Genomic DNA, 57,235 nt, shown 5'->3' with positions numbered 1-57,235 from the left:
ACTACACTGTACCTTTCATGATGCTGATAATGAGGAGGTAAAGGAGGCTAGATTTCAGTATATGCAAGTAAGGACTTTTGTTACAGTACTGTAGTATTCCTCTGTAATGGGGTTCATATGTTTTCTTTTCTGTATTGAGTATATTGAGAGTATTTGTGTTTACTGCCAGAGAATAGCATCAATAAATTTGTTTTTCTTACTGGTTTTGAAAGTTTCTATAATTTGGGTTTTACAGTAATTGTTTACATGCACACAGGCATGTAAAGGAAAACAATCAAGGATGCACCAGTTCAAACTGATAGCTGTATTTTGTTTATTGTAGTCAATTGTGAAATGATTAATCAGAAAAAATTATTAATTTGGCCACAAGTTGTGTTGTTTGAAGGAAAGTGTCATGTTTTTTGTTGCATGAATTTAAATGCCTTGATGGGGTAAGAGCCTTTTGGCAACATAATGTGCCGTTTTGGCCAGTGTCTCAGTGTAGACCTAAGAACTAACTGTTTTGAAAAGTCATTTCAGAGTTGACAGAGGCTGGAAAGCAATCGAGAAAAAACTGTAACCTATAAGGGGCCCTGGACAAAGATTTGCTGTTTGGCCCCACTTGACTCTCCACCAGCACAACACAGCATGATTATGTTAAGTGTACACACCCAAACTACACTCAACAAAAATATAAACGCAACACTTTTGTTTTTGCTCCCATTTTTCATGAGATGGACTTAAAGATCTAAAATTAATTCCAGATACACAATATTACCATTTCTCTCAAACATTGTTCACAAATCAGTCTAAATGTGTGATAGTGAGCACTTCTGCTTTGCTGAGATAATCCATCCCACCTCACAGGTGTGCCACATCAAGATGCTGATCTGACATCATGATTAGTGCACAGGTGTGCCTTAGACTGTCCACAATAAAAGGCCACCCTGAAATGTGCATTTTTTTGCTTTATTGGGGGTCTGGGGACTCAGAACCAGTCAGTATCTGGTGTGACCACCATTTGCCTCATGCAGTGCAACACATCTTCTTCGCATAGAGTTTATCAGATTGTCAATTGTGGCCTGTGGAATGTTGGTCCACTCCTCTTCAATGGCTGTGCGAAGTTGCTGGATATTAGTGGGAACTGGTACAGGTCATGAGGACATGAGGAAGGGACATGAGGAGGTGAGGAAGGGACATAAGGAGTTGAGGAAGGGATGTGAGAAGGTGAGGAAGAGACATAAGGTGAGGAAGGGACGTGAGGAGGTGAGGAAGGGACGTGAGGAGGTGAGGAAGGGATGTGAGGAGGTAAGGAAGGGACATGAGGTGGTGAGGAAGGGATGTGAGGAGGTAAGGAAGGGATGTGAGAAGGTGAGGAAGAGACGTAAGGAGGTGAGGAAAGGACGTGAGGAGGTGAGGAAGGGACATGAGGAGGTAAGGAAGAGACATGAGGAGGTGAGGAAGGGACATGAGGAGGTGAGGAAGAGACATGAGGTGAGGAAGGGACGTGAGGAGGTGAGGAAGGGATGTGAGGAGTTGAGGAAGGGACATAAGGAGTTGAGGAAGGGATGTGAGAAGGTGAGGAAGAGACATGAGGAGGTGAGGAAGGGACATGAGGAGGTGAGGAAGAGACATGAGGAGGTGAGGAAGGGACATGAGGAGGTGAGGAAGGGACATAAGGAGTTGAGGAAGGGATGTGAGAAGGTGAGGAAGAGACATGAGGTGAGGAAGGGACGTGAGGAGGTGAGGAAGGGACATGAGGAGGTAAGGAAGGGATGTGAGGAGGTGAAGAAGAGACATGAGGAGGTGAGGAGGCAACAGATACTTAACAAAAATAACGTTGTTGCCTCGGAGCTCCCTTTTATAGACACGGCAGTATAACGTGGTCATATGAGGTTTCAGCTGATTTTATGATCTCTGTGATTGGTCAACTGCTGTAGAAGAACCTGAAGACGTCAACCTTTCTTCAGAGGAACAACCGAGAACCAACCCTTCTTCAAGGACTGGTAACAATCTGGGCAAGCATCCTCCAGGGGGGAAAGGATTTCCTTTTCTCACGACCCCAAGACCCACATGAGTTTAGCCCAGGTAGATTATTGTACCGTTGCTGTGGCGTTACTGTTAGCAACACACACACACACACGCACACACACACACACACACACACACACACACACACACACACACACACACACACACACACACACACACACACACACACACACACAAAGAGTGCAGCCTCTTGTGTTCTTTGTAAAGGCTCTTTTTGGTGTGATCACCTGACCTTGATTCATAACCGTGAATCACATTCAGAATAAAAGCAAACATCTCTTAACGTTCGTCTTGTTCTCATCCAGGGGAGGAAGTGAAGAGGGTTGACAAGCACCGTCGGGTCCAAATCAACAGAAACCTGGACAGGCCGTCTTCAGGAAGAGACGGAGCAGACTGTTCTTCCTGAGGAGACTCCAGTGTGGGACCCGTCTCATCCTCTAGCAGCTCAGAACACTTCACTGCATTGTAATCCGAAAACGGAGAAAAGCCTTGATGAAGTAAATGGGAGCCATGACGTCAACAGCAAAACGATATAATATAACATCAGTTCCCAAACTCACACAGCTATCAGTAGAATCCAGGTCTCATTCAGGCCCCGATCAGACCGTGTCTTTCAGCAGCCTGGGCCAGCTTTTTCTCCGACCCAGTTTCATGGCAGTTCGTCACAAAATGTTTGAGTCACTCAGCATGAAAACAATGTCAGTGTAAAGTTATTCAGAATGACACATGACTATGTAATGTCCAGAGTGGTGTAGCGTATTGCTGTGAAGTTTTGTTGTTTTTCAACCTAAAGTTGGTTTTGTAAATGTATGTAGTTATTTCAAACCCAAACATGATGTTTTCCCAAAACCTATGTAAGTGGTTTTGTTGCCTAAACCTAACTTTGACAGTGATGCAGGGGCAAATGATTCTTCCAAACGAAATCATTCGTTTGAAAGTCATGCTGAGGGACGTGAATCCATGTACATGAATCACTAGATTTTAATTTTGTGACTATTCCATGAAATACTGAGCCGGGTTTTTTTTTTTTTAAGGAGCTCCCTGATCGCCTCGAGTTGAAAAAAAAACATGAAAAATGGGAAAAGCGTAAAATTTTATTTTCTCAGTGTGGTGACTTTAGCTGGATACTTGGAGCTCTATGATGTAACTGACCACTTCAACCAAGATCTGAACAGAAAAAAAGCAGGAGGCAAATAAGAACAGCACTTAAGTTTTCACGTTTTCCTTAATTTCACCCATAGACGGAGTGCAGTTCATGGTTTGTGTGAAGCTAATGTCAGCCCTCATTGGTTGCCTAACATCAAACAAACACAAAAAGGTTTCTGTTCCAAAACCTTTCTGTTTTGATTTAGTCTCATCACCCTGGTATCCAGTTGATTTTTACAAACATTAACAAGTTCATTTTTACTGACACAATGAGGCACATTAGTCCTCTGAGCTGGCTCAGCTTCTCACGATGCTTTGTGAATTACTTTTAGACCAAATACTTTAGTCCAATTGTTTGGATTGATCAGGTTTAAAAACGTGTTATCACAAGAAAGAAAAAGGTTGTTACCCCAATTTATTTAATTACTATACATGAACATGTTTTAATATGGCTTGGATTTTTTTAAGTTTAAGTTTTTGGATCAAAGTTGACATTTCTAAGACACTTTTATAATAATAATAATAATAATTATTATTATTGTTATTATTATTATTATTATTATTATTATTATTATTTGAATATTTGTTTAGGATAGATAGCCTCTGGAACATCACATGACAGTAACTTTTATTTATTATATAGTTGACAAGTTAATGACGTTTATCTTGTGTGCGACCAGCCACAGCCAACATGGCCTGTAAAACAAATATTAAGATGCAGTAGTGAAACAGGATGTCTTACTCTCTTTTCCACTAAAATTAGCACGTTTGCAGGGTTTTTAAACAAGGCAAATCCGCATAAAACAAGCCACAGACTCAGCCACAGACTCAGCCACAGACTCAGGCCACAGACTCTAAAGGAACACACTCTGTGCGGGTGTTTGTTGTATTTTTTTGTCCAGAGAAAACAGAATTTACAGCACAAACATCTACATCATTTCATTACCAAAGCTCTACAAATAACACAGAAACCATATCATTACTTTCATGAGCATCAGTCAAATGGAATCTGCAGGAAACAGAGAGTCCTTTAATCATCAGACAGTATTAATCTAATTTAAATCACATCCTCCTCTGAGAAGCTACTGCTTTCTCTGGCTAATGGTAATGGAAAATACAAGCTTGTAATAATGCACATAGGGACCATTGATGCTGATAGACCATTCTAAATAGACTGTATGGCTACTATAGGTTATTATAGTATGACAGGATTAAAGCCTAATATTTCTTCTTCCTGTACCATCAAGCTCCATTGTTCACATCCAATCCATCTGTATTCTGGTGTGAAGCTGCTCCCAAAGTATTTGTAGTTCAAGATAAACTGATGTTTACAATGTTTTACTGAATCAAGTGAGAAAGAGGATAATTTTCTCATTGACTTCCATCCAGAGGAGTTTCTATAATAATAATAATCAACAACACTGACAGGCTTTATAATGTCATCGTTCAGTTGCTTTTCTCTATTGACTCTTTGCTTTTCGTGTTAACACAGCATATTAATGAGGAGTTCACTGGGTGAGATGCTCTACAGAAAATACAGGATATTCCTGAAAGTTGAATCAAACACTGAAGACAATTGTACATGTAGTCTCCACTGCAGTGCTTCCAGCAGATATTTTGGCTCTTCTTTGACATTGACATGAGCTGAACCTTTCTACTGTATTTGACTCAGGATGTTCAGTATTTAACTGTTGTCCTCCAGTCAGATGACACAGTGAAGAGGAGGATCTCTGAACACCAGCCACCTGAAACAGCAGCTTCCGGTCCAGCAATCCAAATAAGACACTGATGTTGCTGCTCACCTCCTGGAGGACAAGGTTGTGTTTGTTTCTGCAGTTTTTTTCACTAAATGATTAATCCACTCCTTAGGCTTTTCACAGCACTCTCTCTCTCTCACACACACACAGTGGGGTTTGTACCGATTGCAGTGTGCCGATATTTTTTATTGACACACACGTTTTAGATATTATTCAAACAGAACCTTTTTTTACATAAAAAAAAACATTTCAAATGACTGAATGACTCACATACAAAATAAGATTTGAGCATTTCCTCATTCTGGCCAACAAGAGTGTGATTCCACAGAAATGTCTTGAACAAGTTCATATTCAAAGCAAAATGTTGACACTGCTGCTCCCGACACCAGAGGGAAACAATGAATTGCTCTCCATTTACTTTGTATTGTGTGAAAGTGCCTCTTGTCACTTTCATCTACTAACCAATGTGGTGGGATACACAACCAACACAGTAAAGAAGCCAGAACTACGTTTTTATCAGCCAACCAAAAAATGGAGGACACAACTGAGACAAAAAGACATGACATATCAATGAGGGAAACTGACACCCACGATGCCTTTAATGTCACCTGTGCAGCATTTTGTTCAAATGTCAGTTTTAAGGTGTGTTCACACCAAACACAAAGTGAATTTTCACCGTGCGTTGTGTTGAGGATGTAAAGTTCTAACTGGAGCCACAAACCACCAGGAAACAATGGTTGCAATCATCTATATTTATTTTACAGGAATCGAGATGAATGGGGATTGCTGATGATTGCAATGATTATTGAAGGTTTACTCAAAAGACACATGGCAAACACCTACAACACACCTACAACAGTCAGGATCAAATTGTTTGGAGACAAAAGGAGGAAGTGAGGTCCAGCCCTCTACTTGTAGACTTTGATGTGGGAGGAGCTACCAAAGTAGGTCAAACCGAACCACCACTCAGTGTCTCATTTGGGGATGTTGGGTGACTAAACTTGCAGTTTTGAACACGTTGCATGATGCCCTGGTGAGGAGGCGGGCCTTACCTCAATGTAGGCGTCAACAAGATTTCATCAATCACTGAAATCATCACTTTTGCTGCTTTGTCAAGTCCCAGACACACCAGGAAACCAAATGCCATCCTGTTTGGGTTCATGACATCATCCAGAGGTGCTCGTCAATTACACCAAGCTGGATTCACTGGATCAAGCAAGACACACGTGGGCTGGTTTACTACGACTGGAGGAACCCCATATAAACTATTTAGGTGTGATTTATTGGCAATAACCAATAAAGGATGCTAAAATAATTCCATAAAGATGGTGATCAGTAAAAAGTCTGAAGTCATGCTTCTGGGTGAGTCCGGTTGATTGGTGCTAGGCTATGCTAACATTGTAGCTGCTCCATCAACACTCCAAATAAGGTCATCTAGACATAAATATGGCAGCGACCTTGTTGTTTTGGACTCTGGTTTCTCCACATAGTCTGGTCTGGTCTCTGGACTAATGTGAGCTACTATCTAGACCTCTGGGGGACCACAGACAATCTCTGGTTTCTCTACATAGTCTGGTCTGGTCTCTGGACTAATGTGAGCTACTATCTAGACCTCTGGGGGACCACAGACAGTCTCTAGTTTCTCCACATAGTCTGGTCTGGCCTGTGGACTAATGTGAGCTACTATCGTAGACCTCACAGGCACAGGAGATGATAGGAGGACGATCTCAACGCTGACAGGGATCGAGTTGAAATATTTTGCTTACCTCATTGTGCCATTGATTGGCTGACACCACATGGCAAACATAACTGGATCTGGGATGGATTTTCATCATAGTTGATCATCTGGTGACTTGATGACTTTAAAGTCTCGCTTGTGCAACATTACATAACAAATACATGTAGGCCTAAATACTTTATGTGGACACTAAATAATGGGCCACATTACTGAGAACACAAGCCAATTATGGTCTTGCCATTGAACGAATGGCTCTGACCATCGTTGCTCCCAGAGATCATCATCAACAGGTCAGGTGTGAAAGCAACCCAAGGTGTTCCAAACCTGCAGTCCAAATGGAACCGGCAGGGTCTTGCATCGTGTTTTGATGAAGAGGCCCAGACCAGGACACCTTTTGAGGTAGTTGGCAAGGATCCTACACAGATTAGATGACACAAGTATCTGTAGCTAGAACCAAGACATAACATAATGTTGCTGACCTCTCCCATGAAGTGAAGGTAAAGCAAGAGACCTCATTTGTAAGGGGGAACCAACAAACGTGAACATAGGGGGACAGAAACTGAGTCTTGAACATTTCACATGACTTTGGAGACTTTACACTTCAAGCTATAACTATTTAAACAGATTTTGTGCAGTTATAATTCTGCATATTACAAATTTACTTGACACACATTGTTACACATATTACTGCTGTATAACTGACTGTTACACCAACCCATCATGCATGGCTATATTTACTGTATATATAGTGCACATAGTGCACAGAGGTCACCAACTTTCTACAGTCAATCACTACAGACCTCCAAACTTCATGTGGCCTTCAGATTAGCTCAAGAACAGCGTAGAGAGCTTCATGGAATGGGTTTCCATGGCGATGACTGGAGGGACCAATCACGCTTCTCCATCTGGCAATCTGATGGACGAGTCTGGGTTTGGTGGTTACCAGGACAACGGTACTTGTCTGACTGCATTGTGCCACATGTAAAGTTTGGTGGAGGGGATTATGGTGTGGGGGTGTTCTTCAGGAGCTGGGCTTGGCCCCTTAGTTCCAGTGAAAGGAACTCTGAATGCTTCAGCAAACCAAGAGATGTTGGACAATTCCATCCTCCCAACTTTGTGGAACAGTTTGGGGACGGCCCCTTCCTGTTCCAACATGACTGTGCACCAGTGCACAAAGCAAGGTCCATAAAGACATGCAGGAGAGTCTGGTGTGGATGAACTTGACTGGCCTGCACAGAGTCCTGACCTCAACCCGATAGAACACCTTTGGGATGAATTAGAGTGGAGACTGAGAGCCAGGCCTTCCCATCCAACATCAGTGTGTGACCTCACAAATACACTTCTGGAAGAATGGTCAAAAAGTCCCATAAACACACTCCTAAACCTTGTGGAAAGCCTTCCAGAAGAGTTGAAGCTGTTATAGCTAAAAAGAGTGGACCGACGTCATATTAATCTAAAGTTCATATGGGAGTCAAGGCAGGTGAGCGAATATTTTTGGCAGTATAGTGTAAATGGCCATATCGGCCAATGAAATATCGTTCTCTCCCCCCCACCCCCCCACACACACACGCACACACATACACAGACAATACTCAATGATGTGTGTCGCCTTGGGTTTCATAAGCGCTCCCCCTTCCTGTTTGAGCAGCCTTGTTTGCATTTACATTCCCCAGTAACCTGGAGACACCTGCATCTCACACAGAAGCCAAGCTTAATACTCCCACATGTTGTTGGACACACAAACGTGCGCGCGCGTGCGTGCATGCACACACACACACACACACACACACACACACACACACACACACACACACACACACACACACACACACACACACACACACTTAAATGCCTGGTGTAATCTCATGTGTCACGATTTACAGCACAATTACACAGAAACACAGATAGTAACTTTGTTCTGTTTGTCTTATGTTCAATGGCCATGACATATAGAACGTCCCCATTCTTTTTCCATGTATTTGCTCATGTTCAGTTTGTGTATGTCTGTAAATACACATCATCACATCATGACAGAGTGACTGACAATGTGCTTGATCGGTAAACTGTCCTTTTCCGTGCATCATCATCATCATCATCATCATCATCATCATCGCAAATGCTAACGCAGCTCCCCGCCACCCGCTGGCTTCTTGGTGACGCCTTACATCTCCACCAATAAAAAAGATCTGTTATGACACAAAAGTGAGGTGAGCATACAAGCGACAACAACACCGCCAACCTGAGCTCTACGCTGTATCTGGTGTGAAGGTAACCATAGCAGCCGTTGAGAAAAGCTACCATCACCACCATAAATAAACTCTCTTAATGAGTGGAGGATGATTTTATACAATTGCACCTCGTTGAGTAGACAGACTCACAAGGCGGAGGGGATGGGAAATCTGTATTTGGTAATACACGGCAAGTGCATATACCTTTCTCACTGACGTCATTCTCTACCTGCACACAGCGAATGATGAGATGAAGGCGCAGGTTTTAGAGTTGATACTGATGTGGCAGGGAACGTTCACAAGCAAAATAATTCAGCTAAAACAACATGGCCTCCTAAAAGTGACTTTCCCACGCAACAAAACTTTTGTTGCATAATCCTAACCCAGTATTGTTGTCTAATCCTAACCCAGTACATGTGTTGTCGAATCCTAACCCAGTACTTTTGTTGCATAATCCTAACCCAGTACTTTTGATAGATAGATAGATAGATAGATAGATAGATAGATAGATAGATAGATAGATAGATAGATAGATAGATAGATAGATAGATAGATATACTTTAATTAGAGTGTAGCAGCAGCATTACACACAGTGACTAAAGATAAAGAACACAATATGTAAAAATAAAAAAAACATATTGGAAGAGCAATATAAAAAGTATAAGATGTATAAATCGCAATAGATTAAAGTGCAAATTGAACAGTGAAAAAATAAATAAATAAAAATCAGGTGCAGTGAACAGATAAACAGGGGCTTGAGGGGTGTATTGTTATTATGAACAGAGTTTTAGCTGTTGTTGTAGAGTGTGATGGCATGTGGCAGGAAAGATTTCCTGTATCTGTCCCTTCGACAGCGGAGCTGGAGCAGCCTGTGGGAGAAGGTGCTCCGCTGTTTGACCACTGTGTGATGGAGAGGGTGCTGATCATTGTCTATGATGGATAACAGTTTATTCAGCGTTCTCCTCTCCACCACGGACTCAAAAGACTCCAGCCTGAGACCAAGTACAGAGCCAGCCTTCTTGATGATTTTATCAAGTCTGTTGGTGTCGCTGGCTCTGATGCTGCTGCCCCAACATACAGCAGCAAAGAGAATGGAGCTGGAAACAACAGACTGGTAGAAGATCTCCAACATCTTGCTGCACACGTTGAAGGATCTCAGCTTCCTCAGGAAATAAAGTCTGCTCATCCCCTTCTTGTACACAGCATCTGTGTTGGATTTCCAGTCCAGTCTGTTGTCAATCACCACTCCCAAGTATTTGTAGTCCACCACCTCCTCCACCACCTCCCCCCTGATCCGTAGTGGCTGTGAAGGCATCCTCTTCTTCCTCCCGAAGTCAATCACCATCTCTCTGGTTTTGTTGATATTCAGCCGCAGATGATTCTGTTCGGACCACTCCACAAAGTTGTCTACCAGTGTCCTGTACTCACCCTCATCTCCCCCCCTTATACACCCGACAACAGCTGAGTCGTCAGAGAACTTCTGCAGGTGACATGACTCAGAGTTGTACTGAAAGTCAGTGGTGTACAAGGTGAAGAGGAAGGGCGAGAGCACAGTTCCCTGTGGAGCTCCTGTATCACTGACCACCACATCAGACAGGACATTGCCCAAACGGACAAACTGTGGCCTGCCTGTCAAGTAATCAGTAATCCAGGAGATCACAGAGTCGTCAACACCCACCACCCGCAGCTCCTCACCCATTAGCAGAGGCTGAATGGTGTTGAAAGCACTGGAGAAATCAAAGAAAGTGATCCTCACAGTGCCTCCCCCACCATCCAGATGCATATGGGCTCGTTGCAGCAGGTAGATGACAGCATCATCGACTCCTAAATGGGGCTGATAGGCAAATTGCAAAGGGTCCAGAAACGTCCTCACCTGTGGCCTCAGCTGGGCTAAGACCAGTCTCTCCAGGACCTTCATCACATGCGATGTTAGTGCGACTGGTCTGTAGTCTGCTGGGTCGGATGGCTTTGGTTTCTTGGGGACTGGGACCAAGCAGGAGGTCTTTCACAGCAACAGGACTTTCTCCAGTATTTTTGTTGTCTAATCCTAACCCAGTACTTTTGTTGCATAATCCTAACCCAGTATTTTTGTTGCACAATCCTAACCCAATATTTTTGTTGCATAATCCTAACCCAGTATTTTTGTTGCATATTCCTAACCCAGTACTTTTGTTGTCTAATCCTAACCCAGTACTTTTGTTGTCTAATCCTAACCCAGTATTTTTGTTGTCTAATCCTAACCCAGTACTTTTGTTGTCTAATCCTAACCCAGTACTTTTGTTGCATAATCCCAACTCAGTACTTTTGTTGTCTAATCCTAACCCAGTACTTTTGTTGCATAATCCCAACTCAGTACTTTTGTTGTCTAATCCTAACCCAGTACTTTTGTTGCATAATCCTAACTCAGTACTTTTGTCTAATCCTAACCCAGTACTTTTGTTGCATAATCCTAACCCAGTACTTGTGTTGATGAGCTCACAACCCTCTCTAGCTCTAAATGATGGATGATGGAGTCACCATATTGTTATTAGTAGATTTGGTAGGTACAAGCTGATGTAAGCATGTGTTATATTTTGTGTCCAGGAAAAAAGAAATATTGATAGAATAATATTAATTTTAAACATTTCGATATGTATTATTAAATGGTTGAGCAATATACAATGCAGTCTCATGCATTTTGTGATATGGTCACAAAATACTGTACAATCTATTAGTTTTATGTACTGGGACACGAGTTGTCCGTTTACTCTGAATGAAAGTCAGCGCGAGTGACTTAGTATTAATTATTGATAAATACAACTCAAGTTGGGTGGAGTCCAAAAACACAGGAAATTCAACCACACGTCTGGTGCTCGACACCAGTGATTATCATTCCTGCCTCATCGGGACAAATGTGGAGATGAAATTCTGGGGACAGGTAGCAGTTTATTCAGCACATTACAGCTTCTGATGTGTAAATTATTTCTTTGATTGAAGAAATGCAACTGTTGAATTTGGAACTATTGGATTGTTTTTATCTGTGGGACAGACAGTATTGTGTATTGTGAGATTTGGAGTATAGGGTTTGACAGGTGATCAGACAGGTGTCCATTTACATTTTGAAGTCATCAGAAGCCTCTTTAAATCTGATCTGACATTAACAGGGCACCAATGAAAAGAGACAAACTGGGTAATATGGTCAAATGATCTAGTTTTAGATTCTAGATGCAGCATTGTGAATCTTGTACTACCAGCATGTCAGGCCTGAAGACAAAACGCCACAATAATCAAGTCTGGATGATTCAAAGGTGTGAGTTATGATCTCTGCTCCAGCCATGGATTAAAAAGACCTGTCAGCCATGTTGTGAAACAAAGCTGATCCAGAGAATCTCAACCCCATCTCAAGATTGTCTCAACCAAACAAAAGTGTGTGAGGGGGCAGACTTGACATTGATGAAACTGACGCTGGCATTGACGGACTCAATATTACTCATATGCTGCTATCAGGAATCTAACTTTATGAACAATATGCAGCCCTCAAAAACACGCTTTAGTGCCCTAAAAATGAACTGATTACAATATACTTTACTGAAATAGATTCTCACCTAAAAACTGACGACAGAACAGTTTGTTACAAAGAACAGATGCTGGAGGAAATAATATTTATTGAGTATTAAACTGGTAATTATTACTTGTCTCGGATAGAATAAAGCACAATAGTAATTTTGTCGACAGTTAAGTACATATAAGTGTTTACTTAAAGATCACAAAATGCACTTTTCACTTTCTTACAAATTTATGATGACAGAGAGAGACGTCACTTACCACACTGTTGGGTGAAATGTCTGTATACTTATGTATATTCAGACTGGACTTTTTTTTACTCGAAAAATGATCTTTCAAACATGATAATAAAATGATTAGTCTCTCGTCATTGACTACCGGGCATATTTATTCATGGTGAACACAGGAAGGACGGGACTTTGCCTCTCTATTATAAGTGAGCATACCTGAGTGGTGGATGAATGAGAAATAAACTTGGTATAGTCTTCCTGACGGAACATGTAGCATCAATGGAAAGAACATTTCTGTGTGACAGTTCCTGAGTCATTCCTCAGAAAGGAGTTTATTGCCAATTACATTTTCACATACAAGGAATAGTCCCTGCTGTTCTGTGCGCACAATAATTACAACGAATAAACAACAAACAAAGTACTTCAGACAAGGACATACATTTATTGTAGCCATATGCGTGTCGTGTCAGTGGGGGTCCGGGGACGTTGTTGACGAGGCCAGTTGAAGATGGGAAGAAACTGTTTTTGTAGCGTGAGGTTTTGGCCTTGACAGATCTCAACCTCTTACCGAAGAGTGTTACAAAGAGATTCCGTTCGGGTGGGAGGGGTTGTACATGATCTTCCCTGCTCACATCAATGTGCTGGAGGCGTGCTGGTTCTGGAGGGATGGCAGGTTTCAGCCGATCACCTTTCCGGCACATTGGATGATATGCTGCAGTCTGCTCTTGTCTTTGACCGTAGCTGCAGCATACCAGACAGTGATGGAGGAGGTGAGGATGGACTCTATGATGGAGGTATAGAAGTGCACCATCATTGCTTTTGGCAGGTTGAACTTCTTCAGCTGCCACAGGAAGTAAATCCTCTGCTGTGCCTTTTTGGTGAAGCAGCTGATGTTCTGCTCCCACTTGGTTGAAATCTGCAGTAGAACTCATTCAGGTTCTTGGCGTGCGGGTCGTCGATGGAGTGGGGGGCAGTCTCAGACCCTTCCCTACAGACGCTGGGTCGTTATCTGAAAACTGCTGTTGGAGTCTCTTTGAATACAAGAGTTTAGCATCTCTCACCTCCTTGCTAAACCTGTATTTGGTCTCCTTAAACCGGTCTTTGTCCCCACTCCGAAACGCTTTCTCCTTTGCTAACCCTAGCTGTCTGAGTTCTGCTGTCAACCAGGGTTTGTAATTGTTGTAGATTACCCTGCTGTAAGATGGTAGACAGCTGTCCTCACAGAAGCTGATATATGATGTCACAGACACTGTGTGTACTCATCTAGACTGTTGGTGGCAGACCTGAACACATCCCAGTCCATACAGTCCAAGCACGCCTGGAGACCCTCGACTGCCTCACTGGTCCACTTTTTAGATGTCCTCACAACAGGTTTACAGAGTTGTAATTTGTGCCTGTATGCAGGAATCAGGTGGACCATGGAGTGGTCAGAGTGCCCCAGTGCAGCGTGGGGACGGCGTGAGAGGCGTTGTTGATGATTGTGTAGCAGTGATCCAAAGTGATTTCCTCTCCATCTAATAGCAGCAGCACACAGTTTAGAAGCTACACAAATGTTGAAAGGCTGACGATTCCACAACTTAATGTTTGACCACAGAAGGCTTCATGTATAGAAAAAAGCAAATATAATGCCGATCCAACTCAACACCATAAAGACAATCCACATTCTAATTCACAAGTGATTCCCCTGTTTATCCTGTTGTATATTTGAGGAAGATAACAGTGACAGTTTCCATTATTGTGAGACTCACTAATAAATGATGCATAAGACAGGCACCTGCTTGACTTCCCACGTTTCCTTTGTGCAGCTCTGACGCAGCGTGTCGTTCAGACTTCCTGCAAGGGGCCTAAAAGCATTTTGTCATTTTCTCTTCTGCAACATGGACTCCCTTTCCCCACACACTCGACCCCAACAAGATCACATAGACATTCCTGCCGGATGCTCAGCAGCAGGACTTTGCTTCTGCTGCTATTTCAGTGTGTGACCCCAGAAAGGTCACTGTCAAACACATCCGACCCTGTTAAAATGAAAGAAACTGATGTCGGACTGTCATCCTACACAGCGAGGGTTCTTTTAACATTTTCAGGAACAGGTCATCTTTGACTTCTCATGTTGCCTTTTATGCTTATTCGCATCACTCATGCTTGATGTGCTGGAGAAGAGTGGGGGCTTCCCTCCACGTAGACCCCAACCAGGTTTCATCCATCACGGCCGAAATAACCACTATTGCTGCTTCCCAGTTACACCAGGAAACCAAACGCCATCCTGTCTGAGTTCATGACATCATCCAGAGGTGGATTCACTGGATCTAGCAAGACACACATCTGCTGGTTTACCACAGCTGGAGGAACCAGAATAAACTATTTAGCTGTGATTTAATAGTAATACACATGTAAAAATGATGCTGAAATAACTCCATAATGATGGAAGTCTGACATCATGCTTTGTTAGGTCCGTCTACAAGACGACAAGCTAACTACTTTTAAAATGCTTTTTTTCTGAATGGAGTCTGGTTGATGGGTGCTAGGCTATGTTAACATTGTAACTGCTCCATCAACACTCCAAATAAGGTCATCTAGACATAAATACAGTAGAGACCTTGTCCTTGACCCAGTCTCTGGTTTCTCCACATAGTCTGGTCTGGTCTCTGGACTAATGTGAGCTCCTATCTAGACCTCTCGAGAACGTTGCTCAAGTTGAAATATTTCAACTCAACCGCCAGCTTACAGTAGATTGTGGAGCTCCCAGATCTAAACAGTTAATTTGAGTTCACTTATGTCTGGTTCAGATGACACAATATCAGCCTTCTTCATACCGCATGCTGTTTCATAATAGACGACAGCCAGTTGCATCTGGGATGCCTCAAGAGTCACAACATCTCAACAAAAAGTCCCCAGATTAAGTATGCTCCTCTTAACCTTCGACAGCATACATCTCTATTCCTTGTATGAGGGATTCCTTATTGTTTTCCTTCCAATCACCATTCAGCCTGTCCTCACGTTTGCCCACATGTGCCCCAATTAGTCCCTAGTTTAGTTAGATGAGCGATTTCTCGTGCACCTGTTGTGGAAAAATGAATCTGCCCAATAAAGATCAACAACCAGGATCAGCTCTTTCTCCGAGGTTTATTCCACTAAGTATTCTCATCTGCAGAAGAAAGTACTGTTCACCCCTGCCTTCTGATGCAAAGGTTCAGAATCAGCAGGAACGACCCTGAGTCCAACAACAATCTCCCTTTTAAGGAGGAGGAACCATGGACAAAGGACGGATCATGTCCTATCTTACAAAGACAAGATGTACAGGCAAGGTCAAGATTTACAGAACACAGGCGTCATAGTCCTGAAATGATCTTATGTCAATGTGGCTCTCATGTTCATATCATCTACAAACAGGCATTCATTTTCGTCATAGCATAACAGTCAGATGAGGAGATGCGGATCGACGTCTGGCCTGACAAATATTCTGATTATAAATTACAAAGATCCAAAATTCCCATTACACACCTTAAAGCCACCATCAAGGCTTTAGCCTTCGTGAAAAGCCTGATTCTGAAGTGAAAACAGATTGTGACTCATCAGGCAGGGTGAAGTATCTGCGAGCATAACATTAGGCTGAATCTTTCCTTTGTGAGTGTTCAAGTCATGAATGTAGTGTAGGCCACCAAAGATTGTACGACTTCCTCTTCTCACCTTGGATGGTTTCATTGGCACAACAATAGGAACTAAAATCAAGACTTTGGTCTGAAGCCCGGAAATTCAAAATGAGGCCTCTTGAACGTGAAAAGAAGAGAATCAGTATGTTCAGGGGTTGACGCCTAGTCGCTTCTATCGTCTTATTTTCCACAAACACAGTGTGTCTTTGAATGAAGTGACTTTAAAATAAACCTTCAGAACGTCACAATAGGCTATCTGGTGAATCAGACAAAGTTGTTCAGTTACTCGGGTGGGAGGTGGTGGCTAGTTAACCTCGTGACCTTTTGACCTTGTGAGAGGAAAGGGAACTTCTGCATGAAAGCACACAGACCACCAGATGCCTCTCCCCTCACACCTCTCCCACTCTGCCACTGTCATTGTGCTGAAATCAGTAATAGCAGTATTTCCAGTATACATTGAAAATAATACTTCAGAAATCCGCATGACATTTGAAAAGACAAAGAAAACAATATAAATGACAAGATTCAAAATGTCCTTTATGTCTAGTGGGTAAAAATTAAATCAGTATCGAGTTGAAAACACCTCCTCTGTATACATGACAATATACATGAAATACATTTGTATTGGGTTGGAAGTTATCTCATCTCAGGCTGACTTCATGCACTGCATTCAAAGACCTTTATCACCTCCAAATAATGAACTCACTACGGAGGAAACTCAAAACAAAAGGAGACACGAGGAGACAAGCATCTCGATCCGTGCGGTTCTACCTCAGCGGTATTGGCCTTCCGGTTGCCGTGGTAACAGCAGGCATAGAGATGTGGTTGTGAGTGTTGTGAGTCAGAAGCTAAAGTAGATGTCCCTGAAACTTGTGAAAGATATTTATCCGGGAGCAGAACAGGCAAAAATAATACAGCCAGAACTGTGATCCAACACAAAACCTCTGCAGGCAAAGGTCACATTCACACAGCGTGAATGGATGAATTCCCACCTCCACTTGATGATGTCTCTCTCTGCACACACACACACACACACACACACACACACACACACACACACACACACACACACACACACACACACACACACGCACACACACACACACACACACACACACACACACACACACACACACACACACACACACGCACACACACACACACGCGCCTTCCTGTGATTCTCACAACGCTTTCAGTCAGACATGTATTGGAGGATTTGACATGAATAATTTATGACTAAAACCAATTCTGTATCATTACAGAGCCATTATAGCGCTGACCAAACATTCTCCTAAAATGAAAGCAGGGTAGAGCCCAGTTTTTGCTCTCACTTGTAGAAGATGCCTTACTGGACATCACACTCATTCTTCTCTCCATGCTCTTATCTCTGCGTACTGATTTATCAGCAGGTGAATAAGAAATTGTTATTCCCTATCAGCCACAAGGGGTCAGGGTTGCTTCTCGTTACTCCACGCTCATGACTGTGAGAAGCTTCACATTATGTGTCATGGTCAGGACGAGGATTATTGTATCTAAACATGCTTAGTATAAACTGTGTTTTTATGACATTAGATTCTTGTTTTTCCACTTGTCGTGGTGAGTGAACAGCAAGAACAAGGATGTCATTGATTTGCTTGCAATCACTTTCTTCATTGGCTGCACTCTGTACACTCGTCATTTTGTGATGTTGGGACTTGGAAAATGTATTGACTCTGAAAATCATGAGCATGTTTAAGTCCTGATCAATGTGCAAAGTGTCCTGAGATAACTTCTGTTGTGATATGACAATTTACATAAAATTGAATTGAATTTGATTATGGGTTTTCTCTGACGTTCCTCCTCTACCTTTATACTACACTTTATTTATTTCACAGCTCTACTTGACAAAGTATGACTATATAGAACTAATCTCATCAACTCTTATAGATTTAATGACGGCGTATGAAACCATTATTAGTAGCTCCAATTGACCAGCCACAGCAGTAAAATGCTACATACACATCAGTAATAATAGTACATTTTGATTGGTAAAACTTACTTCATTTACTCAAGTGACATCAATCATCAATACTACAACTTGTAGTATTTTTACTGTATGGTATCACTACTAACTGTCTAATAACACAATAAAATACAGGCCTTTTCAGAATAATCTAATTGAGCAGATTATGGATGATGGGATGATTTAACCTATGTAATACGTATGTTCACCTGTAATATGTTCACTTTTAGCAGTTATTGTGTAGTTTTTTGTGTACTTAATTTTACTTTTACTTGAGTAGGTTTTGTTAGAAGTACTGTACTTGAAATCACATCTGTTACTGAGTAAAGAAATGTAAAAAACAACAATAAGAAACAACTGTAGTGAATGATAGGAGAACAAACTGGCACTAAATCACAAAAAAGATGGAGATGGACGAGTCATGATGGTGCTGAAGTCAATCTCAAAGGAAATTAAGTGGCACTCGGGTTAGGGCACTTTTATTTGTAGATTTGACTTTAATTAAAAACAACCAGTTTGAGATATACCCTCTTGTCCTTTTACACCACACAGGAGAGACCCCCCTCCTGTTGTTAAAAAACTAAGTAACTTTTACTTTATGTACATTTCAAACAGGCTGTATTTTACTTTTACTTGAGTACATTTTTAGTATTTTGATTAGTATTAGTAATTTTTCTTGTACTAAAAAGTCATCAAAGTAATAGTACATTACTTGAGTAGAACATTTTAGTAGTCTTTCCACCTCAGACTAAATGTCATTGTCCATTGACAACATCGGCCACCTAGTTTACAAAAACCTCTCCCATGTTTACCAAAGTTGCTTTATTTTTGAGACAGTATGTTTACAGTATGTTACATTTTTTCCATGTTCAATAAACATAACAGAATGTTCCTGAAAATGTTTGTCAAGTTAAGTTAAAACTCAGCTCATTGTTAAAAGCCTCCTTCTATCTCAAATTCCAGTTAGAACTCAAATTCTTGTTAGGGACTATTTTTTCCAGGCGTAACAACATTCAGCCCAAAGGCTCTCTTGGCTCTGTTGTGATTGATTCAGAAGTAGGAACCAAAGTATAAACGAGGTCAACGATTGGCTAAACGTTACACCTCTGAATTTCAGGCTCGTACTGATAAGACTCAACAGTCGTCAAAAATGAATGATGTTCAACTTCTCCCAGTACTTTAAAATTAAAAAAATAAAATAATACAAATGTATTATGCGTCAGGAACGACGTAATCAACAGCAGCGAAAGAAATCCCCAGAGTGGTGTCCGAAAGTATTTTTTTCATTTTGCCGATGAGTCCACTATATAGTTCTCTACATAGAACTCCATATGTAGGGAGTAGGGAATGATTTCGGACACAGCCCGTCTTTGACGTCACAATGCTATGATTTGTGGGTAATTCCCTCAGGCAGAAGTCTCAGTGGAGTCAGGCCTGTGCACAATCGATCACCAGTGATCACTGCACAATGCATGCTGGTTAGATTTGTGTCCGACTTGATCCTGACTTGCTCTGATGTCATGACCACATGGACAACAAACGTAAGTTATGACTATAACTATGGATCTATGAGACCGAACGACTGTCACCACGGTCTTTACCCTGAATGATACCATCATCTGCATATCCTCGAGACCAGTGTTGGGCAAGTTACTTCAAAAGCGTAATGCATTATTTATTACTTGTTACTGTCATTTCAAAGTTATTAGTTACATTACAATATTACTGTCTTTGAATTGTAAGGCATTACACTACTTTTAGATTACTTTTGCATTACTTTTCGCCAAAATAAAAGGAAATATGGATTTTTTGTTCTCAATGGATCTTCTTGTGTTCAATGCATCTCATTACACAGCAGGATGTGATGTTATTCGCTTCAAAATAAAAGAACGAAAAACGGAAAATGACTCGTATCCCGTTATTCGTTTTAAAAACGGAAAACGAGAAACAGAAAACGACTCGTTAACTGATATTAGATATTGTGTTCATGAATGGGATTCGGGGATGAAATAACAGTGCCATTTTTCATTCCAGATTTGCCGTTCGTCTTTTTTAATGACCTTGAAGGCGCTGTATGCTGCGAAATTACCTGAAAGCCTACCTGAGACATTTAGGGGAGCTCTAAAACACTGTTCATTAACGCTCTGACAGCTCGCGATTTGAAGTAAACCTACTGTTTTAAACTCGCACCAAAAGCGTTATGACGCAGACATAAAAGCGGTTCAAAACCGACGGGGAGAATCGGAGCCTCCGCCTCCTCACCGCCGCCCCTCAGCTGTTGATCCTCGGTGTGCCGGGTCGGCTGCGCTCTGACCCGCTCCGTGAGTCGGTGTCCAGCTCATGGAGCCTGCTAACAACAGCGCTTAATTAACATAGTGTAGAGTTACACGGACCGGCTTTCACACTTTTCCAAAAGTGGAGTATGCCCATCTCGTGATCGCAAATGTAGAGTCACTTGATTTCGGGTTTAAAATGCATTGTAACGCGCGTTACTGAGATTTGTACCGAGTATAATATTACCAGTTTTTTTTTGTAATGCCTTACATTACCGCGTTACAGCAAAACGTAATGCATTACAGTAATGCATTACTTTTGTAACGCGTTACTCCCAACACTGCTCGAGACCATATAACAACAAAGTCATGTGACTGACCTTAAGGAGGCTTGGCTTGCTGCCTATAAACACACCCAGGTGAGCTCGCCTCTTCCTCTTGCCTGGAATGCCTCAGCCCGTTCTGAGCGACAAGAGATGGTGACAGTCATCGTTAGGTCTCATAGATCCATAGTTATAGTCATAACTTATGATCTATTTCAACCTCACTCAGACCGTCACTACGGTCTTCACTCTGGATGACTAGTACCATCAGTGTCGCGAGGAGCTGGGGACTCCACAGGGGAACCCACACCACCTCGTCCAGCAGCCGAGAGAACAGTGGTGCCCAGTGGAGAAGGCAACGTCACATTGACCCTGGAAAACCTGGAAAACGTACAGGGGGCACTCCAAGAAGCTGCTGTGCAGATGTCAGGGAAAGGGACCCCCTGGAAAGCAGCCCAGGAGGTGGCCACGCTCCTGGTGGAGTGATCAACCACATTTCCTGGGCCCGGGAGGCCCTGCATAGAGTACGCCACGGAAATTGTATTGACAACCAAGTGGGACAGACATTGCTTTGTGTTACGTCCCAGCTCGTTTGGGGAAAGGGGACGCACATAAAACAAAGCAGGTGGAATTGGTTGACGTCAACTGTTGGTTTATTTGTACAGTTTGAATGAAATGTGACACAAACGAAAAAACACGTTGGTTAGACGGTTGACCGGAGGGGGAGCTGTCGAACTTAAAACAAAAGAGCTAAACTTAAAATAGGCTAAACTAGACCCTCATCAATAAATCAAACAAAACACAACCTGCACAGTAAACTGAAATACCTAGGCTCACACTGGCTCTCTAAACAAAAAGGCAGAAGTACAAAAGGCAGTCCCCCACTTAGCCTAATGAAACTAACAAAGGTTATCCTCGAGTGTGAGTGTATGAAGCAGGATCTGTGTTTGAATCTTTACCCTGGCCCACATCTACTGAGCGCTCCTGCACTGAATGCCACACCAGCAGTCTACCATAGACTGATCCAGGGAGGGAGGGAGGGAGGGAGGGAGAGAGAGAGAGAGAGAGAGAGAGAGAGAGAGAGAGAGAGAGAGAGAGAGAGAGAGAGAGAGAGAGAGAGAGAGAGAGAGAGAGAGAGAGAGAGGGACCCAAAGACTGCAACCGGTCTAGCTTAAATAGTAGACTCCACCTTCGCTGATTGGTCCTGCAGCAGCACCTGGAGTACAGGATAGGAGGAGGAGAAAAGCAGGACCGAAGCAAACAAGGGATTGGAGCCTCAAGTACACTTTGACACAGGGAGACCCAACTTGTCACCACGGAAACACACAGCTGAGAATGTCTGAGAATGCCCCTCAGAGATTGGGTGTGTGAAATGTAAGCCTTCAGCGCCCGCACAGGGCGCAAAGTAGTGAGACTCTCCTCCTCTCCAATGGGACACGTACACCCTCAACTTCTGGTTATAATTTGCCCGGGTGGAGGGGGCTCAGGCATGTCCAATAGTCCTCAGAACAGCCTCATCAAATCCCTGAGAGAGGGACTGAGGAGGGGCCCAGAGCTGCAAAAGAGCCGGTCCGGGGAACCAAATATGGCGGGTCCGTCCTGACTGGTAGGGCCCAGGGTTGACCGTGGACCAGGCGACAGAGCATCGGGAACCAGGGCTTCCTTGGCCACCGGGGGGCTATCAACAGCACCTTGTAACAGCCCATGGTGACCCTGTGGAGCACCTGGGAAATCAATGGGAGTGGAGGAAAAGCCTACAACAACCCGTCTGACCACATTTCCAATCCATATCTTACAAGGGTTGTTTTTTCTCTGAGCCAGAAATCATTATATAATCATTATTTAAACAAAAATATGATGCATGCTCACATCAGCTAGTACCAACCAATATCAACCAATGATATCATGATGCCCACCCATCAATTAATCAATCAGAGGTAGTGAAGGTGGTGAGCTAATCTATTCAACCATCAAATCAAATTTCTCTGTTATGTCCCGCCTCCTGTTTCACTGGGAAATACAATATGTCACCATAAGAAACTCTGGAAATTATGTTTCAACCTAACTTCTATTACTTATTTACTGAAACATAAGTTTTCCGTTTTCCGTGACAAAACCCTAAAAATAAACATCTGGTTTTAAATTGCTATGGAGGTTTTGTGCCAAATAGAGGACTTTTGGGACAGTCACATGTGAAGCTTAATAAATAAACTAAGCACATTGCCCTGCATACAGGATGAAGCTGTGTCCTCAGTGAGATTCCTGCTGATTGCAGTGCAGCGGCCTAAGCCTCAGTAAATTCCCCTTTTGATTCGAGCCACAAATAAAGCTTTGCTGGCCACTGAGCTGTGACAAAAGACGGTCTGCTCTCTAAGTCCAGCCAGCCTGGTATGCGGGCCAATGACTGCCACAAAGGGATGGCATAACACAAAAGCAGGACTTGTTTGTATCTGACAATGTTGGCTTTTTAGCCCTGCTAGCAAAAGCAAAGGGCTCTCAGGACTTGTCAGGTGTAAGGAATAGCATGGACTCAAGGGGACACTGACCAATAAATCACAGCGGCAACTGAAGGTTGCACATTGTGGGTCACTCATGTGAACCAGCAGTTTTATCACTTTAGCTCCTCAAATAAAACGTTTTTCAAAAACTTTGTAACAAAGATGAATTAAGAAAGGCAAAGGCCGATTTTTTTAATGGAAATGATCAAAGAGGGAAAAGGAAACAGCAAATTCATATGGATGAACATAAATTAAATTAAATTAACAAAGACTGCAAACAGAATAAGGTCAAATACAGGGACTTTTAACAAATGAACCTAATGAAATTGCCTCCACATTTAACAAATACTTTATTGATTCGGTGCAGAGTTTGACACACACCTTTGGTGTAAGAATTAAAGAAATATTATCTCCAAACACCACCAAACCGGTTTTTAACATAACTGAAGTTCCTGAAGGAAAGATTTGCAAAAGCACTCTGAAAACCTCAAAAGTGAAAGATGTATTCCAGTGTGATACAACATTTTATAAAAAACAATGCACACTCCCTCAGCACTCCTATTTCACACCTGGTTAACTTGTCAATAAAGGAATCATTTTCCCCCAATGCATGGAAAGCTGCAGTTGTATTTCCTATTTTTAAGACAGGAGATACAACTGATGTGGTGAACTAGACCCATCATTTTACCCAGAGAAAGTTGTAACTGAACAATTAACTGACTTTTTAAACTCAGGACAAGCCTCACTCCATCCCATGCAATTCGGTTTCAGAACAAACCACTCAACTGAAACAGCTAATTGCTAATTCATTGAGAAAATCAAATTAAAACTAGACAGTGGGAGTGTTGTGGGAGCTGTATTTCTGGACTTGAGAAAAGCATTTCATACGGTAAATCACAATGTTATTATTATCTTACTATGAGAAGACAATGCACCAGAGTGGAAAACAAGACTCCATTGTTTGTTGATTGCTCTGTTGGTGTCCAGCAATGCTCAATAGGACCTAAAGCCGGATCACCCAGCGCCACAACTGGTAAGTCCAGCTGCGCCCCCTCTCATACCCCTTTTCCATGAGGCATTTTGAGGGCCGGTTCGGAGCCGGTGCCCAATCGCGAACCAGTTCTTCCTGTTTCCACAGACAAAGAACCGGCTCTCGGCCAGGAAAACTGGTTCCAGAGCGGCCCCTCTTTGCTGGGCTAGAACTGTTCGCAAACCTACGTTAGGGGCTGGGGGCGGGGTTAACGCTCGAGGCGATGGGGGAAAATACGCCGCTGCAGAGTTTTACTAACTTTACTGTTCCCGGTAAGTTTCACTTTTAAAATGTTTCACCTCGTTGCAAACCAACGACACATTTCTGTTTAGTTTACCAAGCTAGTGATTACGTGTGTAACAGCAGCAACTAGTGGCTTTGCTTCCTCAGGTAATGTAAGCCGACCGGCTAGCTAGCCAGCTAGCGTGATATTGCTAACAACAACGTTAGCATGCCACTTTCTGACTGCCGTTGGCTCACTAAACGTTACCAACTACCAACTACCATCTGTCTTCACAGCGTCGTGGACAAGTTTGTGATTAAACCGCTGTTCTCTGGTTTGTTTGTAGAGCTGTCGGACATCGGCGATATTGAACGGAGGTCCAACCTGCAGATGACTAAACATCAAACACTCCGATCTATTGATCACACACTGTTCTACACTTTAAAAAATGTTGTGATTTTAGTATTTTGTGTGTTTTATTGTTATTGTATTATTTGCCAAAATAAACACTTTTTCTGAAGAGACATGTCTGCTATGCTTGAAATTAGCGCTGCGGGGAAACCTCAGACGTATACAGTGACGTAATGACGTGGCTCTCTGGGCTCTCTAGCCGGTGGAAACGCAAACAGGTTCTCAGACGGTTCGCAAGTTGAACCAACTGTGAACCAGCACGGGAACCGGCCCGGTTCTTGAACTAGGTTCGCGTTGGTGGAAAAGGGGTATCAGATATCTCCTATCATCAGAGGAGTTCGGTCTATGCAAATGACTCCCTTTGTTACGTAACGACGGGAGCTGAATCTGAACAGCCTGTAGGAGCACCGTTGTACCAGTGGGGGGGCTGCAGAGACCATGCAGGAGTTGCTTGTTTTCCTCATTCTGGGAGTTGACCGGCTCAGGGAGGACCAGTTTATAGGTCTAGAGACCAGAGAAAACATGTTTTTTCATAATATGGGACCTTAGGCAGCAATAGAGGGGACATCACGTATGTGTGGTGGCAGTTGGTTCCATAAGTGCGGAGCAGCTACTGGAAAGGCCCTGTCACCTTTCTGCTTCAGACTGGAGCAGGGGATATGGAGAAGACCCTTATTACAGAATCTTAGGGACCTAGGGGCTGAGAGGGGGTGTAAGAGGTCTGAAATGTAAAATGGGGCTAGGCCGTAGTCATTGTTATGTCACACGTTGGTCTGTGGAATTTGGGAGTTCAGTATTGTGGCCGTCGCCATCTTGGAATTTTTGCAACCAGTGAAGGAAGTAACCATATTTGGACTGTGGAGGAGCTTCATGATTCAAGGTCAACTTTACAGCTAAGTGTTAAAGTCATCTTAGTAGCAAGCTACATTGGTAGCGATATGTCAATCAGCAGGTAGCCCCGCCCCTAAAGCATCCCATGCTTTCTGGTCTGTTTGATTCTAAATGGACCATAATTGACTAAATGAACATCATGCTGGATTGAAGAAGACTTGAATTGAGACCATAAACTCATGTTTAGAATGTTTACTAAGATAATAAATCAAGAGAGAAGTAGGGACATTTGCTCATAGACTTCCACGTACTTATTTTTACAACCCCCCTGATGACCAGCAGATAGAATAGAAAAGTTTATGGCACTTCGGTCTGGCTTCACTTCTTAGGTTGTTGTCTGCTCAATATATTATTTTGTTCTTTGTTTTAGACTGGATAAAATTGTGCCAGATAATGTAATAAATATAAATAAAAATCTAAATTAAAAAGCAATTACATAAAAACGTTACTAAGTAAAAATAAAACTTAGAAACATAACTACAACAGAGTAATGATGAAAAAATAAAGAAATAAATGGTGTCTCTGGCCTCAGTATTTGTACTTGGCCACCTTTGTTCTCCGCCCTATGTGATGCTGTGGGGGAATACATGGAGGAGAGGGGCGGGGATCCGGAGCACATTTCTGCCATGTGCGAGTCTGCACAAGATGTGCACGTTCTCCCTCTTCTCTGTTTCCTAGCCCACGCGACATATCCGGATGCACTAGTTCCTCCGTTAGCATTCAAAAGGGGATCCTTCCGTAATAACGTACCCTTATCAAGAGAAACGTCCTATTTCAAAATAAAAACAAACGTAGCGTGCTCCGATCACCGTACTCGCTCTCTCCCCCACCCCTTTGGCCAAAACGGGAACTCCGCGAGCCGTTCCCTGCCTCCGCCAATCAGCGCGCGGCTGCGGAGAACAACACGCCCTCCTTTCTCCGCGTCTCCTCGCAAGCTGGAACATTTTGTCATGAAGGTAAATTAGTCGCTACAGCTGCACGGCGGACTTTCTCGTTATCGACAGCGGAAAAAAAGCTGCACACTGTTGACAGGCTGGCGTTCAACCCCCCCAAGCACCAAAGGACGAGGACGGACGGACGTCAAACTGTATTAGTTCAGAGATTAAGTAATGAAAGAAAAACACGTCCTCCTTTCATGCTTACTTTCAACAAAAAAGAAGTTATGGATATTTGCGACGGGAAGAAGAGGAGACAGGTAAGCGGCGGTGTGCGGGCCTGCAGGCGGAGCGTGGCCGTCAAGATGAAGCGGGAGGTGGGGAAAGTCCTTCGCTCCCTCACTGTGGAGGACAACAACCGTGCGAAGCTCATGGTGGAGGAGGAGGAGGAGGAGGAGGACGACTGCTTCTCCATTACTTTCCTCCGCAGCGACCGGCTGGAGGCCGCCGTGGCGGTGTCTCCCCGCTACAGCCTGCTGCGGGAGGTGGGCCGGGGCAGCTACGGGGTGGTATACGAGGCCATAGCCCGGAAAACAGGGGCCCGGGTGGCGGTGAAGAGGCTCCAATGCGACGCCCCGGAAAACGTGGAGCTGGCTCTGGCCGAGTTTTGGGCTTTGACGAGCCTGGAGAACCGACACCAGAATGTGGTCCAGCTGGAGGAGTGCGTCCTGCAGAGGAAGGGCCTGGCCCAGAAGATGAGCCACGGAAACAAGCGGTCCAAACAGTACCTGCGCCTGGTAGAGACGTCACTCAAAGGTATCCTGTCAAACTTATCCCTCAGTAGGAGAACATGCATTGACGGATCCGTTATCTCCCAATTAAATGACAAAGTGACAGTGATTTTGCTCTGAATGTATTTTCATGTTTTCATAAAAACACTAAATGCAAGTAGAGTTTGTAAATATGCACTATGGGTCTAGCTTATTATAAATGTAACCGCAACTGTTTACGCGAGCCCACAAAACCGCATATTAATAATAAAAAAAACAAAAGCATGCGATATCATACATATTCGCGTCGCTTAGTTAAATATGGAGATAATTTACACTACACCATTACACCGAGTGCTATACATTAAACAAAATCACGTGGACTATTTCCATCAACTGCATTTAAGGTGTTGAGGCTCATTCACTGAAAAACTGGATTTGTGAATTACTGTTAAACGTGACATTGAGTGGATTTGCAGCCCTCCGTGTCAGTGACGTTGCTATACGTTACCTATAGTACAGCGAGTACACTGTGTTTCCTCAGCTCACAAGAGAACACAGTGTACTACTTGGCAGCATGTTAACCCGTTGCTTGTTGACTGTAACTTCACACACTAAACAATGATGTTACAGTCTACTGTGTTATATTCTAACAAAATACTCCATTTAAAAAATAAATCATAATTTGAATGCAGCCACTTTTTTCAGTCATTGTTGTCAACCATGCAGTTTGACCTACTTATCACTTCCTTTGTTATTGCTCAGCTGGCCTAATAGAAATGGGTAGCTGGTGAATATATCTTCATAAAATTGACATTTAGCATTAGAACAGCAAAGCTGACCTGTGCAGTTATATTCAGTTACAACCGAATCAGTTCAATCTTTGTTTTTTCTTTTTTTCTTTTAATAGCCCGGCTGTTACATAAGTGTCTCATACAGGCTCTTTAAATGAAATATTAATTCTGAGCTGACATCTTTCACAGCTATCAAGTGACAATAGAAGACATTTGTAGGATTAACAATGCAAAGGATTTGTTTTTAATCTATATGCACTCTCACCTTTTGTCCAGATCTATTTAACCTAGTTTCTAAAGTGTAAAGCCAAGTAGTCAACATCCTACATCGTGATCAGCAGGGCTGGGGGCTCCAGTTTCAATGTTACCTCAAAGTTAGATTCTGTAATTTTACATAATGAATTTGATCTGGCAGTGGACATTTAAGTTAGATCACATCCCCGGTCATATTTTTCACCTATTTAATATGTGCAGAAAATATGGAATCTCTTCTTGTTTTTAGATCATTTTCCAATATTTTTACAAAATATGATGTTTACATCAGCTAGTACTGACCAATTTTAACCAATAATATCATGACATCCTTCCATCAGTCAATCAGAGTGAGAGAAGAATTGGAATTCCATCAATTCCAATTCCTCCCAGCTTTATGCCCCCCTGTTTGTCCTGTTTCCCTGGGAAATAAGTCACAATACGGGAGATAGATACTCTTGAAATAATGTTTCAGCTTGGATATAATAATTATGTGAGACAAATCACCAGTGCCTGTTAGAGCCTGAATGATAAACCATCTGGGCTGATGCATCAGCTGATTTTAGCTCATTACAGGTGCAGTATATGCAGTACTGGGCTGCACAGTGGTGTAGTGGTTAGCACTGACCCCCAGGGCAAAATGTGTAGAGGGGCTATGCCAAAGCTAAAGCCATATATTCAACTAATGTGAGTATGTTTTGCTAAATGATTTGATCATGAGATTAGATGTTTCAGGATCCAGGCAGTTTGGTAGCTTCTCCACTGAACCACTTCCTGGGGGGCAACCTGACCACCATGTCTTAGTGCAGGACAGTCAGCTGAGAGCAATGAAGCCCACCTGGTGGTTGTGAATGTTCTGAGAAGTCTGCAGAGGTTTGAAGTCTGAAATGTGACTCTTTCTTGTGGCACACATCAACTATCTGTTGCATGTGGTGCTGCTTCCTCAGGATGAAGACAACAGATCAAGTTCCTGTTTCTCCTGAAACCTAGGGATGACTTCTTCTTATCTTTGCTTTCATTGGAAATCATAAACTAATTGAGAGCAGATAAGTCAGAAAACAATTAGCATGTCAAATATTATGCTGAGGCGACGGTGAAAGTAGCAGCGTACTTGTGGGTACTTGTCTGATTCATTGTTGAGTGTTTTTTTGGTCCTGGCTGGTTTCAGCGCTGATGAACTTACTAAATGTCACATATCTCACTAATAAGTATTTATCTGTCCATCTCTAATTTGCCTACTGCAGGGGAGCGCATCCTGGCTCACCCGGTGGAGCCATGCTACCTCTGGTTTGTCATGGAGTTTTGCGAGGGCGGGGACCTCAACCAGTACATCTTGTCCCGCCGGCCCGACCCCCAGACCAACAGGAGCTTTATGCGCCAGTTGACGAGCGCTGTAGCTTTCCTCCACAAGAACAACATTGTCCATCGTGATCTGAAGCCAGACAACATTCTCATCTCACAGAAGTCTGGTTCACCTGTTCTCAAAGTGGCAGACTTTGGCCTTAGTAAAGTTTGCGCTGGCCTGAACGCCAAGAACAGTGAGGAACACCCCACTGCCGGAGGTGGCGGCAGAGGCAGCAACCAGAACAACATCATCAACATAAACAAGTTCTGGTTGTCGTCGGCTTGTGGCTCGGACTTCTACATGGCCCCTGAGGTGTGGGAGGGCCACTACACAGCCAAGGCGGACATCTTCGCCCTGGGCATCATCATCTGGGCAATGGTCGAGCGGATCACTTTCATCGACGCAGAGTCCAAGCGTGAACTGCTGGGCACCTACATACGACAGGGCACAGAGATTGTACCTGTCGGGGAGGCTCTGCTGGAGAACCCCAAGATGGTTCTGCACATCCCTCAGAAAGCCAGGAGCTCCATGTCTGAGGGGGTGAAGAAACTCCTCCAGGACATGCTTGCAGTCAACCCTCAGGACCGACCAGACGCCTTCCAGCTGGAGGTGCGGATGGACCAAGTCACGTGTGCGGCGTGACAGCCCCTGCCATCTCAAAACCTCCCCTTTTTTAACCTAACCAGTCAAAGAAGGGACCCTCCTCCTTCCCAGGTAAGCTTGACTTCCTTCATAACTATCTTCCTGCCTCCTTCTCGATTTAATTGGCTGCCAGGGCTGACCTTAACGAGACCGCCTCTGCGCCCAACGCTGAAAAGTTGAATATTTTCACTTTTATGACATCTAAAAACCGCTAGTAGAACTACTCGTACCATACATAAACAAGGTTTTTGAGGGTGATGCTGAGACGTGAGACAGTGGTGGTGAGTCCTCTGTGTCACAGCCCGTACCACCTCTAGCCTACAGGAACACTGGTCGGCGGTAACCCAGGGCTGAAATCAGGTAATCTCCTTTTCCGCCGACACCATTAGCCTTCCTTGTCTTAGTCATCGGCTAGAACGCTGCTCATTTTCTAGCCACCGGCAGTTTGAGCTCTCCTTTAGTTTTGGTTCACTACATTCAGTGTGTGTTTCTTTATGATGAAGAGAGAAGCCACCGTTTTGTTACTTCCAGTAGCGAGGCAGATATTTGTTCAGGTCAAATGAGATATTTCAGGAAGAAAAAAGGTAATAACCTCTATCATCCTACTATCACGACACAGACCATCTTTACATCTGGCATGAGTTCAAACTAGACGTATGAAAGGTTTCTGTTCAGATTATCCTGGCCAAAATAATTGCAATTCACAATATTATACTGATAATCATCAAAATATGCTTAAAACTCTTAATATAGCTCATAAACATTCATTATCCTTTAACATTTTAAGAAACAAATATTTTTATTGCGTCACAGATATGATGCATAATATTGCAATCATCTTTTGTTAAAAACAATCATACAACATAAATGTAAGTTTAAATTATTATTTTTTTAAATCAGGCCTTTTCTCACTTCTCATGATAGTGAGCTAGACAGCTTTTCCAAGTCACTCATGATGATATTTATTATTATGAGACAGGAAGTGGATCTGTGAACTGCGATGGATCCCACAGTGGACAGTTTGAGCCATCGTTTTGCTCGTTCCGTTGTCCTGAATTCAAACTGTGTTATCGTCACTGATGGAGCCCAAACTAGAAGTGCCCTTTATCCTTAACCGTCCAGTGTTAATTTCGTTAACGAAAACTATGACGAAATATGTTCGTCAAAAGCAGTTTTTCTATGACTAAGACGAGACGATGACGAGCTAAAAATAGATCCTTGATGATAAAAACTATGACGAGATGTCTGCTTCGTTGACGGGACGGGACTAAAATGTTAATGGTGTGTTCTACGGACATTAAAAAAAAACATGTTTTTTTTCCTCTTAAACTAGAGAAACGGGGCTAAACTTGGCCGTGAGTTGTTGTGTTTGCCCAAACGGGAGACACGGAGGAGGTCAAAGCAGAGCAAATGACGGTCAAAGAGTTATTGTAGTGATAGAGAAAGTTAAATACATAAATGGCCCAGAAGAAGTACACTATATACACACATATTTAGGGCAGGGAGAGGAAAGGACCATTCCTGGCAACAAAACCGCCCATGGACACTACCCAAAATAATATCCATATTTCATTGCTTGATGGAATGGAATTGTCCTGTTGTTATAGCTCACCACATGCAGCCCATAGGAAAAGAATGAGACAACAGATTCAACATAGGCCAAGTTATGGACCGGCAGCTTAAAGCAGACGCATGGGGGCGGCAGTGCTAAAGTGTGACTAAAAGTAATGACTAAAAGTTGACTAAAAGTTGACTAAAATGTTTTTACTTTTCGTCGACTAAAACTAGGCTAAAACTATGAAGGTAAACAATGACTAAAATGTGACTAAAACTAATAAGCATTTTCGTCTAAAGACTAAGACTAAATCTAAAATAGCCGCCAAAATTAACACTGTAACCGTCCCAACCACAGGACAGCAGACAGTGTGTTAGACTCCTCCCTCCACTTCAAATATAGTTCTTAAACATGACTCCTGATTTGTGACAAAGCCTCCCACGTCACAGCACCAATGAAACAGGATTAACACGAGTGAACGTATCTACAGCTCTGACATCAGCACACAGAAGTGAGCTGATGATTCTGCTAACAAGATGACTGATGTTGTAAGAGTGCACATGTTTTGTAGTTGTTTGCGGATGACCTCAGGGAAGGGAGTGGATGGTGCAGAAGCACAGCTCTTAGACCTGGACCTGGACCTGAGGGCAAACAGCCTGCCTTTAACCAAATACACACAGTCAGGGTGTGTGTGAGAGTCAGGCAGAAAACATGCAGCTGAGTTGGATGGTACAGGTTACAGTGGAGGATTCAGAGGATACGACTTCTCCCTTACTCTTTAATTACTAATGCTTAATAGTAGTAAGCGCATAACTCCAGTATGGGGACGGAGTTTTATGTTTGGGTTATTGGTGTATTTAAACATAGTCATTTACTGTTAACTTGGCTGAGTCGCAAAAGACTTCATATATACTGTAGTCTTTGGCCACCTGTTGTTATTTATAACTATAAGTGATAACAATATGGCATTGACCATGACAAATACTTACAGTAGGTGATATAAGTGCAAATTATTTTACACTATTGCACAAAGAGTCCATGTAAAGACACGGATGACTTGATGCGAATGAGACAAATACACAAAATGATCCTGGCTCTGTGTCTGAAGCCAATCAGCATTGAGATCATCCTCCTGTCTTCCTGACGTTGCCGAGTAAATGCGAATGAACCTGCACTCAAACTTGTGTGAGTTCATGCTTAACATGATGGTAACTTGTCTAATACTGAAATAGCCTCATACACTTCACTACTTTCTAAAGAGGGACATATTGTGGATATTCAATAAATCTTCCAGCCCCTCCTCCCAAAACAAACACAGGAACTAACTTTTCCCTGTCAGACATTAATTGTCTCAGTTTGCTATTTAGAGCGGAAACTCCTTGTTGCTGATCAATCAGTGGCTGAGTCGATGTTCAGTGACCCGAGCTGTCCGTCTGTTTCTTTGAACTTGAACCCTCCATTGACCAGGACTATGTCGGCGTTTGTTTGACAATTAGCTCTCCAATCCTGTGCTAATTCTCCGTTATCCCCCTTTTAAGCCCCACCCCTTGTTACGTAACGCCTCTCGCCTCGCAGCTGTCAGCAGGATGGACTCTCAGCGGGTTGTTGCATGCTAGTCCACTGCTGCAGATTGTCCTAGTTCTCTCGTGGCATGATGGGATGGCATGTTACACAACAGGAGAGAGAGGGATTAGTGGCTGTAAACAATGAGAGGGGAGGGGGGGACAGGAACTGTTCAACTGAGGCAACGATAGTACTGTTCACACCAAAAGCAAAGCAAATTTTTTCTCTTGGCGCATTTGCATACAAAGTCGATGCAAAGGTGCAAAAAAGGCGTTTCTTTAATTTTCAAATAATTTGCAAGTAACTCTCAGATGCGAAAGCCAATCTAAAATGGAGACACAATTATTCTGGTGGTCTGTGGTCTCCCAGAGCGCCACTATGCGACTACACGACTGATGATACATGCAACTGATCCTGCGGTCAAACTCGAGCGTTTAATGCAAGATGAGAATTTGCCTCAGTTTTGGTGTGAACTAGGGATGCAACGGTTGTCAATATAATATTGAATCGTACGGTACGTCATGCACGGTTTAATACACACTTGTGAATTGAGGCATTTTCGGTTTTGCAATAAAATTTCGCGTAATTTCACGTTTGCCTTGTATTTCTCTCTGAATTGTTTATGTCGGAGCTTTAGAGGAGCACTTGAACGCAGCATGTGTCCACGTGTTGCGATGGGGAAACGCCTCTCCTGCAGAGTAAATCTCCAACATCCTGGAAGCAGGATGGCTGAGCAGGTAACACCGTCAATTAAAAACAGTTGTCTCTCTCTGCTTCCAACAAGCCCATTCTACCGGTGCAGAAAACACAAGAACACAACAAGTGCAGTGTGGACGTTCATTGCAAAAGATTTGTAGCCCTTTTCCGTAGTTGCGAGCTTCTATCACCTAATATAAATGCTCGATCTGCGCTACACTTTTCAGCACGAACGTAATTCCCGACTTCTATAAAACAACGCGGAAAGGCATTGATGTGGAACTGGCTAAAGCACAGAGCGTAGCACTGACAGATAGTTGGACCTCTCGCGTAACACGGTTGTCTCAGGGCCTGTTCAGACTGCACCTTTCCATTGACGGACCTCATTGACTTTGCATGGGCTTGCGTCACGTTATGCTGAAATGAATTGTGGGTCCACTCCATGAAAAAAAAAATTGAGAAAAGTTCAACTTTTCAGACGCCGACGGATCCGTCGGCCAATCAGATCGTGTCATGCAAATATATGCAAATAAACTACTCATTGTGTGTGCCATTAAAATCACGTTTTGGTACGACCGGGGAAAGCACATGTGAAAAGCGGATGTAAACAAATCATCGAGGAGTTAATAATTGAGGTTGGGAACAGGCCGATTTCTTTATGATCAGTTCCCCAGTATAAACAGGGACTGAGTTACTGAAACATGTAGCAGCGCTCTTCTGGCTACAACGGGATCCATTTTGCACTATAATAATAAAGAAGCCGAAAGTAGCCTGAATAAGCTGGCTAGCAGGAAGCGATTTCATTGGCTGCTGCCTGTGTCTGCAAAGGCATCTCCCATGCACTTAAAATGGAACTATTTATGGCACCACTTTCATTATTTATGGAAAGTGAAAAATGAAAGAAGCCCAGTAGTGAAAGCACCTCATGCAGTCTGTGTTTGATGAGGTCGTAGATACTTCATCGATATAGCTCAGTCCCTTCGGTGTGGACTTGTGGATTCATTCTGCAAGGTGCAGTAAGTTGTGGTCAGTGATTTCTATTTTAAAGAGAGAGACTATAAAGAAGATGCAGTAATCACAGCTAGTTTCTGTCATGTGCTAGTAACATATCTTAACTGTCTGATGCGTTCACAGTAGGCTGTCAAAATTGGCCAAAAATTATATTTGAATATTTATTTTTAGGGCTGAACTATTTGAATATCTATTTTAGTCCATGACACATAATGCTCCGCTACTCATGTCATGCAGGAGACATCGGCAATAGTTCTGCTTGTTTCTTCCCAAAATAGAATATTAATATAAATAAAAAATAAATACAATTTTACAATTAAATATATGTATGATGCATATCAGGGCTCCAGACTGCGACCAAATGGTCGCATTTTGCGACTTAAATCTGTGACAGTGCGAGTAAATTTTTAATCTACTCGCGCATGCGCGACCAGTAAATTTGCTGTTTTTTGTTTTGTTTTTTTTTTTTATATTTTTTGTTGCTGACAAACTTACAGCCCACTAGTTGGCGGTAATGCAAAAATGAGCTGGTTTGCCAACCGACATTAACTCCAAAAGAAGAAGAAAGGAGACGGCTGGCCAATGTGCGTGAGAGCGGGGGGGCGAATGACCACTGTGATAGGCTAATATGTGAAAAGAGGCGGTTCTTTGGGGTTATCGCGCAAATCCACAGATTTCACATACCGGCATCAAAACAATGGACAATGGCGGCGAAGCGGACTATCAGCTCGTACTTTCTACCCAGTTGTGTTAAACATAATGTTCCGGAGGACACAAACGTCGAGAATGAGTCCGACTCAGACTGTGAGGAGGCGGTCGTGGCGAAAAAAGCCTGTTTAACTGGTTAATGTTGTTAAAACTGTTGCACAATAAAATATGAATTTATAAGATTGTAGTTTCTGCATTTATTGTCAAAGCATTTATCAGTAATACAGTATAAATTATAGGAAAACTTTGCAAGTCGATTTCGGTGTGCGCTCCTAAATTTTCTGCTTGCGCCCCTAAAATTTTAAGTTAGGGGCCACTGTGCTCCTAGTGAAAAATGTTAGTCTGGAGCCTTGCATATTAGGTTATTCCTTGACGGCCCTAGTTCACAGTGCAAACACTTATTTAATAACATGGATCAGGAAATCCTTAATGTGTGTTGTCAGCATGATGTCATCACCATATGCATATCTGTCCTCCTGCGCATTCATCTTGTCCATCAGCCCCCCGGCCTTCTCCTCTGCTGGACAATGAGAGTGCTGCTCCTGGTTCAGGGCTTACGGAGGCTTGCGTCTGGAACATTTTGTCCTCTTGCTGCCCGCCAGCTCTGTGCCGACTGTCTAAACCAGGCCAGAGCACTGTAAGCCCCGGCTGCACGTGTACAGACCTTACTTTGGGAATCCTTTCTGATTCCACTGACAGGCTTTTTACAAGTCGAGGCATTTTCAGGGTGTTGTCCTCGAAACGCATGCATGGCATGGATGTTCTGCAACAAACACAGCGATGCCTTCGAGTAGGGTTGAGGATATTCTCTTTGCATGTGTCTGCCATCGTATCAGAGGTCTCCAGAGCAGCATAAGTTTAAAACAAAGACAGTCGGGTCTGAGAGAGTGCTGATCTTGCTCCCGTGAGGGAAGTGAAGTTGTTTGGACAGCAGTGAGAAGGCAGGGTACGCTATGTTCTGTGTTGGCTCAGTCAGGGGGGTTATTACTGAGGGGCCGAGGCATGCCAGAGAGAGGCCACCTTTCTAAGATTTTGGGAGTGGGTGTGATGAGTGCATTTGCGTTCTTATGCAACATGGTTGTAAAAGTGAGCATTCAGTGGCTGAGAGGGTTGTAAATATTTCCTGTGGGCCCTCGGGGTTCAGAGAAGGAACTGCAAAAACGAGTTCTGAGAAATTATTCTGGAGGAGCACCTCTTTGTTTTCAGTGAAAAACTCAAGCCTGTTCACTAAGCTTTTTATTTTGCTATCATTTGTACATGAGAAAATGTAAGCTTTCTGATACGGCTTCCATCAGCCTCTATTGTCCAGGAAAGCCTGTCATCCCACAAAGCCCTTGAATAACAAGGAACCACATCAGTTCCCCATTCATGTTTGCTGTGTTGGACCTAATGGGCTGTAAGCTCTATACACCACATTAATCTCTTCACAGTCTGCTTACCATCCATCACACTTCTCTGCAGGTGCTGTACGTGGGTTACTTTGGCCTCGTGATGGATTGTCTTTGGTGCTTCTGTGCTTCCACAGTTCCATATTTTGAATGGTTCATTCTGACCTGTGAATAATAGATAAGAGAGGCGGTCCGCATCTGTCGGCCTCCTCCCTCTGATATGACTGTTTTTGCATTTGCTTTGTCACTGCTGCAGTCAATTGTGCGCTCTGTCCCGTGACAAAATGAGAGCATAAGAACTTCAAGATGACGGGATTACCCGAGGAGCGCAGATGGTGGAACAAACAAACCTTTATACAACGTCGGTGCTTGGCCTTCCTTGTTTATATTTTCAGCTATTGTTTTTGAAACTGTCTGTTCTCAAGACTTTATAGATGGGAAAATATTCAGTATTTTGGCATGAATATTTTCAGTCAGACAGGCCAGATGACGCATCTCTTTTAATGGCAGCTCTGTTTCATTAGAAAGCCTCCGCCAAAGAGGTTTTAGTTTGTCGCTTTGTCTGTTTGTCAGCAGGATTACGGAAAAACAACTGGAGACAGGAAATATGAATGGCTGCATATAAACGTGAATATTAGTGGCGTAATCATTTTCATCATCCAACTAAACAGATTAGTCGGAATGTGGTCTTTTAAGGAATAGCGGTAAAAAATATGAGACCAGGTATTGCCTTGGTGGAGGCTCTGTGATTATCCTTCTAGTTATTAATGGTGATCACTTTGCACATTGTCCAGCCTCTGTGTTGCTCTGCGGCACACTCCTAAACTAACATACAAACTGTTTTGGAGAATGCCAGCTAAGTGGAATGTGTTGCCATGCCGCACGGCCACAAAACTACCTGGAGCTCGTAAAAGGGCAATACTCCTGTCCAACATAGAGAGCTGCCACCATGTCCTGTGCTCACAAGAAACCAGCCCCCACCACTTTCCTCAAAGATACCGGTCTCTGCTGGTTTTTTAACGAGGTAGTCAGCTTTTGGGTTATGCAACAACAAATGACTGGCGGGGTGGTTGAGGAGGCAGCAGGCTTTAGTGTGTCCAGGTTCCACAGGGTTAAGATATTCATCGTGCAGCAGTGTTACCTCCAACAGGGAAATAAGCAGAACAAAGAGATGCTGGCGTTGACCAGATGTTTACAGGTTACACAATGTTAGTGTTAGTTTTATACGGGTTCAACCGTAGGCAGCATTCGGACAATATGAAAATGTCCCGATTATCCTGACCAAAATAATCACAATTCATGATATTGATGATAAAACGTACATGTATCACTTTGTATTTTCCTAAAATACAAATATTTTCTTTTTCTGTGTGAGAAAACACTATTTTGAATAAGAAATAAAAATATATCTATTTTATATCCTGTATGTTTTAAATCAGGCTCTATTTTTCACTTTTCTATCAAGCTAGACATCTTTTTAATGTCACCCTGACGGGGTCCCTATCCTGATATTGGAAATTCACAGAAGAACATAACCAAGCAAAGATTGTTAAATGTCAATCTTAAGGGGGCACGTGCATATTCATACATTGTAAATACATTGATACATGCATACATTACATACACAGACAGCAGTTCAGTTGACACCATGTTTTCTGTCTGCACAGGTGAATGTTTTGAGTTGGTCTGAACTGTTTGCGTTGTAAACATATAGTGTAGTCTTCCTGAGCAGAGAAGGTAGTCCCTCTGTGTGTGTTGTTATCAGAGCTTCTCTGTACTTTTATGTAGTTCGTAGTACCTGTTTGTTTTTTTTAGCCCTAATCGCCCACCTAGGGCTGGGCGATTAGGGCTAAAAACAACTGAACAAATCAGTTGTTCAAGAATAATAAAAAAAATAAGAAAACATGGCACCACTTGGCTGTTAAATCAAATTGGGGAAGAAAGGCCATCCCTGAAAAAACTTGGAAAGTGAAATACAATAAATAATATGTAGCCCGGGTGTAGAAAGCAGGGATTCAAATAAGAGTTCCTGAATAAGTGCAGAAATAAATCCGAAAGATAGCAAAACCAAAAGTAAAATGGTTGAACTCTGAGACAAATTTAAACATAAATGAGTAAACAATTGTAAATGTTTGTAACAGTAAGGTAAACTGTGGAAAACTAGAGACTGTGCCTTTATTCTTGTTTGTGTAATGTGATTCACTGAGTGTAACTGTCAGTGTCTCCTGTTGTGATTGGCCGCGGTTAAGTAAGAGCCCGGGAGGGGCGGGGCTTAAGGAGGAGGGGCTGGAAGACCTGAGAGGGAAGAGAAAGGAGAGCTAGGATAGCGCCAAGGAGCAGTAAACTGAGATCGCAAACTTTTGTAAGTATTCTCGTTAATTAGTAAAAGGACATTTGAGTTGGTGGACATTTTTATGGTCCGTCTGTCAGGGCGCGGTGGATGTAATGGTATGTGGCTGAGTCGGCTACTACAGAGTCCCTTAAAGCAAAACAAATCTGTTTTTTTTTTTTGGCTAGAGAGCCGTTCAAGCCTTTTATCATTTTATAAAGACAGTGTGGAAACAGGGAGAGAGAGGGAGAAGACATTGCGGGAAACTGATCCCGGGCCAGGAGTCGAACCCGGGATCACTGCGTCTGTACATGGGGCGGCTGCCCTAACCACTGCGCCACCGGCCGCCCCTAAAACAAATCTGTTTTTAAATCAAGATTTTGCGGTTCAGCCATTTCACAAACTTTCGGAAAGTAAAAATGCTAATTAATCAATTAAATCTTAAAACTCGCCCCACCACATTAACACCGTTAGCTCTGTCAACACTGTTGCAGTTGTTTGCACAGTTGACGCTGTTGGAACTGTTATCTGCTAGCCACTGGCTCAACTTTAAAATGTTTGTGAACATATATAATTCATGAAGCATAATTTATACTTTTTTAGAATCTGCTCTTTTGATATGATTTTACAGAGCATTTCCAGAAGAATTAAATGTTATTCAAATCAGGTAATGATTGCCTATACACGCCAACATGTGAACAAGGGGAAGACTGACACTGATCTATTTCAGAGTCAGAGTGTGTGGAGTCACGTAACGTATCCATGACTGCTGGCATTTTCCGGTTTTCTTGGCATGCTCCTTAAACATGAGGTCAGAAGGTTCACACAGGTACAACCTCCCCTCACAGCTGCTCTTGTAAAAGCAAGAGATGAAAAACGGAAACTACTAGCACCATATTGTAAACACAATGCTGTATCATACTGTAAACGGTTCATAGAGCTCATCTTCAGTGGTGACCTAAGCACTTTCCATGTCTCCAGTCAGCACATCATAATCCCTCATTCAGCATCCCCTACATGTGTGCATCCTGCTAAGCTGACCCACTTGTGTTCATACCATGTGCCGTGAGGTTATGCAACCTATGAGGAGACGAGCAAACCGCTGCGAACACAAGCTCGGGCCCGTCAGCCGCTGGGCTATTATTAGCGCTCAGCGGCGAACTGAACCTGAACACATCTACAGGCAGGAGATGCACTCGGGTGTGTCAGCTGGTGGCGGCATTTTGCTGGGAAACTATTATTGTCAGCCAGTTTGGGCCTTTTTTGAGGCATCACTGTGCTTGTAGCATGTATATTACCCATGAAGATGGAAATGATGATTACACTCCTTTCCTGACCGGCTTCAGCAAGAGTCTGATTGACAGATGGTTCACCCAATCACATGCCAAGTATTTTTTTGGAAGTGCCTTTTCAGTCTTCTTCTCTGATGGTTTTGTATAGTCGATTATAGGATTTTATCACGCATCGTGATAAAAAAGCAGTTGATTATCCCGATAACGGATGTTCACCGTCATCGGGATAATCGTAAATATAGTTATGAGATAATTCAGAAAGCTGTCTTGCTCCCAATCATGGTAGAAGTGAAAAATCAAGCCCATTTTTTTTTAGATATATTTATGTTGTTTTTTATTTGCGGATGCGCTGGAAAGGCTCTCTATTCCAAAGTTTTAGGTGTTTTAGGTTTGTTTTTGCCGATTTGTGTGCATGCAGATCTTTTTTGAAACTTTTTTTAAAAAGCGAAGGAAAAAATTCAGAAACTCCAGTTCTTGGTGAGATTGTGGTCGTGTAAACTTAGCCTAAAAAATATGATGTAGACAAGACCCCCCCCCCCCCCCCCAAAAGCTGTAGGAGTGATCTCACCGTTCTGGAAATAAAGCCTTATTTTCTTGCTGACTGGTTCCTCCTTTGTGTCTCTGCAGCTTTGTTTACGACATGGACGTGGACTCCAGCCGAACAAGGAACTCTGACAGACTCAACTGTGAAGAATCCACAATCATTATTTGAGCGGGAAGTGATGGACTGGCTAATGATTGATTCCAAACCTCTGGGACAGGAACCGCATGCCGACCAGACCACAACAGTGCACTTCCAGCACCCCCCCCGTTCCAATCACCGAGGACACTGAACGGTGGATGACGTCAGAGTCTGAGCTGACTGGAGTAGACAACCAGGTTTATGATGCTGTGTGTATTTGTTGATGTTTATTTCCAAACAGCCCCAGTATAGGCCTGCTCTTCCTTAACATGTGTAATTGCTGTGGCACAGGGAACATACTGGACTGTACCAGAACCTCACATTCGAAGCATCTTGTGACTGATGGTAGTTTGTGAATAACTATGACACTAGCAGTTTGTCTGCCCTCTACAACCTCGTGCCTTAAAGTTGATTTACACCAAGTGCGATTGGAAACTCGCACACAAAGACAGAAACGTCACTTTTGTCTCACTCAGTTCTATCTGCAGAACTGACCAATGGAGTGTTTGGCTTTCAGTGATGTCAAACTTTTTAAAAGATTCCCTGGGAATGTGGTCTCAACGTGCAGTCATGACACCCAAACTGAAATAGACAAACTAAAATGAAGATATCTGCATCACACATACGCTCAGGTCAAATTTACATTTGTGCTATAAGGTGTTACGTTTGTACATTTGTGTGCCGGACAGAGGCAGAACACATGTGAATATGTTGTTTTGAAGGTGACATTTATAAAGGAAGCAGGCCTGTATCGGCTCATACAATACGGTGTTATTGTAACCAAACAATGTCCAGCAGGGGACTCGGATTGGTTTTGTGTTTCCTGTTGAATCCAAAGAGCACCTGTTGGACCAATCTGTTTAAAATTCATTAATGTATGACTACGAAACAGTCAGGATAATCTGGTTGTGTTTTTGTTTTTTGGTTTACATTGAGGTGTAATGTGTTCACAACAAATGCAAAGTGGATTCTTCGTGTGACGAGATTGTGTACTAAGTCAATGCAAAGATGCAAATAAACCTAATTTCACGGGAGCCAGAGCAAATGAGGCAAATACACAAAACACTGTTCTGAAGGCCTCTTCGTGAGAGATCCTCCTCCTGTCATCCTGGCGATGCTGAATTATAAATGGAGGAAACTAAGCTTGTATCGGGTGTCTGTGGTTTCCCAGAGCTCAAACCATAGTAGCTCTACCATAGTAGCACTACGATAGTAGCTCACACGGTAGTTGCTCTACGATAGTAGCTCACACGGTAGTAGCTCCTATAGTAGCTCACACGGTAGTTGCTCCACGATAGTTGCTCCACGATAGTTGCTCTACGATAGTAGCTCACACGATAGTAGCTCACACGTTAGTAGCTCTACAATAGTAGCTCTACGATAGTTGCTCTACAATAGTTGCTCTACGATAGTAGCTCACACGATAGTAGCTCACACGGTAGTAGCTCTACAATAGTAGCTCTACCATAGTAGCTCTATGATCGTAGCTCACACGATAGTAGCTCTACAATAGTAGCTCTACGATAGACGCTCTACGATAGTAGCTCTGCGATAGTAGCTCTACGATAGTAGCTGTACCAATAGTAGCTCTACACGATAGCTCTAAGATAGTAGCTCACACGATAGTAGCTCATACAATAGTGGCAGGGATATTTATCGTATTTCCTGGCATATCTGGGACTTGGGACCTGTAAAAAGCAGCAATAGTGGTTATTTCCACCATGACATCTTGTGCGAGTGACGTAAATAAACACATTTGATCCTTCGGGCAAACTCGCGAGGCGAACATTCACTTGGTGTTTGGTGTGAACACATGGTCAGGAGTGTGGCGTTTGGGGAGTGGGACACCACTTTCAATACAGTTAAAGATTAGTTTGAAGATTTCTGATTGGTGTGATGTGAATAGTGTTTCCTGGATCGCTCTACGGGAACATGCTGACACCTGAGCAGAGTTGACACATCCGTGGCTGCGTCTTTTTTTCAGTGTCTGATTTGGAGACTCTCAGGAAATTAGCCATCTGGAAATAATCCCCACAAAAGCAGCCACATTCTGACTGTCTCCTTCTTCCTTCCTCTTTTGACTTTGTGCTTCAAACTCTTTGCAGTGGCACGAGATGCTGTGTGCAATACTTCCATTGCTTCCATCTTTGTTCAAATCATGGCTGGCTTTTGCAGTGATTCAGGGAAAAGGGATTAAACAACATCAACAAAAATATATTAAGCCACATGACTGATCCAAGCTGAGATGGAATCTGAAGCCACTCAAAAATCCTGGAAGATAGAAGGAACAAAATGCAGCAGGTCAGATACCCAGAGAAGAAGCAAGCAGAGAGGTTAAAGCATTCAGGTATATTCCAGACCTGGAAAACTCAGACCTTCTTCTGCTTTCATAGCACTACGTAGCATTCAGGTTCAGTTAGTGACTCAGCAGGAGTCGTAGATTTAAAGGGACAGTTCACCCCAACCTCAAAAATCCACGGTTGTGCTAAATAATAACAATCTAGATCGTTCTGGTGTAAAGGCATAATGGGACTATTTTGCATAAAAAAATCCATTTGAAAAAACTGTTCAGCAACGTCTCAAATCATGACCCGGTTACTGAGGAAAACTCACAGTTTCCTGGAGGAACTACTTTCTGTGCTTTGAGCACCACATAGTTCTGTTGTAGATGAATGGAGGCTAACATCTCTACAGCTGATGTCGCTGACACTCTGCAACTCATACCAAAACCAATCCAGACTGATAAATCACACTATATGTAAGGGAATGTTTTCTTTTGGGGTGAACTGTCCCTTTTAACAGCGTTTTGTCATGTGGTCCTACCTCGTTCTCGGCACTTTGAAACATCTTAAATACCTACCTTTGTACATGGGGAACTTCGCTTGAGTGGGACAGACTTTTACCTCAGACTTGAACCCATCTATATCTGACTGGTGTGTGGTGTTCTGAGCTTCTCCCTTTTATAGCCACCACATCTGCAACACCTGCTAGCTTCACTCTTTAACCGCTGTGTTACAGTGCTAATCCCATAATGATGTTGTTTACATTCAACAGCTATAGTTCCTCAAACATCAACTCTTCCCGTACAACTAAGCTTCACAGTCAATTACTTTTACAGAGAAACATATTTTTCCGTTTGCAGTTTGAAACGGTTTGAAAGACGCGGTTAACGGACAAAAGAATACGTAATTCTTGGGCGTCCAGGCTGGTCGGGCTTTATTTGCGCCCGAAGGAAACAAATGATTGAGTTAGTGTGGATAAATAAATGAATATTAAGATCATGTCTTAAAACAGAGGTTTCTAGCTGTTGCGAATGGTCTCACACTTGAGTGACAAGAACTTCAGTTGAAGCAGCCTGACGGAGGAGTTAACACACAACACAGTTGTAGAAGCAAGAAAAGAGTATGAATTTGTATGAAATTCCTTCCTGAACTTACAGAGCTTATGTGCGCTCAGTGTTAATGAAACCAGGGAGCACTGTAGCATGTTCAACTTTGACTTTGTTGCTAAAGGACGAGTATAGCACAGTGGAAACCTGGAGTCTGAGCAGCTCTGCAGTGTCCACTATACATGTAGCATCAAAGCTAACGTAGTTAAAAGTCTGTGTATGGCGTTGCCGTGGTGATGAGCTAACTGAGGATCTTAACAACTACTAGAACTGTCCACCTGCCCTGCTGTATTTAGTCGTATGAGCCATTTCATTAAAACCCTCTTCAGAGATTCCACTTGAAAACACTTTACACTATGCAAAATGTTTCACTGCCTCACTGTCGACAGCGAGCGGAGCCGCAGCGTTCCCACGCAGTCGTGTGTCGTATCTTCACCTCTTCTCTCTCTTTACTGCATCTTTCAGTGCGTACAGACATGGATGTCGTTTTAAACAAGAACTGCTTTTTGTTAATGAAGCTGACGGGAGCCATCTGATGTTTGACAAAGCATCGTGTTTTTTTTGTTGCTGTAAATATGTTTGAACATTTTCTTGGAATAAATGATCAAAACTATGACTATTTTGTGTTTGTGTTTTTTTATTTTAAATGTCTTATTTATTAATTAAGCTTTTTATATCTTGTAAATGTAAATTTGATGTCCTACATTATGGTCTAAATTTTGTTATTCTTAAAAGCATCATCTGTCGTTTATTTTTATTTCTTCCTAAAATTAGAGTTTTTTGTAAATCTGGAATCGTTTTTTTTTTTATATATATATATATTTTTTTTATTTAATTCTATTTACTTTTAGTTTTCCATCTATCTCAGGAACACCTTGATTTGACACAAACATCACTCTGGAATCAAACATCAGCAGAATGATTTCAATTTGGAGATTAAAGGTCAGGGTCACTGGGACCACATATGATATTAATTCAAATTTGGCACAAAAGATTGAACTGATTGAATTTAAGTCCACTATGACCTCATGTCACACTATTTTGGCCGTAACCCAATCATTCATATGCTAATTCTGACAATTTCACACAAATGTCTGAGGATAAAATGATGAAGTCATGACATTTTGGACAGACATGGATGTAAAGTACAACATGACTCCAGACAGCAATCAATGAATCAAATGCTCGGCGACATAAAGGCAAAACATTTTTTCTTTGGCTGTCGCAGGGCTGTAATGATCCTGTCCAATGACTTCCTTCAGCCCCCAGATGTATTCCTCCACAGACGTATTCCTCCGCAGACGTATTCCTCAAAATCAAAATCAAAACTACGAGGAAAACGTTTTCGTTTCTGCGGTGAGTGGGACGGACGAGCGCCCGGCACGTTACTAGCTGAAGCTATCGTTGCTATGTTGTAACATAGTCATACATATGGACATAACAGCTTCCTGGATTTATTACGGACAGGACGACTGCACTGCTCGGTCGTTTCTTTATGGATACAAAATCAAAACTACGAGGAAAACATTTTCGTTTCTGCGTGACTGGGAGGGACGACAGGGGTGATTTGAGGTGAGTAACTTCATGCTAAAACACACATATTTATGTCGTTTTGCCACACTATTTGAGCTAAACGAGCGCCGTGGTGTCTCGTACGGACCCAACCTGTGTTGCATAGGTCTTGGAATTGTTTTCTGAGGCCCAGGAAAGCAGATAAAACGTGCCCCAATGGGTTAGCATCGGAGCGAGTCTGGAAGGCTGCCAGGCAGGTACAGATCTCGGGCTAGGCAACGTCAATTTTTGTCGGGTTTTTTGCTTCTAATAAGTCGGGATGACCCTGAGGACGGAAATGGGGTCAAAAATGACCGGATTTCTCCTTTAAGTTTTTTAGGAGTAATGCCTACATTTTAGAGCATATTTTCATTAGAGGGGCTTTGTGGGATACAAATATACATGCAACAGCTAACATGTACATGTATATGAATGTTTTGAGTAAACAACTGATGACTTACTATTGTGAAAGTACGAATATTTAAACCTGAAACAAGCTAATTATAAAGGCTTAACTCAACAATAATAATCACTTTAACTTTCCAAAAAGAAAGTCTTCTAACTAACTTGTCGATTTCCAGGACTCTATTCACCCCTTCTTGATTCTGGGTGTGCAGACAGGACTTGAATGGTTTGGTGTGTCCGTACTGGTCGGGCTCAGCAGGCTAATTCTCAGTGAGTGCTACTGAGCTGGAAAGTGGGGAGAAGGCGATGTGCTGACTAATGTGGAATTTTCTCGTGATTTGCGGTCACACTGCTGGTGTTCTGCTGCTTATGATTCTTTTATGAGTTAATAGTTAACAAATGTAATTCCTCAACGTGACGCACATGTCCATTTATAAATGTACTTGTTAATCAGTGTGCCATATCAACAAAGTTCACATTTAACTATAACACCACAGATCTGTAATTCATTCTATCCATATATGCAACGTGCATAGTGACATTTTTAAAAAACATTTTCCTCCCATAATCAGGACATTGTAATTATATGTTAATGTATGGTTTCTGACACTTGCTGTTAATCATTTTAAATTGTTACGGCAATAAAAAAAAAAACTTTTTGGATGGTGGATGGATTCTATGTTCAATGTAATAGTCATATATCGGGTGGCTGGATGGGCTGTACCACCTGTGGAAATTACATTAATCTACATAGATGTAGTGGGTGCTGTTATTTTTAGTTTTACCACTGAGTTAACATCAGAACCCCTCTAGTGGTCTAGTGGTCTAGTGGTCATGCGTTTGCTCTGCAGAATTAGAACAGGTCATCCCTGCTTTTATCTCACTGTAAACATGAGTTTATGTCTCAATCTTTAGTTTCAAGTCTTCTTCAATCCAGCATGATGTTCATTTAGTACATGATGGTCCATTTAGAGTCCAACAGACCAGAAAGCAGGGGATGCTTTAGGGTCGGGAGTCGTCCATATTTGCAACTTATAACTTGAACTCTTTCACGGTGTATTTTCACTTCAGCAGAGTTATTTGGAGCATTTTTGTCAGCTAAAATGTCTTATTTGGTTACATTCAGCTCCACTCTCCCTTCTGGTTGCAAAAACACCAAGATGGTGACATTAAAAACCAAGATGGCAAAAGACAAACTCAGCACTTTAATGTACTGTACTTAGGGTGGGGTGACCAAAGTTGGGCATTTTTGTATATGTGTGTTTTTTTTTATTTAAAGGTATATATTTTTTTATTGAGCCATAAACTGTGTTTCCTCTGGGTTTAACTTCCCAGTCAAGGAAGACCTCAGGCCTGTTTCTGTACAGAACACACAGGTATTCATGTATATCTGGTATCTCTTTACTGAATGCACAAAGAGGAAACTGCTGGGTTTGTAAAAAAGGTTATTTCACTTATTTTGGAACACTGTACTTTCTTATCTGTATATGTAGGCCTATACATGGCTGTACACTGTGTGTATACAGACCGTTTTTCTTTTCATTGACATTTAGCTCAATATGACAACGTTTTTGTGATGAACTGTAACAACACGGTTTCATTTCCATGGCTGCCATGCCGCAGAGCAAACTGAATGTTGGTTTGTTTTGCAGCGTCTATGTCCCGTCACTGTTTGTCCAGGCACAAGCACCAAGAGGAGGATGTTGTTTCCCACAGTTGTCACTAATCCCTGGATCCTCTCTGGATTATCCCACAGGGTTTGTTTTATCAAGCCAGAAACACCAGACAGGCTCCACTCTTTGATCACCACGGTGGTTTACATTTTCAGTTTTACCTCGACCTCAGTGGAACTCAGCTTACTGACCACTACACTCTCGACAGCACATTAGTATTAAAGTATTCATCCAATATAGCATCGTTCATCATTCACAAATTGTGGTTTTGCCAAAATTGATAAGCATATTCTTCTGAGGAGATGTGAACTAATTTTAAAGGAGTGCAGAAAGACATTATGATTTGTATCATCATAATATGACTTTAGGGTTGGTATTGTTGACTCATCTGGTTGCAACAAAGCAACATTCAAAAACCAAGATGGCAACATTCAAAAAAACAAGATGGCAACATTAAAAAAAACAAGATAGCAACATTCAAAAAAACAAGATAGCAACATTCAAAAAACCAAGATGTTTGACGGCCAAAATCAGAAGTCACACCGGAGTTATTGTGGGACTTAAATCTGATTGGAGACGCGTTACAGCACATGCTCCGGTGTGAGGATGTGATGGTGGTGTTTTCAAGCCTGCAGTTACAGAATGTTCCAGGACATAATAGAACAGGAGGGCGGGGCTCAACACACACACGCATACGCACACACACACACACACACATGGCGATGTTCAAAAACCAAGACAGTCAAAATGAGGCTTCAAAACGGTCATCCACTAACCAATGGGTGAAGTCAGGATGATGTCTTACAGTCATTTGCCCTATTTGCTATTTTTATGCTAAGCTATGTTAGCCAGCCATTCAGGAGAGTGGAGAAAATCAAACAGCAAAAATGTGAATTTGACTATTTGTTTTCTTGATCCTCTCTTGGGCATCAACCTACTCCATGGAAGTGCAACAATCTCACAAATCACTGGAATGTCCCTTTAAACCTGGACGTGTGTGTGTGTGTGTGTGTGTGTGTGCATTCATGTATAATACTGTCTGAAATGCTCTATAGACTTGAGGAGCAGCAGCTGCAGCGGTAGCAGCTGATTGAAAGAATAACAGAGAGTGGATCCTACTGGCTAAAAGAAAAGGAAAACCCCCTGCTCTAATAAGTAAAATCTGGGATGATAAACTCCTCCACAGGAGGTCAGAGCATCTATGTCACAGCCCCGGTCAGGAACAAAGCGCTGCTCCACCCAACCACTCAGCAGCTCACTGTAATTAGGCTGCTGGATTAATTGGAATGTGTAGATTAATTCTGAGTGGGGAGTAGGCAGGCGCTCACACACACACACACACACACACACACACACACACACACACACACACACACATACTCACACACTCACAGCAGACAACAATATGTCAGTGTTCTGGCTCTTTCTGTTCAGCTGGGTACACGGTGTACTAGGAGGGAAGGAGCAGGGAGGGGTGGCAGGGGCAGCTATAGGCAATGAAAGGAAGCTAAAAGACGAGAGGTGGGGGTGGGGGATCTTATGAGATGCTGCTGAATCTGTTGATATACAAGCAGCTGCAGCCAATAGGAGCACCGGAGTCCTTGAATCTCCACAAATCAAACATGAAGAAGGAATAGTCTATTATTTATGTGCTATGTTACGAGGGTGGTCTTGTTCATTTAACATTGTGATTGACATTGTAAAATATTTTGGAGAAAAAGAAGAAATATCCATGTGAAATATTTTTTCTCTTTTTTGTTGTTGTTCCACCACCTTCCGCACAATGCAAAAAAAAAAAAAAAAAAGAGATAGATTTAATCTGTAAAATACCCATTTGTTTATCATGTTTAATTTGCATTTGCACTCTTTTCCACTTGTGTATGCGGTCAGAAGCCACAGCAGTGGAGACGCGTTACAGCACATGTGCTGTGGATGTGATGGTGGTGTTTTCAGGCCCGAAGCCAGAGAACAACATGTTCCAGGACATATAGAACAGGAGGGTGGGGGCTCAACACCACACACACACACAAGCGAGCATTGAGAGGATCATATACATTTCACTGGTGTCAGTTTACAAGACAGCAAACATTCCCTCTGACATGTGGCCTTAGAAACCCCCATAGATGTGTTTTTGTCTCTTCAGGGGGAGGATCAACCCTTTATGCCACATAGAAGTTGTGTTGTATCATCTGAAAGCTGGGAACTTGAAGATCAAATGTTAAATGTTTAGATTGTCTGAGGTCCTGATTGCACAAAGACACATCACCAAGGCACGGCCACTTCAAAAACGTCCATAGGCAAATTGGGTCCATACATTAACATTTACGTTAGGGTTAGGATTAGGGTTTTGTCCAAAGTGACTTAGATAAAAGTGCATTTTTTGGGGGGGGGGAGTCATGCTATGCAGAGTCGAGGTGAAGTCTGAACAGGTGAGTCTTGAGCCTTTTTCGGAAGATGGCAGTGACTCTGCTGTCCTGACATCGGCCGGGAGTTCGTTCCACCACTGAGGACCAGAACAGAGAAGAGTCTGGACTTTGCTGAGCGACATTTGTTTGATTTCAGCGATGGTGGTACCAGCCGGCCAGCTGAAGTAGAGGAGGGAAGTGCTCGCGTCGGGGCGTGTGGTTTGACCAGTGTTTGAAGGTAGATGGGTGCCGTTCCATTGATGGCCCTGAAGGCCAGTGCCATCGTCTTGAATTGGATGCGTGCTGCAACAGGGAGCCAGCGGAGGGGGGTCACATGGGTGAATTTGGGTAGATTGAAGACAAGGCGTGCTGCACGAAAACGTTTTCAGTGCGTAAACGCAGAAGTCTTGTGCGTTTCGCCCTTCCGTCAACACGAATCCGGCGTTTCCGCGGTGTGAAAACGCACTTTTTTTAAACCAGCTCTCAGGGTGGAAAAGAAAAAAACGGCCCCCCTCCGTTTTGTGATCGTTTTCGTTTGGACGGCGAAAACGAAAACGCTGACGTCATCGCCCCGCTCCTCGACCCTCGAGCCTGACTTCTTCCCCCGCGACGTCTCCTAACAACAGCAATAACGGCGGCCTCCGTGCTCGTAGCAGATATTCTGCTCGTCTGTAGGACGGCGTATCAGGGCCGCTGTATGAAAAAAAAAACGGAGCTGAGAGAGGGGGCGATATTCCGGGACAAAAGTCGCAGATATGCTACTTTATTACGATGCTAACAAACAACCGCTAGCTAACTTCCCATGAATGTAGGCATTTATTTGTCTAATGAATCCATCCCAACGTGTGACAACGCCTCGTCAAGGTCCTTAGGGTGACGGCTGTTGATGCTTATTGTTGGTTTTATTTATACGGGCCAAATTGTCATCTTATGGGTGTTTATTGATCGGGTGGTCGGGCGGAGATAAGCCGTAACTCTCACGTGTTGCCATAGCAACGGCAAATGTAACAGAGTTTTGGTGTTGATTCCACTCCACAGTGACAGCCAATCATATTTATCTTTATTCATGTATCACGGACGCTCACTGGTTAGCAGGGCTCTCCTCAGCACATAAATATGGGCTGTGACGTAAACACGGTGCCAGTATGCGAGGATTGAGCCCATGGTAGGTTTGTTACACGAAGCACAGCGTTATAGCCTACTAATAGGCTACTGTGTAAACAATGTAATGTGATAATGCAGTTATCAAGATATTATGTTCAGGAAGCTGGCGACAGTTTTACATGTAAATAAATGTGTTACAGGGGGTTTATTTTGTTTAATGTTTATAACTAGCGACCTTAGCTCGAAGGCTAAGCTAACTTGCTAATTTTCCTCCATAAAGCTGTGCCGAACGAGTGCTGTGTGCTTGACCGTGAGCTGTCATTTCCGTATCATTGTCCAGGTACATGTGTTTTTGTTTATATATTTATTTCGAATTAATGATGTACACAAATAAGGCCAGTATGCGAGGATTGAGCCCATGCTGTGCCGAACGAGTGCTGTGCTTGACCGTGAGCTGTCATTTCCGTATCATTGTCCAGCCAATAAAAGTTCGGTCCTGAAGCTACGAGAGTGTCAGTCCTTCTTGCAACTAAACAACACAACGCAGACAACTGTTAAACAAACATCCGGTCACGCTCCGTCTCTTCTTCTGCATTTTTGTAGCAGAAACAGCGCCGCATAAGGGCCTGGAATATGTACTACAGAGTATGAGTCGTTTTCAGTGGATTCATCTGGACGCAGATTTTCTTGAAACGACGCCAAGGCAAAACGGAGAAAAAAAGTTTGTTTTGCTTCGTGTGTACGGGGCCTAAATATTACAACTAGCTCTACTCACAGAATGCCTAAACCCAAATCTACAATTAGTTTCTGACTTACCAACAAGATACAAAGCAGCTTCCTTCCTCTCTTCAGACAAAATGTAGTTGTTCCACTACTTATAGTGTTTATGCTAAGCTATGTTAGCCAGCTGCTGGTGTTAGCTTCATACTTCATACTACAGTCATTCAAACTCTCAGCAAAAATGTGAATTTTGACTATTCATTGTCGTAAATCTCTCTTGTGAATTCACATACTGAATGGAAGTGCAACAAAGTCGAACAAATCACTGGAAGACCAAGATGCTCACAGTCAAAATGCTCCCTCCCCTGGATTCTCAGTTCCATCACGGAGAACCCTGAACCCCCCCTGTGCTTGTCTGCGTCTGGGTCATACCTTTCATTAATTCTGACATTGAGAGTCTCGACTATGAAAAGAACACATCTGAATGTCTCTGGTTTTCATCAGTGTTGCAAAGGGTTGCTGAAAATAGTCCCACCATTGAATGATCCTGGATCTTCTCCATTAGAGTTCTGTCCTTTCAACAGTTCGCTCTCTAATGTGGTGAGAGACTTTGTGACCGACATCTGAGGAAGCAGACATATTCTTCTTAATGTGCTTTTTGATAATGTGATTATTAATGGACCTAATGGTTTCTCCCTTTCTGCTTTGGCTTCATCTCCTCACAAAGGAAGGACGTGTCACGTACTCTAATGGCAGCACCAAGGTGTCTCAAGCACCTTTCTATGAGTCATTTTCCAAAATGGACACCAGCAATTAACTGATGCCGTTTAAATGTTGTTGATTTGAATATCAGTTCAGTTGCTCTGGTTTTAGGCTGAAATGACACCTAGTATACTGGTAATTTGACAGTATACTGGAAACCCATTTACCAGTTGCTTTTTAAAACTCCACTTTTCCATCCTCGGAATCTGAAATATTTACATGCTCATTGAGTTGTTTTTCGTAGATTTAGTTTTGCTCTGAAAGACATTTTTTAGTTGTTGCATATTTGAGACAATGAAAACTAAACAGCAATGGATATACTATGCCTGTTTGCACTTGTCACTGTCACTTACTTTAGCCTATTACCTCTCAGGCCAAGTCAAGACTGTGTTTTGTCTCCAGCTGCAACTGTTTGTGAGAGATGTAGGTGTATTGAGGAAGCGGCAGGTTGTCTCTATTGATCAGTGGTCTGATACACGGTGGTGGGGTTTGTAGAATGGACTGTTTAAATCGATATTAGGTGATGTACAGGGTGCCATTTATTGTTTGGTTTTGTTTTGCTCTGAACTTTTTGTTTTCTGTATGACGAATATCATCATAACCATAACCAACAATTTTGACACTGATGACACCGGTCCGGTATGGTACAAAATATAGGCCTACGCCACGCGGTATATCCAGGTCTGCCTTACTGCATCGGGGGCCATCTGATCACAGAATTCAGTTTACCCACCTGATTTTACCACTACAGCCCTGACTACCATGCTACCAATGCAGTTAGCTACTAAGATGACTTTTACACTTAAAGTTGAACTTGAATTATGAAGCTAACTTTGTTAGCAGCTTCACACCAGAATCCAGATAGATCCAGATCCAGTAAGGTTGCTGCTCGGGATACCGCTCTGCCGCTCTGCCGCTTGTGTTCATCAGATCCACCCGTCACTCCTCTGCAGTCCAAATATGGTCACTTCCTTCACTGGTTGCAAAAATGGCAAACTTGAGGCTTCAAAGTCCACAAACCAATGGGTGACATCATCATGACTACGTTTACTTCTTACATACAGTATATGGATGACTATGCAAGCTAATGTTAAAATATTGTTTAGGTTTCAATCTGAATTTTGCTTAATTTTTTTTGGCATTAAAATGTCAAATTGAAAGCTACACATTGACAGGAGACATGAAATGAATGAAGTGTTGGTGCAGGAACATAACAAGAGTCAAAGCAAACAAACCAGCTGCTGTCTCTCTCAGGCCAGGCTGACCCACTTCTTCAGTGCTGCCTTGTTGCATGGAGGCATGCGTCAGCAGCCACGTACACACACAGACACACACAGACACACACACACACACGCACACACACTCTCATGGGAGCTGTACATGGATGTATAAATCTATGTTGATGTTGATCATCGTCAAATATCACTTTTGTTAGGGTTTCTTTACACATTATTAAAAACAGGAACATCTAACAACATGTAGGAAATTGAAGAGTGATACAAACAAAAGAGAATGTATTAATGTGTCCTTTATGCTCTTCATAAGATCACAACTAGCAAGGAAAACAAAAAAACAGGATATTGGTTTGAATCTTTCACACCTAGGCTCAGGAATATATACGTTCTGTGAATTCCAATGAAAATAATCAAGCAAATTTAATTGAAAATTAGCAACATTAACTTAATCATTGAGTAAATTCCCTCATAATATTAAATATTAATGTGATTTACTTAATAATCAGTAAATAAATAACTGCTAACATAAATAAAATTAAATAACATGAACTGAACTATTGCGTTTAGTTGTCAGTACATCTAACTTGGTTTAAAGTCGTATACAGTAAAATGTATACATTTTACATTTTTACTAACCCTAACCCTACTTAAATAGTGTGAGTGCAAAATGTTATGAGGATTTGATCAAGTAAACCTAAAGTTGTTTTTTTCAGTGTGCCAATAAATAATAATTTAATAAATTAATTAATTAATTAATTGTATTCATAGTAAAATCAGGTATGAAGACGTGAGGAGAGAGAAACTAAGACTTCATTATTGAGGAAACTTCTTCATCATCATCATCATCAATATCATCATCATTGTCAATATCGTCATCATCATCGTCATCATCATCACCATCATCATCATCAATATCGTCATCATCATCGTCAATATCGTCATCATCATCATCACCATCATCAACATCAATATCGTCATCATCATCATCACCATCACCATCGTCATCATCATCGTCGTCATCATCATCACTCCCTGTTAAAGCCTTCCCTTGCAGCACAGTGTGAACCTGGTCTCTGCCTTATTTCCTGTCCACCAACACTAATGGTGCACAGGTGAATTTGGACTAATCCTAATCCACTTTAATCTGCTGTGAGAACAAACAGTGGCCTGGTCTGGATGATAGACCTCAATCCGATCTTTCCGCTGACGATGACACAGCAGGAGGATTGAGTCTACTGCTTGTTAGGATAGATTGTTGGTGTGCTATCATATACACTATATTGCCAAAAGTATTTGCTCTCCTGCCTTGACTCGCATATGAATTTAAGTGACATCCCATTCTTAATCCAGGGTTTAATATGACGTCGGTCCACCCTTTGCAGCTATAACAGCTTCAACTCTTCTGGAAGGCTTTCCACAAGGTTTAGGAGTGTGTTTATGTGTGTGTGAGGTCACACACTGATGTTGGATGGAAGGCCTGGCTCTCAGTCTCCACTCTAATTCATCCCAAAGGTGTTCTATCGGGTTGAGGTCAGGACTCTGTGCAGGCCAGTCAAGTTCATCCACACCAAACTCTCTCCTCCATGTCTTTATGGACCTTGCTTTGTGCACTGGTGTACAGTCATGTTGGAACAGGAAGGGGCCATCCCCAAACTGTTCCACAAAGTTGGGAGCATGGAATTGTCCAACATCTCTTGGTATGCTGAAGCATTCAGAGTTCCTTTCACTGGAACTAAGGGGCCAAGCCCAGCTCCTGAAGAACACCCCCACACCATAATCCCCCTCTACCAAACTTTATACGTGACACAATGCAGTCAGACAAGTACCGTTGTCCTGGCAACCGCCAAACCCAGACTCGTCCATCAGATTGCCAGATGGAGAAGCGTGATTGGTCCCTCCAGAGAACGTCTCCACTGCTCTAGAGTCCAGTGGAGGCGTGCTTTACACCACTGCATCCAACGCTTTGCATTGCACTTGCTGATGTATGGCTCGGATGCAGCTGATCGCCATGGAAACCCATCCATGAAGCTCTCTACACTGTTCTTGAACTAATCTGAAGGCCACATGAAGTTTGGAGGTCTGTAGTGATTGACTCTGCAGAAAGTTGGTGACCTCT

At 42.6% G+C, this 57,235-nt stretch overlaps 1 protein-coding gene across 1 annotated transcript; it reads left to right on the top strand.

The window, feature by feature from the left end:
* The first annotated feature begins 26,930 nt into the window (after positions 1 to 26,930).
* Positions 26,931 to 43,100, top strand: stk35 (serine/threonine kinase 35). Its single transcript, XM_084015593.1, has 3 exons — positions 26,931 to 27,665; positions 29,910 to 30,724; positions 41,822 to 43,100. The coding sequence occupies exons 1-2, from the start codon at positions 27,110 to 27,112 to the stop codon at positions 30,650 to 30,652; spliced, it is 1,299 nt and encodes a 432-aa protein (XP_083871719.1). The 5' UTR covers positions 26,931 to 27,109; the 3' UTR covers positions 30,653 to 30,724; positions 41,822 to 43,100.
* The last annotated feature ends 14,135 nt before the right edge of the window (positions 43,101 to 57,235 follow it).

Source organism: Eutrigla gurnardus, assembly GCF_963514095.1.
Source record: "Eutrigla gurnardus genome assembly, chromosome: 8".
Classification (NCBI taxonomy): domain Eukaryota; kingdom Metazoa; phylum Chordata; class Actinopteri; order Perciformes; family Triglidae; genus Eutrigla; species Eutrigla gurnardus.
Note: the sequence above shows the minus strand (reverse complement) of the source record. Positions and strands in the feature narration are given on the sequence as shown.

Excerpts from the sequence above, each read along its gene's own strand:
- stk35 (XM_084015593.1), top strand. The coding sequence starts at position 27,110 with ATGCTTACTTTCAACAAAAAAGAAGTTATGGATATTTGCGACGGGAAG. Across the intron at positions 27,666-29,909 it reads GGTAGAGACGTCACTCAAAG|GGGAGCGCATCCTGGCTCAC; the intron begins GTATCCTGTCAA and ends TGCCTACTGCAG.